The sequence below is a fragment of the Benincasa hispida genome, chromosome 7, assembly GCF_009727055.1.
Source record: "Benincasa hispida cultivar B227 chromosome 7, ASM972705v1, whole genome shotgun sequence".
NCBI classification, from domain to species: Eukaryota; Viridiplantae; Streptophyta; class Magnoliopsida; order Cucurbitales; family Cucurbitaceae; genus Benincasa; species Benincasa hispida.
Genome location: NC_052355.1, coordinates 45,326,172 through 45,398,260, shown reverse-complemented (window position 1 = coordinate 45,398,260; position 72,089 = coordinate 45,326,172). Strand labels below are relative to the sequence as shown.

The 72,089-nt window shown below is 32.3% G+C and overlaps 2 protein-coding genes and 1 long non-coding RNA gene across 5 annotated transcripts; 1 reads left to right on the top strand and 2 right to left on the bottom strand.

The window, feature by feature from the left end:
* Positions 1–18,404: 18,404 nt before the first annotated feature.
* LOC120081843 lies at positions 18,405–22,676 on the top strand. 2 transcript variants are annotated; one of them, XR_005482964.1, is made up of 5 exons: positions 18,405–18,553; positions 18,763–18,863; positions 21,317–21,521; positions 21,661–21,795; positions 22,418–22,676. It is a non-coding gene; the product is annotated as an uncharacterized LOC120081843 (long non-coding RNA). The 2 variants fall into 2 exon arrangements; XR_005482963.1 differs by having other exon boundaries at positions 21,317–21,550.
* LOC120081842 (transcription factor MYB124) lies at positions 18,800–24,828 on the bottom strand. Of its 2 annotated transcripts, none has more exons than XM_039037017.1 (12): positions 24,041–24,828; positions 23,891–23,937; positions 23,730–23,786; positions 23,544–23,616; positions 23,180–23,235; positions 22,919–23,095; positions 22,683–22,828; positions 22,326–22,471; positions 21,839–21,975; positions 21,541–21,758; positions 21,309–21,454; positions 18,800–19,608 (listed from the first exon to the last, which is right to left on the bottom strand). In XM_039037017.1, exons 1-12 carry the CDS (start codon positions 24,116–24,118, stop codon positions 19,498–19,500), a joined length of 1,392 nt encoding a protein of 463 aa, XP_038892945.1. In that variant the 5' UTR covers positions 24,119–24,828; the 3' UTR covers positions 18,800–19,497. The 2 variants fall into 2 exon arrangements, with proteins under 2 accessions (XP_038892945.1, XP_038892946.1); XM_039037018.1 differs by having other exon boundaries at positions 21,309–21,451; positions 24,041–24,823.
* Positions 24,829–66,562: 41,734 nt separating this feature from the next.
* On the bottom strand, positions 66,563–67,462 carry LOC120080933. The gene has a single exon (XM_039035620.1). It carries the CDS (start codon positions 67,410–67,412, stop codon positions 66,807–66,809), a length of 606 nt encoding a protein of 201 aa, XP_038891548.1. The 5' UTR covers positions 67,413–67,462; the 3' UTR covers positions 66,563–66,806.
* Positions 67,463–72,089: the final 4,627 nt, after the last annotated feature.

Here is a 72,089-nt window from a genome sequence, read left to right as displayed (position 1 = left end):
TAGCTTAGGTTTACTTTTATTGCATTTTATCTTATTATTGCAACTTTACTTTACCGCATATTTTACTTTACCGCAATTTTAAATACCTATATAAACCAATCTTTTATTAATTGAAAAACCCCCGGTCACATATATCACGAGCGTAACGCATTAACTATATAATCCCTGTGTTCAATCTCGGATCACTCCGAGAAACTTGCGGTGAAATTATACTTGGTTTCAACGCAAGGAAACTTGTGACAACGCATAGCATACTACCAGCATTTCATTAATAACGCATACATCTAGAAGTAGTATCGCATATCATCGCATATATTACACACATTATGCGCTTACAAGTTTATGGACTTGTATCATGCATCATATATCGTAATGCATGTGCTTAAAAAAAAGAAGCATCAAACTTATGTCATCAAGTTTATGGCGTCATTGCCAGGGATCATAAACTTGCGTTATAATCATCCATGCGTTGTGTGACATAAGATTAAATTTTAAGTCAACAAGTTTATGGCGCCATTGCCGGGGATCATAAACTTGCGTTATAATCATCCATGCATTGTGTGACATAAGATTAAATTTTATGTCATCAGCTACAGACAAGTCCAAAAAGGTTGTTGACCAAGTTGGTCCTTCAACAACAGTTGTTGATGAAACTGGTATTTCATATCCTTTTCAAGAGTTGAAAATACCTTGACGTAGTGGGAGGGTTTTCAAACCTAACCATTACATGGGTTTAACAGAAAATCAAGTCATCATACCTGATGATGGCTTAGAGGATCCATTAACCTTTAAAAAGACAATGAAAGATGTGGATAAAGACCAATGGGTAAAAGTCATGGACCTCGAAATGGAGTTTATGTACTTCAATTCAGTATGGGAACTTATAGATCAACCAGAAGGGGTAAAACCTATTGGTTGCAAATAGATCTACAAGAAAAAATGAGACCAAGCTGGTAAGGTACAGACCTACAAAGCTAGACTCGTGCCGAAAGGGTTTACCTAAAGAAAAGGGGTAGACTATGAAGAAACCTTCTATTCGATTACCATGATTAAGTTTACTAGAATACTCTTATCCATTGCTGCTTTTTATGATTATGAAATAAGGAAAATAAACGTCAAGACTAACTTTCTGAATGGCTATCTTGAAGAAAGTATTATATGTCTCAACCAAAGTGGTTTACAGAACAGGGTCAAAAGCAAAAGGTTTGCAAGCTTAAAAGATCCATTTATGGATTAAAATAAGCATCTCGATCCTGGAATATGAGATTTGACACTGCGATCAAATCTTATGACTTTGAACAGAACGTTGAGGAACTTTATGTATACAAGAAGATTTTCAACAAGTTTATAGTTTTTCTGGTATTATATGTTGATGATATTCTACTCATTGGAAATGAGATAGATTTTCTGGCTGAAATTAAGAGATGGTTGGCATCGCAATTCCAAATGAAGAATTTGGGAGATGTACAATATGTTCTTGGAATCCAAATAGTTCAGAATCGCAAAAATAGAACACTCACATTATCTCAGGCATCCTATATAGACAAGATGTTATCTAGATATAAAATGCAAAATTCCAAGAGAGGTATGTTACCTTTCAAGTTTGAAATTCATTTGTCTAAGGAACAATGCTCTAAGTCACCTCAAGAAGTTGAGGTAATGAAACGAATTCCCTTTGCATTAGCAGTTGGAAGTTTGATGTATGTCATGTTGTTACATGCCCCGACATATGCTATGCAATTGGAATAGTCAGTAGATATCAGTCTAATCCAGGATATAATCGTTGGATTGTTGTTAAGAACATCCTCAATTATCTTCAGAGAACAAAGGATTTATCCTTACTAGATATACTGATTCTGATTTTTAGACCGATGTAGATTCTAGGAAATCAACTTTAGGATCAGTATTCATTTTGAATAGAGGAGCTATAGTATGGAGGAGTATAAAGCAAAGTTGTATTGCTGACTCTACCATGGAAGCGGAGTATGTAGCTGCATGTGAAGCAGCCAAGGAGGTAGTGTGGCTTAGAAAGTTCTTGAACGACTTGGAAGTGGTTCCAAATATGAATCTGCCGATCACCCTCTATTGTGATAACGGTGGACCTGTTGTAAATTCCAAAGAACCAATAATTCATAAGCGCGGTAAGCACATCGAGCGCAAGTACCATCCCATCAGGGAGATAGTATACTGAGGAGACGTGATCGTCACGCAGATAACCTCAGAGGACAATTTAGCTAATCTTTTTACAAAGGCCCTCTCGGCTAAAGTGTTTGAGGATCACCTAGTGTGACTAGTACTACGAGATAGATAAATCTAAGGCAAATGAGAGAATTAATGGGTATCTAGTGCCCTGGTTTATTGTATTTATTCTTTCATACCCAACATTATATATATTTGTATATATGTAAACTCACTGTAGTTTTGGTCTAAATGGGAGTTTTTTGGGTTGTATGTCCTAAAACTCGCAGTTTATAAAATTAAACGCAGTTTGTAAAATTAAACATACTCTATTTGCAATAAAGAAGTTATTGAGGTTTATTCAATAGAACTGTTTGTAAATTGTACTTGTAAAAACAAAATAAACTAAAATCCATGGTTATTACATGAGTACTTGGACTTTATATGGAGACATAAGAATGGATCAAGTTCGAGTAGATAGCCAAAACTGTCTATAGTATATTAATAAGGTTGAGTACCTTAATCTGAAAACACTATCAGATACGGCCCGCTTTGTATTTAGTACAAACTATGTGTTCCTGAATCGTTCATGTGGAGACATGCAAGTAAGGGCATCCTATGTAAAGAGTTTGTATAAGACCGGACCGAATGGTAACACTTACTTTATAAATGTTGTTTACTGTTTGAGACTGGCTATTTTGAAACGATGACCTAGATAACTTGACCTTAATTCTAAGCTAACTATGAACTCCTATTTATTCTGAATTATCCTTAGATTTGCATGGGTGAGGGTTAGCAGGGGTAAGACTGGGTAGATAGCTAGGAATATAGGGTGCAAGATGAAATTCTCTCCTACCCGCATTTAGGAATAGTAGAGAGATTGTTCCCTCAAGTACTGACTCTGGGTCTTGAACAAGAGGCTTCACTCTCTCATTGACCCGAGAGGGACTCAATTTGATGATTAGATCACAAACCAATTGTACATTAGAAGATCAGTGGGACTTAAGAAAGAAGATGTAATCTAGGGGGTAAAACAACTTTTGACCCAGCCGTTATTACGAACAACCTGTGAAGAGTTGACTTATTAATTATAGTTATATCAAGTGGATAGAAATATTTCTACAGTGAGGAGAGTGTAACTACTAGACTTTAGTGGAGTGACATAGTAGAGTTAACAAATGTTGATTAATTTGGTTTAAAGAGTTTAGCCAATTAATCTCGGATCGTTGAAGCTCATGATTTGTAGGTCCATTAGGTCCCCTTACTAGCTCACAAATTGATTAAACCTTAGAATAGCATGATGAGACAATTGAAACGTTCAAAATCGATTTAAGAGAATTATTAATTATATGTGATATAATTAAACGTTTAGTTATCGCATTAAACGATTTTGAAGAAATTGGAGTTGAAAAATATTTAAATATGATTATAATATTAATTACATGACTAAGGATTCATGTTTGAGGAATTGGTGTTTAATTAATTTAATATATTAAATTAATATAATTAATTAAATTATTTAATTAATTATTAAGAATCTATTTTATACAAAATTAGTTAGAGAATTAATTTTGTTTATAAATTAATTATTAATGAATTTTATATAATATTAATTATTGAATTGATATTTCATAATTTTTTTAATTTCATTTTTAATTTTGAAATTTTTATTTCAATTTTTTTTTGGAAAATTGGATTTTGAATTCAATTTAAAAATGGAATTTAGTTTTAGTGGGTTTTTCCCACACAATACACCAAAAAATCCATTCATTTTTAGCATGTCTTGGTGTCATACTAAGATACATTTTCTATTTGCAAGCTTAGGTTGTTTAAAAACAAACTTAATTGACTTAATTGATGGTTTGAAGAATCAGAAAAACTGAAGAAGTAAAGCTCTTCTTCGTGCAAACATAAAAACAAAAAATTCTTCTCCAATCTCCCTTAATTCAGTCTCATTTTGGGTTCCACCACCTAATCTAAGGGTCAAAAGGATAGGAGAGAAGATCAAGTGGTGGTCTACAAAGTGTTGAAGGAGAGATTTTAGCTGGAATTGAAGGATTGAAGAGTTTTTCAAAAGTATAACTTCAGAAACCCTATTTCTTTAATATGAACATGCTTGCTTGATTGCTAAAATTGATGGAATTAGAGTGCTTAAGATCTAAATTGCTTCCACTTGTTGATTGGCAACACCAACAGTTAAAGTATTAACTTTAAAGCAAAGTTCAAAGAATCATCCAAGTTCTTTTCATGGTCATAAATTATAAGGAGTTTGGAAGGATGATTATTTTTCTCAAAGTAAAAGGAATCCAAGACAGTGTCAACATTTGACATAACATGACTATAAGGTTAATTTGCAAGGGAGTCCATTCAAGAGAAATCCAAGAAAAGTATAATCGTTTTCTTCTCATGACTTCAAAACTGCTTTACAGAACTTTTATTCGGACTCGATGACGAATTCTTCAAAAGGAGGAGAGAATGATATGAACCTTCCATGTATCAAATTATTAATTAAATTTTATTTAATAATGTTGATGTAATTTTAGTATTTTTTTTTTTAATTTTATCTTTTTTTATAACATTTAAGTAGGGTAATTTTGTCATTTTACTATGTTGCATAGAATTTTTATTTCGATGATATTTAAAGCCTTGCCATTTGGTTGTTCAGAAGTTAAGTTCTGTAATGAATTAAGGTTTAGCCTTTGAACTTTTTCTTTCAAGATTAGCCAGGAGAGCTTCTTGAATTTACAATTCATGTGTTTAATTGCATGCCAAGAACATTCAAGGTAGATTGATCATTCTATCTTGTGAAGTGTTTGAATCTTGGGCCAAAGAACTTGTTCTTTATCTCAAGATATTTGATCTTAAGGTAATTCAGATCTAATCTAATAGAGTAAACATTCATGCAACGGAAGAAATCAGAATCAATAAGCACGCTAATTACATTTAATTTGAGTTTCAAAGCATGCAAACAAACTGTTAAACAAAGTAGGGTTTCAAGAGCATACTACCTTTGATGAAACTCTTCTAAACCTTGCTCCTCACCTCAAATTCAGCCTTCAAGTTAATGGTAGACCACTACAATGATTTTCTTTACTATCATCTTGCTTGGATTGTGTGGTGGGAATACTTTGATGAAGCTCCTCTAAAACTTGCTCCTCAACTCGAATTCAGCCTCCAAGTTGATAGTAGACCACCACAATGATCTTATCTACTATCCTCTTACTTGAACTGTGTGGTGGAAACATTTAATTGAAGGTTAATTTGAATGGGAAAGATAAGGGTTTGGATAGTATTTTTCAGAAATTCAAAATCTCATAATCTTCTCTCTCAATCTGTTGAAGTTTGAAGGTTTATACAATCAATACATGCAAGCACTAAGCTTTCAATATATTACCACTTCAAACTCCATTTGATAATAATGGGATAGGTGTAAATTAGAGGATGTTGGATTAATCCATTAACTTCCCTTTTTATTTTTCTTTTAAAAATTCAAAATTAAATTCAATTTTCACAAAATTAAAATTAATTAATTTCAAAACTGAATTTTGAAATTCAAAAGTTTGAAAAATGTTTTATTTAAATAATTAATTAAATAAATTTGATTAATTAATTAATTAATAATTTAAAATAAAATAATTAAATTAATTAAACACCTAACTTAAACATGAATCTTATTCATATTAACTTAGTATTTAAATCAATATTTAACTATTTTAAACTCTCCAATTACGTTTAATTTCGATACATTTAATCAAACCCTAAATTGAATTTGAATACTTCAAATTCAAAACCTTAATTTCAAATTTAAACATTTCAGATCCGCTCAATTCACTAATCCAAGATATAATTTTACGAGCTAGTAGAGGGACCTTATGGACCTATAAATCATGAGCTCCAACGATTTGAGATTAATTAGTTAAACTCTTTAGATCGAATTAATCAATATTCGTTAACTACCGAGACACACCACTATAACTCGATAGTTGCACTCTCCTCACAGTAGATATATTTTTGTCCACTTTAACCATAATCAGTAAGTCAATCCTTCACATATTGTTTGTATTTACAGCTAGGTCAAAATTATCGTTTTGCCTCTTTAAATACATCTTGCTTCTTAAGCTCCCACTGATCCTCTATTGAACAATTAGTTTATAGTCCAACTAATAAACCATGACCCTCTTGATCATGAGAGGGCGAGGCCCCGTTGTTCAAGACCAAGAATCAGTACTTAAGAGAGCAACCTATTTGCTAACCCTAAATTGGGTAGAAGTGAATTCCACCTTGTAGGATTATGTCCTCAGCTATTTATCCGGTCTTATCCCCACAATGGAAGGCTTATGAGCAGTGTTATTGGACTACTCTCACCTATGTAGATCAAAGGATAATCCCAAATAAATAGGAGTTCATAGTTAGCTTAGGATTAAGATTGAGTTACCCTAGGTCATCGAATTTGAAATAATCAATTTTAACAGTAAACGGTCGTTATAAAGAAAAGTGACTACTTCGAGGTCCAGTCTTATCCAAATTCATTGCATAGGATGACTCCATTCACATGTCTCCATATGAATGATTTTGGGATCACATCATTTGTATCAGTATACAAATTGGACTACATCCAATAGTGTCATCAGGATGAGGTACCCAATCTCATCCATATACTTATAAACATTTTGGCTATATACTAAAACTTGATCCACTTTTATGTCTCCATATAAAATTAAACTATTCATATTATAGCCATGGATTTGTTTATTAGATTTTTATAATAGAATGCAATATCAATAACAATTTATTGAATGAAATACTCAATAATACTTTTATTGATAAATAGAATATGTTTTCAACATTTACGAATTGCGAGTTTTAGGGCATTCCCAATATAACCCAATCCCTATGGTTGAAAGTGAATCGATTTGGGGGTTATAGTGATTGAGAATTAGGGGTTTTCATCCAAAAGGGTTTCTAATTTCCAATTCGCTAGAGTTTTTGTATTAGTAGCTCTACTAGCTCGAGTTTGGACTGCAAAAATGCATATTGAGAATGAGTTAGGGACTTTGTAAGACAGTCAACAACTTGATCCAACGTAGGTACATAGTGAACTTCCAGATTTCCTTAAAGAACTTGATCTCGAATGAAGTGTACATCGATCTCAATATGCTTTGTACGGATATGGAATACCAAATTGGTTGTGAGAGAGCTAGCACTAAGGTTATCACACCAAATGACTGGTTTAGACTTATCTTTTATTCCCAGTTCATCCAATAGTTGACATAAACCATTTGATCTCAACAAAAACGTGTCCGAGGGCACGATATTCAGATTCGGTACTTGATCGTGCAATAACCGTTTGCTTTTTCGAAGACCATGAAACCAAGTTGTTGCCAAGAAACACACAATAAACGACAATAGATCGGCAATCATCCCAATTGGATGCCCAATCAGCATCCGAAAAGGCTGTGATTTGAAGATCATCAGATGGAGATATGAGAAGGCCCATGTGTTTGGCACCACTGAGATATCTTAGCACCCGTTTGACACCTTGCCAATGAATATCAATAGGTTGTTTCAAGAATTGGCTTAAGTTATTAACGATGTACGCAATGTTTGAATGAGTATTTGTTAAGTATAGCAGTCCACCAACAGTACTTCTGTATAGGAAAGGATCTTGTATTGGAGAACCTCATGCCTAATACCGACGATGTAGAGGTTGGTTTGAGAGAAGTCGGATTGAGCTTTTAAAGAAGATCATCAATATATTTTGACTGAGTCAATAGTGAAGGAACTCTTATACAAGAGTACCTATGAGTGGAAGCGGATCTTACCAATTCATTGTTATAGAATTTCCACATGTACATTCACACACAGATATGCATTAACAACACTAAATTACTGGCATGCTTGAAGGATGAATAAACAAGTGACCAAGAGACCATACCAGTTGAAGACTTTCTTCACTTGAAATCTTGCTCTCTCCGCAAACGAACTCCTCTCGTTAGAAAATCAGGAAATCGTTCAACAACTCTCCCATCGTCTACCACGAACAGTTTCACACGAACACCAGGAAACAAGGATGACACCACCACTCGGAGCCCTTAGTGTTCTCGGAGTGAGAATCCAAAGGGTGGGCTTTGTTCGGATTTGGTAGAGGTAAGGAGGAAAAATTATCGTGTACAAAAGATCAAGCAAGTGGGAGAAGTGAAAGACTATCATATAGTCGGGGTGCTTGATCGTTTAGTCGAGTTACATGATCATGTAAGAAAAGCTAAGTGATCGTCTATATGATCGTTTAGTTAGGCTCGGGCGCTAAACGATCGTCTAGGAAATGGTAAGTGATTGTTTAGAGAATATGCATGCGGGTGTGCGATCGTTTAGTAAACGTGCTATGCTATCGTATAGGCTCTCAAGTACTATGCGATGGAATGCTAATCACACTGTGAGCAATTGTGCATATTTATTGCAAAATAAAAACCATTTTCATTTTATTCTTCAGTTACGAAAACCGAATTGAACTTCCCACTAACGCATGATTTCAGAGAAAATGGTGGGCAATTATCTCATAACCGTCTAATTAATAAAATAATAAATATAATCATATTATATTCATAACTTATAGTTTGATATCATAAATCAATCATAGTGTTTTCTCCTTTACTTGATATAAATCATATTTATATCCAATTTCCTCCAAATTAATGTATCTCATACATTTAGTCAATCATATCATATATAATTAACCAGTTCAATTATATCATATATAATCGAACTCCCTCTGGTCATTTTGAACATTTCAAACTGACCCAAAAACTGATTCTCAACTTGTATCCAAGCTACCAAGGGGACCTTATGAACCTATGGCTAGAAGCTCCAACGGTACGTGAATAACTTATTAAACTCTTTAACCACAAGATCCACCATCCGTTAACTGCCAGGCATTCCTCTAAAAACCGACAGCTGAACTCTTCTTACCACAGATATATTTCTATGTCCATCGGATATAACCAATCATGAGTACGATAACCCTTCACAGATGCTCGTAAATACAACTTGGCCAATTTACCGTTTTGCTCCTGTAGTTACATCTCACTCCTTAAGTACCACTGATTCCTCTAATGAACAATACAACATAGTCCAACTATGTGTGAACACCTCTCGGGCCATGAGAAAGTGTGTGGCGTCACATCATTCAAGCCTCGGGATCAGCCCTTAAGGGAGCTATCTATCTACTTACCCCTGCTTCGGAGAAGGAGTGAATTCCATCTTGTGTAGCTGAGTTTCTTGCTCCCAAATCAGACGAATCCCCAAAGTGGTAGGTTTGAGTCGGCGACCTGGCCACTCACACCCATGAAAATCAAAGAACCGCCCTCAATGGCATGAGTTCCCAACTCACTTAGGATTGAGGTCATGTTACCTACGATCATCCTAGTGAATTGAAGTTTCTGTCATGAATGGCGTTATATAACGAGACGTTAAAACTTCGTGGTCAGGTCTTATACAAACTCTTTGTATAGGACGCCCCCACTCGTATATCCCCTACACAAATGATCAGGATCAGACCATCTGTGACAAGTGACAACACTTGTAACTATTCTACAAAGCGGGCCACATCCGTAGCGTTGCCAAGATAAGGTTTTCTTCTTATATCCATATACTACAGACCATTTTGGTTATCACTTAACACATGATCCACTTATATGTCACCACATACATGATTAAGTTACATAAAGACAACCATGCATTTTAGTTTATTGGTTTGTGGTAAAGCAAATAAAACATCCAATGTGAGCAAAATTAAGAAGTGAAGTAAATATCATATATTATACATTACAAACATTCGTATAAACTGTTTACAAACTACAGAACACAAGACTTTAGGGCATCATCCCCAACAAATAGTAATCCTTTAGATAGGCGTGAGACCTGGATTCTAAGAAAATAGTTCAATATGCCAAGATCCTTTAAGGCAAAGCATTGATCAAGAGTAGTGATAAAATCAGTAAGTTATCGATTATTATTTCCTGTTAGAATCACATCATCAACATACACAAGAAGAAGAATAACTGAGTCATCACAACGCTAGATAAATATACACAAGAAAAAGAATAACTGAGCCATCACGATGCGATAGGAACTAAGTGATCGTGTAAACGATACTTAAGTAAATGCTAAACGACCATAGAGTACGAAAGAAAGAACACAAGAGTTTAAGTGGTTCGGCCAAAGGCCTACATCCACTGTGCAAATCAGGAGGGTCTCTTTTATTACTTCTTCTTCAAACTTATTATAGAATGAATGTCTTGCTCTCTCTCTTTCTTTATTCTCACATTCGTTTTCTTTTTATACCAGGCGCTCATGGTCAACGAAGAAGCTCTGGTGGTTACAATGACATAACAAAAAGAAAACGACAACATTTAACTGTCTGCAACCTTTATTTCTTGTCTTTGGTTCTTTCTGTAACAATCTCCACCTTTGTAAGCATCCAGAGTATCTTTCCCTCTTTGCTTGTTGAGCTGACTTGAGCTAACTTTATTCAAGTAACTCGAACCCGAGAAGGTCCAAGCATTGACCAAGCTTGCTTGGTGGAACTATTTTGGTATACATATCAGCTGCATTGTCTGAGATATGTATCTTTACTACCTCAATTTCCCCTTTCTCAATCTCCTATCTGATAAAATGGTATTTGATATCAATGTGTTTGTTTCTATTGTGAAACTGTTGGTTTTTAGATAAGTAGATTATGCTCTGGTTGTCAAAATATATTCTGACCTTTTTTTATGTAATGCTAAAAGCGTTTAATAAACCTTTCAGCCACAAACCTTCTTTCACAGCCTTAGACAGTGTTATAAACTCAACCTCTATTGTGGAAAGGGCCATAACAAACTGCAAACTAGCCTTCTAACTTATCAAATTGTTTCCCCATAGGAAAATATAGCCTGATAGTGAGTGCCTCCTATCCAAATCCCCTGCATAATCAGCATCAACATAGCCATACATTTCATCATTGGAAGGATCATTCTGTCTATATAAGATCCTTACATCCTTTGATGAACAGAGATACCTCAGTATCCATTTGACTGCTTCCCAATGTCATTTACCAAGTTTTGCCATGTACCTACTGATCATACTTGTAGCATAGGACAGATCTGGTCTGGTTGAAGTCATTAGGTACATCAGAGATCCCACTGCTTGGGAACAAGGAACAACCTTCATATGGTTTATGTGATCTTCATCTGAACTTTTTGGACTGTTTGCAGTGAGAGCTTGAAATGAGGTGCAAGTGGAGTGTCAACTGGTTTAACACCTTTCGTTTTGAACCTCTGCAATATTTTTCCACAATATTTTGATTGACTAACATGTAATTTGTCATGTCTTCTATCTCTTTCAATCTCAATGCCTAGAATTATTCTAGATTCCCCTAGGTCTTTCATATCAAACTCTTTCTTTAGGAGCATCTTAACTTACCCCAACTCTTCTTTGGAACTCCTGGCCGGTAGCATATCATCTACATAAAGGAGTAGATAAACAGGTTCCTTGAAACTTTTAGAGTTTGTATACACACACCAATCATAGGAACTTCTCTTGAATCCCATTTTGGAGATTACTTCATCAAATCTTTCATACCAACACCTTGGTGACTGCTTAAGCCCATAGATAGACTTGTTTAGTAGACACACCAAGTCTTCTTCTCCTTTCTTCACATACCCTTGAGGTTGCTTCATGTAAATAGTTTCATTCAACAGTCCATGTAAAAAGGTTGTCTTCACATCCAATTAGTCTAACTTCAAGTTCTTTTGAACAACTAAGAAGAGAAGTAGCCTACTGGATGTGTGTTTCACCACTGGAGAGAAGACTTCAATGTAATCAATACCTTCCTTTTGTGTGAACCCCTTAGCAACTAGCCTTGCCTTGAACCTAGAGTTTTGTACCCCTGTAATTTCTTCTTTAAATTTATAAATCCACTTACATGAAATAGGTTTGTTCCCTTTAGGCAAAGGTACTAGTCTCTAAGTATCATTTTGGTTGAGGGACTTCATTTCATCATTCATTGCCTCAATCCACTGTCTAGCATCAGGGCTGTTTGTTGATTCCTTAAAACTGGTGGGTTCATTGTTGCTTAATGAAATGACAGTACTTAAAGCAACACTAGCAAAATCATATTCTTGATATCTTACCAATGGCACAATAGTTCTTCTAGTTTTGTCTCTTGCTAATGAGTAATCCTGTAAGTCTCCATGTGTCTCTACTTGTTCACTTGGCATAAGTTCTCTAGTCTCAGCAGTTTCATCACCTTCAACTTCTAGATTTTGAGAAGAAGAAGAAGCTCCTTGATCATTTTGAGGCTCCACCTCAAACCTTGTGCTACTAGTCTTTGACATAGATATTGATGGTTGCTCGGACATCATAAACATTTCATTTTCTTTGAACACAACATCTCTACTATTAACACATCTCTTCTCAGTAGGTTTTAACTTACCTTGGCTTTGATGCACATAGCCTACACATCCAAACACCTTCAAGTATTCCAGCTTGGGAGGTTGTTCTGTACACCTTTCTTCTAAAGTTTTCAACTCTATGGACTGATGTGGGCACCTATTTAGAGTGTAGATTGTGTAGGAAACAGCTTCAACCCAATACTTCTCAGGCAAAAGTGCATTGGACAGCTGACATCTAACCCTTTCAAGCACTGTTCTGTTCAATCTTTCAGCTACTCCATTTTGTTGAGGTGTATACCTCATTGTTCTGTGCCTCACAATGTCATTCTCCCTACAAAACAAGTTTAATTCCTCTCCACAAAACTCTAAGCCATTGTCAGTTCTTAAGTGTTTAATATGTTTAGAGGTTTGCTTTTCAATCAAGGTCTTCCATTCTTTGAATCTACTAAACACTTCTTCTCTGGTTTTTAGAAAGTAAACCCAACTCTTCCTTAAGTAATCATCTACAAAGGAAAGAAAGTACCTCGTTCCACTTAGAGATGAAGAGTGAGCTGGCCCCCATAAGTCTGAATGAATATGATATTGAGGTAGGAAATTTCCAATGAATTAAATCTTTTTAATGATTTCTTATGAGTCCTTGGTACTCGAAGAAGTGTGAAACTCGTGAATCCATGCTCTTTTTCTATTATTTCTTTCTGCGCTATTCTAGTATCTCCTTAGAGGTGTGTTGTCCTTTAGGGAAGCCTTGCTTTGTTGCTTTTCCAAGTACGCAATGTCCACAAAATTTCAAGTTGTCTTCAACACCTTTAGGAAGAATCCCTATTTTGAGAGAACTTACAGCCTCCTCACACTAATATGAGATAGCCTCTTGTGCCATAGCTCATCTTCTGTGAGTTCTTCATCAATTGCCATCAAGGCCGAATGTGCCATTTGCACATCCTTAATGACATATAAGCCATTAAATTTGGTCGCCACCAATACTACTTTTGAGTCTTTAATTATTTCAAAGGCGCCTCTTACACCTCTATACTCAAAGCCAATAGAATCAAACATCCCCAATGATAGGAGATTTCTCTTCAATGTAGGAACATGCCTCACATTCTTAATCAACTTCACTGAACCATCTTATATCTTCAAGGATATATACCCTATTCCAACAGCCCTACAGGTATTGTTATTTCCCATATAGATCAACCCTCCATTCCACTTCTTGTAGGTATAAAACCACCCTTAGATAGTGTCATATGAACTGAACAACCAGAATCTATCACCTAGTCTTGAATCTCCATAGAATTCTGCCCTTCACACTCTTCAGTTGCAACCAAGGCATCTGAATACACAAGGGAATTCTCCCCCACAACAGCCTCAGTCTGTTTTCCTCCCTTGTTCAGCCAAGCCCTGCAAGTTCAACTTCCTCTTCAAGGCATAGCAATCCTTCTTCATGTGTCCCATTTTGTGGCAAAAATGACACTTGATCTTGGACTTGTCATCATCATTCTGTTTCCCCTTCCCATTGTTCTTTGTTTTCCCCTTTGAAACAAGCCTTCTCTTCCTTGTTGATCTTTCTTGCTCATTTGTAACTCTAGTTCTTTGACTCTTATTCCTGAAATGATTGCTTCTGTAGTGATTCTTGTTCTACCGTACTTCATGGCTGTCTTGACATCTTTAAATGATTCTGGTAAAGAGTTAAGTAATATGAAAGCCTAATTTTCTTCCCCAATATTGTCTTCTATTGATCTGAATTCTGAAGACAGTCTCTTGAACTCGTTCAAATTATTAGTGAGGGACTTTACAGCATCCATCTTGTATGTGAAAAATCTTTCCCTCAAGAAAGCTTTGTTAGGCAGGTCTTTGTTGAGATAAATCTCATTCAATTTGTTCCTGAGGGCATAAGCAGTAGGTTGGTCAACAATCTGCCTTAAAACACTATCTGTAACATTCAAGACAATGGTTCCATAACCATTTTCCTCGATTGTCTCTTTCTCTGCATCGGTGAGTGTTTCAGGGTATTTTGCAAGATCTGTGATGGCCAATAGTACCTTTTACTATCCCAGAACTGCCTTGATCTTCGCTCTCTATAGTTCAAATTCTGTCTTTCCATCAAATTTCTCGATTTCATACCTGGTTATAGTCATTCTTGAACTTCAAGATTGACTTATATGATTTCGAAGTATGCAAGAATTCAAATCTTGGATCTGTCTTGAACTGTTCTCTAAGCTCTGATACCACTTGTTGTCCCAGATAACTAAGATCTTCTTGTTTGCAGTCACAAACTACTCAGAATTAATGGTCAAATACACTTCACAACTTGGGGGAGGCTGTATGCTTAAAGCTTCAAAACTCTTATGTCATTTACCTAATGGAAACTCAATCGTATAGACGAAGCTCCAAAAAACTAGACGATAGTTCAATTATGTAAACGATATTGAGAAGCACTAAACAATAGTTGTGTAGAACTAAATGATTGTATAGGTGACAGCTGAAGAGCTAAACGATCGTATAGACGATGAGATGCAGAGGTAAACGATCGTGTACACGATGTGATAGGAATTAAACGATCATGTAAACGATACTTAAGTAAATGTTAAACGGTCGTAGAGTAAAAAAGAAAGAACACAAGAGTTTAAGTGGTTCGGCCAAAGTCCTACATCCACTATGCAAATCGGGAGGGTCTCTTTTATTACTTCTTCTTCAAACTTATTACAGAATGAATGCATTGCTCTCTCTCTTTCGTTATTCTCACATTCGTTTTCTTTTTATACACAGGCACTCATGGTCAACGAAAAAGCTCTGATAGTTACAACAACATAACAAAAAGAACACGACAACATTCAACTGCCTGTAATCTTTATTTCTTGTCTTCGGTTCTTTCTGTAACAAGCATGAATAACGTGATTGAATGCCAAGATCAACACCACAGTTTGTGAACTTTAACGTATTGTCCTCCCTTATTAGATTATAATACTTTTATTAGAGTCCCAACTTGATTTTTAACCACAGTAATAAAATGATTGAAAGTTGTTATAGTAATGCTTTTCAACTTAAGAGGATAAATCCAAGAAAATTGATTAAAGTAATCTAGAAAGTGCACATAATACCTATACCCCTTAGTGGTCGTAATGAGAGCAGAATCCTATAGATTTGAGTGAATTAATTCAAAAGGAGCAGTAGTATGAGATTTAGATACTGAAAAAGGAAGAGCATGAGATTTACCCAACTTACAAGTGTTAGCTCTCAAATAGAGCTATTATTCTTAGCTTAATTTAGGCTCGTTAATGGATTTTATGTATTTATTGTCTTATTTTGTAGGTATCATGCACTGAGAAGGTAGAACCAAGAAATCAGTGTCAAACAGGATTGATTTGAAGCAATTTGGAGGTGATTTGAGCTGTCAGGCTTCAAAACAGTGAAAATTACGAAACCGCCACTATCACAGGGTTGCAACGCTAGCCTGACGCTCTATCCTGATGCTCTAAGGAAAAATGTGCAGTGTTGTAACGCTATCTGCGACGTTGCAACACTCCAAAGATGCACAACGCTAGCGTTGTAACGCTGTTTTCAACGTTGCGACGCTGCGATTTTTCCTATAAATATATCTCTTCAGCCCTATGTCAAAATATGCTGAATTTGGGAGGCCAAATTGATGGAGGCCAAAGTAAAACTCGGTCCTTCGTCCATTCCCTTCAATTTTTGGTATCTTTATGTTAGTTTCGCTTTTTATTTTGGGTTGTAATCAATGGAACGGATGTGTTTAGATTTGTCTATGAATTGAGAGGTAATTTCTATCTAGTTTCTTTGCACAAGAGCCCTGTGTTTAATTTCTTGAAGGTTTCTTGATTAATTTAACTGCAATCTTGTGAATTCTTTGGTTGGATTTGTTTTAATCTTAATGGATTTTTTTGAGTATGTGCTTGTTGCTTACGCAGAACCAATCTTCTCAGTCTGACACAGCCAAGAATGGGCTCAAAGACCATATGTTAGAGATGTTGGAGATTTTGAACCAATTCTACCACCAAAGGTAGCAAGTGTAGGTCGACGTCAAACCGTCCGGATACCTTCAATTGGAGAAGAGCTGTGACAAATACATAGGTGTACACAATGTGGTCAGAGAGGACATAACAAGAAAACGTGCAGACAAACATTGATAACACCTGACACTGGCCCATCTAGACTAAACAATATATAATTTTCGCTTTGTTTTTTTCTATACATCATCAATTATACTATACAATATGTAATTTTAGCACCAATTATACTATACAATATGTAATTTTAGCACAAATTTATCTAAACAATCGCTTAGTTATTTATTTGCGTAGCTATTTATTTGTTTAGTTAAATGTACAACACCAATTGTATTCTACAAATTTAGCACAAATTTATCTAAACAATCGTATAACAAAATCTAAACGATCGCATAACAGATATCTAAACGATCGCATAACAAATATCTAAACGATCGCATAACAGATATCTAAACGATGGCATAAACATATATCTAAACGATCGCGTAATAGTTAGCCAAATGATCGTATAACAAAAACTAAACAATCGCATAATAGATATCTAAACGACCGTATAACAAAAACTAAACGATCACATAATAGTTAGCTAAACAATCGCATAACAGATGTCTAAACGACCGCGTAATAGTTAGCTAAATGATCGCTTAGTATTCTCTATACGATCGCTTAGTAATCTCTATTCGATCGCTTAGTAATATCTAAACGCTCGCTTAATATTCTCTAAACGCTCGTTTAGTATTCTCTCAACGTTCAGGAAATGAACGAAATGGAGGGAGACCCTATCGTTGTAAAATATTCGTAGAGACGCGCGTTCACCAAACGGTCTGAAGACTTTTTAAAAGCTATAAAGGTCCGTGGTAGAAAAGTTTTTAAGAATAAGTCATTGGTAGAAAAGATTTTAGGTTTTGGATCATTTTGTGAAATTTTACTGTGATGATAAAGACTGCAATATTTAGATTGCTCTTTCCTCTATTATTTCAACTGTACATCGTAAACAATTTTTTCAAAGCAAGAAGAAAGCCCTAGAATAAGGAAGGGTGGAAAGACCATATTATAAAATACACATGGCAGAGACTAATTGAATATTTGTAAAACAGAAAGAATATTCTAATCATCAAATTTGTTAAATAACCCAATTAGAGACTGCTTGACGTGTCCATTGGGCCAATTTGGTGCATTTTGTCCAACTCCTTCGCCCGTTAAAAAAACAATAAATTAAAGAGTTCTTTTGTGCAAACGACCTTTTTTCAAGTGTTTTTATGTTTTTAACCCTATCTCACAAACATACGAAATCTAACTTTATGCTTACGTCAGATGAATTTTTCAGTCCGACAATGGTTTGTCCCTAACTCGAAATCATGTTTTAAGTGATATGACTTATCCCTCACTCAAGGCGATGTCGGATCGAAAAATGTGAAAAAGATGACGTCGTGCTAGCCCATGACATCAAGTAAGAGATGGACTGAGAAGTTCATCCCTAATCCGATGTCACTTAAAATGTTGATAGTGTACTCTAATATAAGGATACGGTTAATTTCATATGTTTATAGGGGCGAGTCAAAAAGAAAAGATAAGGGCATCCGGAAAAGAAAGAGAGAGAGAGAGAGAAGGAAGAAGAAGGAGGAGGAGGGGGGGAAAAACTCATAAATTAATGGCGGTGTTAAATTGGAAGGTTGATGATCTTTCCACTTTGCTGGAAACATAATTCAAAATTAGCCTTGTTCCTCGAGAAAGTTGATAGCAATAAGTGGCCCTTTATTTTGTAGTGAGTTCCCTCCTCTAGCCTTCCACTTTTTGACTTTTGTCATAATTATATTTATACTTTGTCCACCACTGACTTAATTTAACACACATCCTTCTTCCCTGCCTTCCCAACTTCTCTTCAATTTTGCAGTATCATGCCAGGGCCCGATACATGAGGTAAGCTTACAAAATTCTCTCCATATCTTCTCTTTGTCTTATCCCAACCACACCACCACCCCCCCCAAATCAAAGTTTTTCAAGTTGAAGCTGTTACAATTTCACAGGGTTTTTCAGCACTTTCTTCTGTTTAACTGAGAAGGATAATCAGAGAGTCAGATTTTCTATGTTCTTTTACTTAACTGGTTGCTGTTCTGTTCAAAATCCAGGGGCATTAGAGAAGAGAAGCCAAGGTAGAGGGATGAATGCACACCAACAACAAAACACATTCCATTCAAATCATATTTATGTTTGTTACATCAAAAATCAGGTAAGGAACAGAAATAAAAAATGCTGATTCTATACCTCTGCACACCGAAAGTAAAAAAAAAAAAAAAAAAGTATATAGGAAACCATCCCAACTGGTTATCCTCTACCTGTTTTCATCAGTTTTTTTTTTTTTTTAAATCTCTTTTTTGTTTTCTGCTTCCCTCGATCGCACTTTTTGTTGGAGGGCAATAAGCAATGCGGCCAAAGCAATGCTTACTTTCTGAATAGAATGTCTACAAATGTATCTAGAAGTTATATACATGTGGGAAATCAAGCTACAAAAACTGGGACACCAAAAAATCACATATTGCAAGAAACTGGAAAGGTGAAAAGAAAAAAATGACACACCAAGCACACTGGTTCGGATGTTACTAGAGAAAACCCCACCTAGGGAAACAAAAGAAAAAAAGAATGTGGAACACGCGGTTATATGTGTCCCGATGTGTCCGAATGCTCCATAACATTCTAGACACTAGTCATGGAATGCAGATATCAACATGCCACTATGAAAAATTTAGGCCGGAATGGCTGCAAACCAATGGAATATAATATAAAGAAAGAAGAAAAAGAGAGAGAGAGACTGAATTTTGAACCTAGACAATACAGACTCTGTATGTGGGATGATTAGAGAGGTTTTATAGACTTTGGAGAAGGGCTCTTTTGCAGGGTGGTGGTTGTGAAGGATTAACACTAGGGTTAAGGGAAGGTGACTCCACTCCCAGTGTTTTAAGAAGAAAACTCCTTTCCTGAAAAAGAAAACAAAACAAACCAAATTAGAGGTACATAAAACGCCGAGCGGCACACACATTACAAATACTAATTCCCAAAATAAAATCATTTTTATTAGTTACAATTCCATTTTATATTTGTTCAAGAAGAAAAAATCTAGCAAAGAAAGCCCAGCTTGGATAACAAAGCGTTTTTAATGAAATGGGGAAAGAAGTTTGGCTATTTCTTTTTTAAATAATTTTCCGCGAGTTTCTAGACTAGCTTCTATGCACGACGACTTATAGGACAACCTACCTAGCCCTACAACATTTACGTGTCAAGGAAACCTGTAGGATAAAATCTTAGGTAGGTAGCCACCATAGATTGAATCCATAACCTTTTAACCCTTTATCAAGGCATGTCCCTAGTTTGATAGTAGTTTGGCTATCAAAATTTATTTGCTGCTAACATGATATTCTTTTTATCCAAGAGACCATACTCTGATATTCAGTGTTTGTTCTCCATAAAACTCAGTTTAACTTCCTCATCACTATACCTGAAGAAGTCTTAGTACTTTTAATTCCAGATGAAAAGAGAAAGCCCGAGATTTATCTAGCTTAGTCCTACATGTCTACATTATAGTTTGATTTGATCCATGTAATCCATGTAACCTAGACTATCTTCATTTGCTACTTTTTCCTAGTTTGCAACCGTTATCAATCTGAACCACTTCAAGAAAAGAACTACATTTCTTTTAGGTAAAAACTAAAGTTTTGGCAGAAAATTTTTGAACTACAGCAAATTATCACGAACTATCATGAGTGTAAATGAATCCTCAAACTTTCAAATTTTGAAATTTTGTCCCTTATGCTCACTTTCTATCCCAATTCCTACCTCTCTCTCTCTCCCTTCCTTCTGAAGCCTTTCTAAGACTAGGATGCTGCAGTAAACTGTAAACTGCAAAACGTCTCGACGTTGTCCACTATCAAAGTTTCTCGCATGTAATACTTTCTCTCCACGAATTGGATACTACGTACCAGCAGAAAACCAATCGATTTATTGGATGGGAAGAAATGGAACAATGAAGGGAAGGGAGAGAGAAAAAGTAGCGAGATGGAGAATGGAGAAAGTGAGGAAAGATGAGAATCAAAGAAGGTAAAAGGATCCAATTATTTCATTTATGAAAAGTTGAGGGTTTAAATTTAAAGATATAGTTCATCAGTTCAATTTTCTCACTTATGAGAAGTTGAGGGTTTAATTTCTACCACTAAAAGTCCCTACCTTGCACATTGTTTCCCCTACTCATGGATTTTATAATCCATAAAATTCAGATCCCTTCTGACAGTTTATCAATTGTGAGCACGAAGATTAACAACCAAGTTCCATAATATATACATAGAGATAGACTTCACTTGAATGCTAATTGCTAAATACTAATCACAACCTGACTATTTATGAATTTGACTTGTAAAGAACTGTGGTATGCTTCTACGATTGCAAATAATATTAAGGTTTTAAATTTTAATCGAAATCCACATCTCATAGAGGAAGGTTTAGGCCTAAGACACTGCAATTTCTAACTAGCAGATTTCTTAAGCCCTCAATAAGATCTCAAGTTTTTTCTGAAGTTATACAAACATTGTTTATTACTGAAGCTGCTTTTTTTTCAATATGGAAACAATCACTTGACTGATTTTATTCTACAAGTGCGGTAAAACAAAATGTAAAGGTCACTTACACTTTCAGAGAATTGTGGGCTGGGAATTCCTGCTGCCAAGGATCTAAAAAGTGGAATTACATGCATGGGGGAGCTGAATTCCGAGCTTGAAAAGGAAGAGCCAATGGATTCAATTTTTCGCTCATTGCAACACTTGAAAGCCTCTGCTGTAGTAAAACATTGCATCTTAGCAGCATATCATCATGAGAAAGATCAATGGCCTCTATAACCAATGTGAGAACTTATTCATTACCTCGCTCCAGGTTTGTCTTTGAAAGTATTTCTTTCGCAGATTCACCGATGTTATTTTGCTCTCCGGTGCAAGTTGATCCGGATTCAAATTTAGGTTCCTGATGACGAGTCCCTATCTCAGGTTGGCTTTGATCTAGTTTTTCCTCCACTGTTTGGGATACTAGTGTTGATCCAGTACTGTATTCTGAACTGCCAGGAGATTCGTGGAGATTGGGTTCTCTGCAGGACGTTTCGTTGATCAGGCCACAAATAATAAGTAATTTAAATTTGAGAAATTATAGCAAGCATAATTTTGTTACCTCCATTGGCTACCATCATTGCTACTCCTTAAATCCTCCACTGAACCCTTAGTGTCTTCCATTTGAAGGTCCATATCCGGAGTTACATTTTTGGGCATGTCATTTTCTTTGCTTCGACTGAGGAAATCTTGGAGAATCTGATTCATATTTAATGGACATCACAGAACAAGAAACTACTAAATAAATGAATCTATCAAACATCATATACGAAAATAATATGCAGAATAGTCAAGAATTAATAGGATGTGAAGTTTCCAATTTTGGAGCATGGAGTTACCAGCAATACATAATTCAGGATATCCATTTTTTTATGATGATCTACTTGCCATGTCTAATAAAAAAATAGAATTTATTTGTTTAGTTGAGTTGAGGGAGACACGGAATAAAAATGTGTCCCACTGTACTCTTACTTGGCTATCTGCCATTATGAACATGGCAGCTAACTATTACAAAGCACGTATAACAGCATTGTTGATAGACAAAGTACCTTCCAAGCATTTTCTAGACTTTGATCTGTATTCTCTGAGTTAACCTTCAATGCGAGTGAACTGAGTAATTCTGCTTGTTGTGTTAAAGCAGTTACCTTCGGATCATCCTTCTTGATAAAGGTTCCTTGACTCTTGTTACCTTGAGCTGCTTGTGGTGGAGAAATGAAGAGGTTAATCCATTATCATGAGCCCAAAAGTAAAACCAAATGAAGCCACAACAAACAGAACCTACAAAGGAGTAACTAGTAGACTTGTTTCCATTGGCTAAATTTTAAGGAAGTTATATTCCTTGTCTCTGTGATGTGTCTCCGGTTTTAACAAAATGATTAGGAAGTTGCTGCTTTTAAGTGACTTACTAGTATTTAGACCCTCGGCATTGTCAACATTATTCTCAATCAGTACTGTAAATGGAGCTCTCAGCTGCTGATCCATTGCGAAGCATGGCCTTTTTGATCCATCCTCAAGCAAGCAACCTTCCGTTGGATGAGATATGTGTGCTCTCCTATATGGTTATTTTCAGGATAATCAATTATTTTCTGTGTGCACTTTCTCCTTCACATTTCTATTTAGACATATTGTATACGAACTTTACCTTATCCTCTTTACTGGCTGAGAAGTTTCGGAAGAAACATCATTACTCCCCTTATGAAATAGAACCCTTTTATTGTTGTGATTGATGAATGAACTTGAGTTCTCTTTTGATAATGCTTCATATTTCGCTCTCTTTTTACACAGGGTGGTAAACCGGTTTTTCACCGCATTGTCCGTCCTACATAAGCCAAATCACATATAAATGTTTAGTAAAATTTGCAGCAAAATTGAACTGCAATAAGTGAACTCGAAAGTTCTATACCTGCCTGACACCACCTTTGCTATTTCTGTCCATCTATTTCCAAATATTTTCTGTGCCTGTAGACCAGGCTAATTTATTAGATATAGGGGCATCCAATGACGTGGGAATGCTCAAAAGTTTGAACACATATTGACCGTTTGGCTACTTTAACTTTTAAGAGACCACAGCATGTGCTAATATTTGCTAATCCGAGGCATTTTAACATTATCGATCAAACATTCAAATTCACTCGTATAACTAAGAGAGTAATAAAATGACATTTACAGTAGAGTTGAAGCTTATAAGAAAGTGATTACAAACAATATTTAAATCTCTATTCTGGATTCTCCACTATTGCAAGTTTGCAAGTGGGGGGAATAATCACCTCGCATAGAAGCAAATCCTCTTCTGGAGACCATCCCCCTTTCTTAAAATCAGAATTCAAGTACGTGTACCATCTGAAATGTAATTCCCATAGGCCATTCACATGAGTGAAACTCGATCAACCCAGAAGAAAACAAGAACTGTTTGAATCAGTTTTGTTACCATGTTTCTCATCATTTTCAATTACCTTCTTCTGCACTGTCTTGTTGTCTTATCCTTGAATTTGGATGCAATGATTGCCCAACTGCGCAATTGATTCCATCAACAATCAATCAAAGTTTCAGTAAACTAAATTAGATTAACAAAAAAGAAGATAAACAACAGAGTCAACGACTGCGAGGTTCATACTTTTCTGTTCCATGTTGGTTAATCTGCTCTCTAAGAATATCATCCTCCTGAAACTCCAATAACCCACATCAGAAATCACACCAGAAGGATCTATAAACAAGGAGACCAATCTACGAAACTATGAAGAAAAAGAGAAACAGAGAGGAAAACCTGTTGAGTCCACGAAACGATGTGTCTTTCCTTCTTCTTGGAATCTTCAGTAGCGAGCTTCTTCTTGGTGTCCTGCATTTGCTTTTATTAATTACAATAAACTGTATCTCTTAGGCGCTCCTCCCCTTTTATTGAAACCCACTTGCATGCTAAAGGCAAGCCTTTCTATAGCATATTAAAAAAGGGGGATAGGAAACTGCAAAGTCCCCAAAAAAGGAACACTTCCCTCTTCCCTTTTCTTTAATCCTTACGGATAGAGGACACTGTTGGGTTCAAAACGGAACAGCAATTTCAAGTCGAAAGCGATGCTGAACCTGAAAGCTCTCTATCAAATAAACCCTATGCAATATCGAAATCGCCTCGGATTCTAACCTTTTTTTTCCCCTTTCTCTCTCTTACCACTTCAATTTCTTCACAATATAGCTAGTATCTGCGTTTAAACAAACAGAGCCTCCATGGATTCCGAGGGCAAAGGAACAGAGAGAACAAAGAATCATTCATGAATCCAATCCAATTCGAATAACAACCAGAGATTGAGGAGTCTGAAACAAAAGAATCAGTGTGATTAGTAGTAATCTTGTTGGTGAAATAGGTAGATCTAGTAATGGAAGAGAAATGGAAGGGTGGAGTGAGGAGGGTGAGAGAGATTTAAAAGATGAAGGATATGAGACGAGACAAAGAAATGTCTCTGTTTGAATCTCTCTCTGGAAGGAACAAGGAACTTGGGATTTAAAATTGAAGAAAATAGAGATAAGGGGGAAAAAAGAAAAAAAATAATAAAAAAAAAATTGAAATTGAAACAACGGACTCATGGATGAGTGCGCGGGTATGAAGGGAAGTTTGAAAAAGAACGCTGAATTCCATGTGGGGGATAGGATGGTGGAGTCGACTATACCCACATTTCACTGACAAACCCCTTTTTTTTCCAATTTCTTTTTAAATTTTTATATTGAAATATACCATTTTAATCTCTATATATTAATTTATGTATTTTTAATTAAAAAATGGTTATGTATTAACATTTTTTATATTTAAAAAGGTCCTTTTTTACTTTTTAAAATGTAAATACATTTTTCACATTTGCTTACATAAAAACTATTATTATTATTTGACCAATTTTGATAAAAATTAACTTTGAAGAACTCGATTTAAATTTTATTGAAAGTACACTTATTAAAATTGATCAACCTTTAAAAAAAAATAAAACAAACAAACTTCAAAATATAGAAACCAAGATGATATAACATATATTTTAGATTAAAATATCATTTTAGTCTCTGTACTTTGAGATTTATTCAATTTTAGTTCATACATTTTTAAATGTCCAAATTTAATCTATGTAATTTAAGTAAATATTAATTTTTATCGAAAGTGATTAAATAATAATAATAATTTTCATAAAAAGAAATATAACATGTGAATATGTTTTCAAAATTTATGGTAAAAATATAAGGACTAAAGTTTTAAAGATAATAATTTAAAAAATCCACATTAAACTAGCAGTATGGATTGAATTTAAGATTTATTAAAAATATAAGAATTAAAATTACACGTTTAAAATATATAAACTAAAATTGAATGAACTTCAAAGTATGTGAATCGAAATGATATTTTAATTTATATTTTATATATATATGTATGTATGTATGTATGTATCATGTATGTATGTATATATACACATGCATGCATGGATGACACATGTGTTTCAAGACTGAATATCTTCATGCTTATTGGTCAGTTTCTTTCCTTTTCAATTAAAATCTGAATAATGTTTCTTTACATTATTAATAATTAAAAAAAAAAAAAAAGTTGATAATTTTGGAAGTAGCATGATTCACCTTCCTTCAAAGGCTCTTTTTTCATTTTTCTTTTCTTCTCTTTTTCGGATTTTACTTTTTAATATTTTATTCTTCTTTAATTTAGTTGTTTAAGTTGATTAGATAAAATTTGAAATTTAAGAATTTTTTTCTCTATCCAGTTTGGCAGTTGTCTACCTTGTAATGGTTAAAAAACAATTGTCTTTATTATTTTTTTAAAAAAATTAAATATAAAAATGCCTTTGATATAAAAGAATTAAGAAATTATATTTCATTTTTAAAAATATATAATTCGATCCCCTGACACTTTTTAGATTTGTTGGGAGAATCTAAATGGAAATTGGATTTACTTTGCATTTTTTTCCTCCATACAAAATTATTACCATTGGATCGAGTCCGTTAAAAATAAGAAGAGTGTGGATATATAATATATCGGCTAAATTATATCAAACATCACTCAATTTTGTATTTCATGTCAAAAATATCATCTAACTTTTAAAAGTTCCAAAAATACCTTTAAACTTCTAAATGAGAAAATTCAAATATATTTTTTAAATGAAATTTAACGATTTTCATCCAAAACTAACGGTAGGGATATTTTTTAACTATTTGAAAGATTAAGAGTATTTTTTAAATTTTTTAGAGTTCAAAGTTATTTTTGACATAGAGTACAAAGTTCATGATACTTTTTATAATTTAGCCTAACATATTTATCAAAATAAGTTTTCTAACCTTCCATAAATATATATATTTTATCCAAACTCCTTGCTCTCTCTCATTTTTCTCACGCTCACTCTATACTCTCCCTCTAATTTTTCGTTCTTTTTTCTCGCTCTCGCTCCTTACTACTCTGACTCATTTTTAAAGATTTAAATTAAAGGGAGAACAGGCAGAAAGGAAGAAGAGAAGCATTGGTATGATAAAAATACATTTTTGATTCCCGAGTATTGATTTTAGTTTCATTTGGTTCCTAAGTTTTAAAATGCTTTTTAGTCTTTAAGCTTTGAGTTTGGTTCCAATTTAATCCTTAAGATTCAAAATATTACTATTTTAATATCTGAGTTTTTTTTAAAAAAAAAATTGATCCCTAGATTTTAAGATTTACATTTTTAACTTTTAACTAAATACTCGCTTTGGTGTTTTGCTTTGATGTCTATTGATTAATTTTAAATAATTATGAAGTGAAAATATAAAATTAATTTTGATAGTGATGAAAAAGAAGTGAAACATAATTAATTATAATTTTTAAATTTTTTTTAAATTAATTAATAAATATTAACATTAGAGTCTGAAAGTGAGTATCTAATGAAAATTTGGGTCAAGTGTAGATATTGAAGAAAAATTTACATAAAAAAATCCATTTTAAAGGCCCAAAATGGCAAATGATCCAAATTTTGAAAAAGATATCAAATGTCACTTTACTGATGTCATGATCTTGTGAATTTACAATATTGTCCTTCTTTTATTGATTTTTTTCTTCTTTCTTCTCTGGCTCATTTCTTTTTTCTTTTTTTTTTTCCTTTTCCTCTTCTTTTCTCCCTCTCTAGACGTCGTCTCTTCTTCTCCAATCTCTTTCCTCTGCGCATTTTCTTCTTTTTACTCTGGCTCATTTCTTTTTTTTCTTTTTTATTTCTCCGCTTCCTTTCTCCCTCTCTAGACGTCGTCTCTTCTTCTCTGATCTCTTTCCTCTACGCATTTTCTTCTTCTTCTCTGGCATGACGAGTTCACACGGGCAGCTCCAACATGACCAACTGAGGTGAACAACAACAAGAGCGAGAGAGCATAGTGATTTTGTGTGAGAAAAGGAGGAGCGATACCAGTGAGAGGGAGATCAACAAAAGCGAGACAAGCGAGAGCGAAACCGACGAGAGTGAGACATGCAAGAGGGGGAAGAAGACGACTTATTGTTCCATGGATGTTCGCAAATGGATCATCAACGAGACCAACAGGAGTGAGACTGACGAGAGAGAGATGGGCAAGAGCGAAACCGGCGAGACTGGGACCGGAGAGAGTGAGACGGGCGAGAGGGAGAAGAAGACGACTCATTATTCCATGGATGTTCGCAAATGAATCATCAGCGAAAGCGAATGCTTTTCTGCATGCGTGCAAGTATATTTTGGTAATTTTACCCAAATTTGACATCAGCAAAGGGTCATTCGACATTTTTACAAAAATTGGATTATTTGACATTGTTTGCCCAATTTTTTGGTCATCTATACAATTTTTCCAATATTGAAACCAAGTGATCAAATAAAAATAAAACTCAAATTTCAATGGTAAAATTATAATATTTTAAAACTCATAAACTAAATTGGAATAAACTCAAAATTTAAGGATTAAAGATGTAATATTTTGAAAATTAGAAACCAGATTGAAATTAAATTCAAAACTCAAAGAATAAAAAAGATTTTTTTTATTCTTCTTTTAGAGGGAAGAGAGAGAACACGGGCGAATGGAGAAGGAAAAAGTAATAATAATAGAATATTTGCCGATGCAAACAAAATGTCATATACCTTAGTTTCAAAAAGTATGTCAAATCTCATTTTTGATCTAATATTTTGGATTAATTATACAGATAATGCTCTCCTTTTTTTTTAATACAATAAAGTTGGATATGGAGATTTGAACCTTCAATCTCAAGAGAAATACAGTAAATATCAATTATCCGCTTATCGCCGACTACTTTAACAAATTACTCATTACAAATAAATGGCAAAAGCTTCCGGTACCAACTTAAATAAAAAGAAAAAAAATCAATTACAAGTTTCATCACTAGGGACTTTCAAGTTTGTGTATATTTGGTCCCTAAACTTTCAAAACTATGTAATATCTCATTGAATTTTCAACTTTGTTTTTATTAGATTTTTTTTTTAATTTTCAATTTTGTATGTAATAGTTCTTGACTTTCAATTTTGTATCTCTTTTTTTTTTAAAAAAAAATAAATGTATCTAATAGATATTTGATATATTTTTTTTTGAAAAAAAAAAAAAGTTGATAATTGACTTATTAAATACAAATTGAATTATATATCTCATGAAATCCTAAAACTTCACTTTGATGTTTAGTAGCCATTTAAGAATTAGATCTTAAAATGATTATTAAAAAATAAAATTTAAAAAGAAAAAGTAAAGAAAAAAAAAGACAGTTTTCCTCTCTCTCTCCCTTTTTTTAATCTCTCTTTCTCATTGGAGAAATATGTGCTGTCAAAATTTAATATTTTACAAACTAGGAAATATAATATGAGGTGTGATAAAAGTAAATATTTCAAATAATCAATAAAGTAGTTGACACATGATTTTTGTGAGAGTGAGAGTGCTCATTTAACAACTCTTTCTTTATCTTCTCTAAATAAAATAAAATAAAAAGTCTTTTTTTTTTTAATTCACTGTACATTTATTTATTTATTTTGAGTACATTCACTGTACATTTATTGTGTGTTAACAATTAATGAAAAATGTGAATCCATATTTCTAAATTTGAATTTTTGAAAATTTGAACACAGAATGCTTGGAGGTAATTTGGTAGGTGTGACATTAATAGATATGTGGCCAAATATATGACTAAAATGTAATTCCAATTATGAGATCCAGTCAAGTTGAATCTACCATAAAAATCTCAAAACAAATTTGGTTTTGTTAGTAAAATCATTTCTTACTTTAATCTTGGTTAAAAGAGAAAAAGAGGTCTAATAATTTGGTATGTCAACTTATTATTAGATGATAAAGATATGCATCATAAAAAGAGATTTAGACATAATGTGATTACTGATTACAAGTAAAGGGTCAAAAGTAAGAAGGCAATGACTTGGACTACACCGTATAAGGACGGGTTTACATGTATATGGGTGAATTAGATGAATATTGGGTAAAAAAAAAAAATATTAGTAAAAAATGGTCTACTTAAAACTAAGGAGGCATTTGAGACATTAATTGGTTATTATAGTTGGCAGGTTATAATAGTGATGGAGTGATAATAGTTAATATTTTAGTCACAAATTATTTTAATTTGAGTTATAATAGTTTATATTTGAAGTATAAACTATTTTTATTTGGGTAGGCAAAGAAGAAAATAAAGGAGGAGTGGTAGATAGTAAATATTGTAGCAGAAATAGTATTTACTATATTTAATTGTAAGTTATAAATAGTTGTACATACCACTATCATATTTGGTGCCCCTAAAGAGTGTGTTTGAGGTAACGATTTTGTACTTCTCACTATTTCAAAACCTCAATTTGCTACTGTATTTACTATTTGTCATAGTTTTTACTATTTTATGTTCATCAAATTTTTTATTCGTTGTTATAATGTTTACTATTTTCTTCTCAAACTAAAATAATTTACACTTCAAACACATATTATTATAACCCAAACTAAAATAATCTACACTCTAAATACAAACTATTATAACCCAATTATAATAATTTAAGACTATAATAACTAACTATTTACCCCAAATGCCCATATGTTATTGTCTCAATTATATGCTAGGCGTGCAGTAATTTTCCATCAAAATAACCAAAATATATATTATATGATTTTTATTTCAAAAATATAAAATAGAAAATCAAAATCTTAAAAATGGTTATCCAACGCAACAATTTTTTTTTTTTTTTTTTTAGTATTCTACCATTCCAAAACATCTATAAACTTATGAGCAAATTTCAAAAGCTAAAAATTTAATTCCACGAGGTACAATGAATAGGCCATTTATCCTCAACATTGTCCAAAAAGTCTTCTTGTTTATATTGAAAAAGTATCCAATTTTACCTTAAACTTGATAGGTTTGCCAATTAAAAATTATATTTTACTTAAACTTGATATGTTCTATCAATTTTGACTTTAAATTTATAATTTCAGTAATTTAAATCTCAAATTTGATATATAATATCAATTGAAAGTTTAACAATTTAAACTCAACTTGGAATAATTGAATCAATCTAAGTTCTATAATGGTTAAATTTGATAAAATCTACCAAATTTAAGGTTTAAAATGAAGAAATTAAAAGTTTAAAATTAAAATTGATACAATAGGGCATCCAAATTTAGGATAAAATTATTTTTACCCTTCTTTTTCTAATCTTCAATTTTCTTTCTCTTTCTAAATATGTGTCTCTCTATTTAAAAAATATATATATATTTATATAACTTTTCTTTCTTTTTCCAACTCTAAAATTTTAGGTCATCGTAACAATCATTTTTCCACCTCCTCTAATATATTTCCCACTTTTCTATCTCTAAAGATATTAGTTCTTTTTCAAACTTTTTTTCTCTCTAAAAATTTAGTATTTGATTCTATCTCTAAAATTTCTCCCTTCTCTTTTCCATTATTTCTTTAACTTTTCTTTGTCTTATTTTTCCCCTTAATTTTTCTTTCATATCAACTTTTTTTCTTTCTTTCTTCCTCTAAACATATCTTTGTGGCTTAACTTTACTCCTCTTAAAATTTCTCTTTCCTTCCCTAACATTTTTTTTATACCTATAATATTTATTTTTTTCGAATTAACTTTTATTCCACTTTTAATATCCTCTCTCTAAACAATTTTTTTATATCTCTAAATTGACTATTTGTCTTAAATCATCAATTGACTCAAAAGCTTGAGTCCATTATATATAGGGAATGTAATCTTTCATTAATAAGATGAGTGAATAAAATCTTTTCCTCTATTTACACTTGTTATGGTATCAGAGAGACTTTTTTTCTCACTCTTCTGCAATTTTTCTTCCAACTTCCTTCAGTTTTTCTCGACTTCCTTCTAGTCGATTCTTTTGTTTTTTTCTTCTTAAATCACTTTTTTTTTCTTTGATTCAGCATGGCTGATGGTTCTTTGACGATTTCTGCTCCAGTTTCTTCAACCACTCATGCTACAATATCGTCAACTACATGTGCCCTAGAACAAATTGATTTTGGTGTTCAATTGAATCCATATGTTCTTCATCACTCAATTACACCAACTATTGCTCTTGTAAATCAACCACTCATTGGCGCCAACAATTACATTTCATGGAGTAAAGTCATGCTTCTTACTTTGTTAGGGAAAAATAAGGTTGGTTTCATCAATGGCTCAATCTCTAAACCACCGGAAAGTCATCTTTCTTCTGCTTGGCAATGCAACAATGATATCATCACTTCATTGATTATCAACTCTATTTCAAAAGAGATTGTTGCAAGTTCAGTTCATACTAGATGTGCAAAGGATATTTGGGATGAACTTAAGGTTCGTTATTACTCAGTCAAGTCCTCATATATATATCACTTGCGAAAGGAACTCCAAGGAACTCTCTCTATTGAGTCTTATTATGTAAAACTCACAGTTTTTTGGCAGGATCTCGTTGAATATCGTCCTCTTGATGATTGTAAATGTAGAGGATCAAAGACTTTGATTGATTATCTCACTAATGAATTCGTGATGATTTTTTTAATGGGCCTTAATGAGTCGTGTGTTGCCATTCGCGCTCATATTCTCCTTATAGATCCTATTCCATCAATCGGCAAAGTTTTCTCTCTTATTATTCAAGAAGAACGTCAACGCTTAGCAAGTCAAGTTCTTTCAACTGAAACAATTGCTCTCTTAGCACCTACTGATACTCGAAAAGGTAATCACGATTGATCAAAGAAGAAAGATGCACGTCCAACTTGTAGTAATTGCGGCATTCGTGGCCATGTCATTGATCGTTGCTACAAATTACATGGATATCTCCATGGATATCACACTGGTAATTTTTCATCTTCATTAAACAATGCCCCTTCGAAAGGTCGGACTTCTACTCCTATTAATTCATTGATCAAGAAAAACATGCCAAAGTAAATTCTGCCATCACAAATCAATCAGATTTCTGTGCTAGTCTTAATACTGATCAAAACACTGCATATATAAGTATGCTTCAGAATTATTTGAACCATGCTACACCTGAAGGGATTGTTTCTACTTCTATAAACCATATGACAGGTATTTGTTCATCTAAATTTAATGCTAACAGTTCATCACTTAAGTCATGGATCATAGACTCAGGTGTTTCTAGTCATATTTACCATGATCAGTTTTGTTTTATCAATTTAAGGCCTATTGGTAGTATTTTTGTTGTCTTGCCAAATCAGACTCAATTTTATGTTGAATATGTTGAGGATATCAAGTTATATATTGATGTGATATTGAGAGACGTGCTCTTTATTCCTCAATTCTCATTCAATCTATTATCGATCAGTGATTTGCTTAAATATTCTTGATATTCTATTTTTTTTTCAAAATACTTGTTTTATTTAGGACAAGTTATAAGCGAGAATGATTGACAAGGTTGAATGTTTGGATGGACTTTATTTTGTTCTCTGTACCTGCTGGTTTATCATCTGAAAGAAATCAACACTATGTGTTTGCTTGTTCAACTTCCTCTATTGTTTGGCATCAACATTTAGGACATCATTCTTCTGTTTGGCTACATATGTTGAACTTGGTCTTGAATTTAAATGATTCATTTTTAAATAAATGTTGTATTTGTCCTCTAGTAAAATAACGAAGTTTGTCTTTACATAACCATGTTTCTGACAATGTGTTTGACTTGATATATTGTGACATTTGGGGGCCATTTTTCAATACTATGACTCATGTTGGTTTTTCATACTTATTGACTATTGTGATGATTGTTCAAGATTTACATAGGTATATTTGTTAAAGCATAAAGGCGATGTCATGCATGTTATTCCTCAATTTTTAAAGATGGTTGAGACATAATTTTCCAAATGTCATCAAAGTGTTTCCTTCTCACAATGCTCCTAAATTACAATTTAAAGATTTGTTTGCTTCTACTAGAACTATTCACTAGTTTTCTTGTGTAGCTACTCCACAACATAATTCAGTTGTCGAACGTAAACATCAACACCTCCTAAATGTGGCTTGTACACTTATGTTTCAGTCTCGTGTTCCTGTTATTTTTTGGGGTGAATGTTTCTTACTGCAATTTACCTGATCAACAGAACTCCTATATCATTATTATCATATAAGTGTCCTTACAATGCTTTATTTGATAAGGAAGTTGATTACTCAGTTTTACCTACTTTTGGGTGCCTTGCATATGCTTCTACATTGTCTATACATCGTACAAAGTTTGATCCTCATGCTAGTCCGTGGGTTTTTATGGGATATCCAACTGGTAAAACTATAACAGTTCATTATATCACGTGATGTCCATTTTTTATAAGATCTATTCCCATTTCATTCTTCACAGCAGGATATATTGTCCTTTTCTCTTGATTTTTTAAATCAGTTTGTTCTTCCTTGTCCTATTTTAGAAGACTTCTCTATGCAAGATAATTCACAAAACGATGTGTCTTTCTCTGCCGATCAGAATATAACCATCCATCCGCTATTTTTTTACCTATTGTTTTGGATCATAATGTTTTTTTTTTTTTGGATAATCCTGAGCATCTAGTTGATGTTCAACCCACAGATCAAGTTTCTAATTGCTTGGTTCATGATAATACCTTTACAGTTGTTGTTCCCAGAAAATCAAATAGGCAGCATCGATCCTCTTCTTATCTCAAGGATTTTCACTACAATTTGATTACTAACATTTCACTATCTTTATCAGCTCCTTTTTTCTTTGGCAAATATATTTCCTATGATCATTATTCTGACTCTCACAAATATTTTATACTTAATGTGTCTACAAGTTATGAACCTTCATATTATCATCAAGCTGTAAAATTTGATCACTGGAATCATGCTATGGTCGAGGAACTTGCAGCTATGGTACGTACAAGGACGTGGACGGTTGTATCGCTTCCTGAAAAATATCATGCTATTGGTTCCAAGTGAGTTTATTGAATTAAATATAAACTGAATGGAACTATTGATCACTATAAGGTTCGTCTTGTGGCAAAAGAATACAACCAACATAAAGAGGTTAACTTCTTTGACACCTTTTCTCCCGTGGCCAAAATTGTTACTGTGAAGGTATTCTTGACTCTTGCTACTTTTTTTAATTGGCAATTAGCTCAGATGGGCATAAATAATGCATTCTTGAATGTCGACTTATTTGAAGAAGTATATATATTTTTACCATTGAGTTATCACACTTTTGTTGTCGTTGGTAAATGGGAGAAATTGGTTTGTAAGCTGAATAAATCCATATGTGGTTTTAAATAGGCTTTACGTCAATGGTTTACTAAATTTTCAAGTGCATTGCTGTCACATAGGTTTATATAGTCGAAATCAGGCTACTTCTTGTTTACTCGAGGTACTGAAAACTCTTTTATTGCACTATTAGTATATGTTGACAATGTATTGTTGACTGGATCATCTACACATGAAACGAATTCTATTAAGTGCATGTTGCATTCTCATTTCATATTGAAAGACTTGGGAACTGCTAAATTTTTCCTTGGCCTCGAATTATCAAGGTCTCAGTAAGGTTTATTTTTGTTTTAAAGGAAATATTGCCTCTAGATATTAGAAGGCACTAATTTCCTTGACTCGAAGCTAGCTATTTCTCCCATGGATCCTAATATAAAGTTGTCCAAAACTGAATGTTGGGTTTGATGCCCTAAAATTCGTAGATAGGTGTTATTAATTAACCGTCATCAATAAAAAGTTATAGATGTTAATTCAATAATGTTGGAGTTAATGTCTTAAATTAAGTGTATCTTATAGTTTGTAAAGACAAATTATATATCTAATAAAATAAGAGGTATTTTATTAATGTTTAGACTGCAATAAATCAATTCAATAAACTAAGATCCAAGGTTATTTTATAAAACTTAAAAATGTATGTGGAGACATACAGGTGGATCATGTTTAAGTGATAACTTAAACAGTCTGTAGTAGATGGATAAGGTTGGATACCTTATCCTGGTGACACTACGAATACAACCTACTTTGTAGATGTTACAATTGTTGTAAAGTGCTATAAATGATATGATCCCGATCGTTCATGTGGAGACATGCGAGTAGAGGCATTCTATATAAAGAGTTTGAATAAGACCGAACTGCGAGATGAATAGTCTCTCTATATAACATCATTGCTAGAAAAGACTTACATTTTACTAGGATGCCCATAGTTGACTGACTTTAATTCTGAGTGAGTTGTGAATTCTTGTCTATGAGGGCAATCCTTTGATTTGTATGGATGAGAGTGGCCTTGTTAGCCGACTTAACAAGCCTACCATTTTAGGGACTTGTCCGAGTAGGGAGCTGGGAACACAACTACACAAGATGGAATTCACTCATTTCCCGACTTTAGTGAAAGTAGATAAATTACTCCCTTAATAGCTTATTCCGAGTCTTGAACATTGAGGCATTAACCTCTCATTAGCCCGAGAGGTGTTAGTTTATAGTCGAACTATAAATTGTTTGTTCATTAGAGGGATTAGTGCTATTTAAGGAATTAGATATAACTACAAGGGTAAAATGGTATTTTGACCCAGCTATCGTTATGAACAATTTGTGAATGGTCGACTCACTTTGATTGGTTATATTCGTGGACACATAAATAAATCTACAATATGAATAGTGCAGATATTGGTCTTTAGTGGAGGGACTAGTAGTTAATGAAAATTGATTAATTTAATTAAAGAGTTTAATTAATTAATCTTACATCATTGGAGCTTTTAATCTGTAGGTTCATAAGGTTCCCTTGTTAGTTCACTAAAGGATATATAAGAGGAATGGTTTGAATTGTTCAAATCAATTGCATATTAATGAGATTAATATAATATGGTTAATTATAGATGTGATCTATAATTAAGAGAAAAAAATATTTGAATAAGGTTCAAATATTAAAGAGATGTATACATATAAATATGTGATAACTATATGTTGATTAATTCTATATTAAATATGATTTAATATAGTCGTTTAATTGATTAATTAATAGTTAATTAATTAATTAATTAATTTTTTAGAAGTAGAGATGTTTATTTATTTATTAATTAATTATATATATTAAATTGGATTTAATATATATGGTTATTTAATTATTGGACTAGTTAATTAAATAAAAGTTATAAAATTAAATTAGAACTAAAGTACGAATAGGAAAGACTAGGAGAATGGGGTCACCTCTCCTCTCTATAAATAGGTCTTTATGACCCATGTTTGTGACAGAATTAAATTGGAATTCTGAATCCTAATCTCCTATTACTTCTCTCAAAATCTCTATTCTTTTCTCTATTACGTCTTCTTCCTCTTCCAAGTCTTGGAGACCACACATCCAATTCTTGGAATCTTAGAGAATAACAAGGTTTCACTTACGGTGGTGTCCCTTAATCATTGAAGAGGCGTTTCGGAGAAGACGTGAAGGAAATTTTGAAGAATTTAGCTTTTCCCTCTTTTATTCTTTTAAATGCATGCTAATCTTGATTGCTTATCCTTTATGTTGTTATTTTTATACCATATTTTGTTTATGTAAAATCGAAAATAAAATTGAAAGGCGATCTCACGCTTCCACTTGGGATTCGATCCCTTCAAATAAATGTTATTGTGTTGTTTTTTATTTTGTCTTAATAACTATAAATCCAATAAATTAACATTCAAGGTTGCTTTATGAGTCTTGAACTATATGTGAAGACATACAGGGATCTATGTTCGAGATACAACCTAAAGGGTCTATAGCATGGGGATAAGGTTGAGTACCTTATCCTAGTAACACTATGGACACAATCCACTTTGTATTTGATACAAACACAATGATTTGACGTGTTGGTGTACGTAACATGCGAGTGGAGGTATCCTATGCAATGAATTTGCATAAGACTGGACCGCGAAATAGTAACCACTAGATGTAACACCGTTAACTAGTTAGGTTTCTATTTCACTAGGATGACCTAAGCAACTTAGTCTTAATCATGAGTATATTATGAGTTCCTGTTCACGAGGGATTGTCCTTTTGTTTTTATGGGTGAGAGTGACCAGTTCATCGGCAATTTTGGGGACAAAACCGAGTGGGGAGATGGAAACATAATAATGAGAGATGGAATTCAATCTTTCCCGTTTTCAGGGTAAGTAGATGAGTGTTCCCTTAAGTGGTGTCTCTGGAACTTGAACAAAAAGCCCTACCCTCTCATTGGCCCGAGAGAGGTTTCTATTTATTGATTGGACCATAAACAGGTTGTTCATTAGGGAAGCACTAGTACTTAAGAAGTCAGAGGTAACCCAAGGATAAAACAATATTTGGCCAAGTTGGAATTACGAACACTCGCGAAGGTCTAACTTACTGTTATTGGTCTATATCCATGGACACAGAAATATATCTATAGTGAGAAGAGTACAACTATAGGTATTTAGTGGAGGATATCCACAACTAACAATTATTGATTAACTCGGTTAATGAGTTTAGCCAATGAATCTCATATTGTTGAAGCTTTTGATCTACAAGTCCACCAGTCCCCTTGTTAGCTCACTAAAGGATATTAAAGAGGAAAATTTTGAATTGTTCAAATCAACTTGAGGAAATTATATATTAATATGTAATTGATTATGGATATGATCTATAATTCAAATTAAGTTGGAAAGAAATATTTGAACGAGATTCAAATAATTCATTCAAGTGAATTAGATTCACAAAAAGTTAATTAATAAATAGAAAGGTGTTACACATAGACATACGATGTTTATGATAATTAAATATATATACGTTAAATTGGATTTAATGTATAAATAGTTATTTAATTAATGTGCTAATTAATTAAATAAGTGTTATTTTATTATTTGTGCATAAGGAAAAATTGGGAAAAGACTTGGAGAAGGGGGTTGATCCTTCTCTATCTAAAGTCTTCCTTATGGCCCTTTCAGGGCAAACATTCATTGTGAAAATTTTTTCCTAAGCCACAAAAAGAAATTCTCTCTACTCTCCCAAAAGTTTTTCCTCCTTACCCTCTTCTAATAGTTGGATATCACCTATCCTTCTATTGGAATCTTTGAGAATAACAAGGTTATTCTCATGGTCGTGTTCAAGATTATTCAAGGAGATGTTCGTGTTCAAGATCGTTGAAGGAATCGTTCGTTGGAATATCGAGAGGATCGTTTTAGGAGCTTGAGAATTTACAAAGGTGAGAATGGTTCTTTCCTTCCTCTCATTAGAATATCGAAAGGATTGTTTTAGGAGCTTGAGAATTTACAAAGGTGAGAATGGTTATTTCCTTTCTCTAAAGCATGCTATTTCGCATGTTTATTCTACACATATTCTATTTTAATACATCGATTTTGTTTATGTAAAAATCGATTTGTGGGATGTAAGGCATTCACACGCTTTTGCTCAAGATTCGAATCTCATCACTGAAGGTACTTCTCGAGGCCCCCCTCAATGGGTTCTAAGAAGGAGGGCGGCGCCCTGAATCTCTTTGTCGCCCAATGATGCTACTTGCTATAGAAAATTAATTGGTAAGCTTTTATATCTTCATATATCTAGGCCAAATATCTTTTTTTCGGTCCAACGCCTTAGCCAATTTTTGTAGCAGCCGACATCTTCACATTTGAATGTAGTCTATCATTTGCTTAGCTCTCTGAAACGGGCACCTGGCCAAGGAATATTGTTGAAACCTTGTACTCTCTTTCAGTTGAAAGTCTTTGTTGATGCTAATTAGGGTGCTTGTCCAAATATAAGACAATCTATTACTGGTTTTTGTGTCTTCGTTGGTGACTCTTTAATATCTTGGAAGTCCAAGAAATAAACTATTGTCTCTCGTTCGTCTGCAGAAGCGGAATATCGTGCTTTGGCCTCTGTTACTTGTGAATTAATTTAGATTAGGTAGCTTTTTCATGATTTGAGAATTGATTGCTCTTCGCCTGCTCTTGTGTATTGTGATGATCAAGTTGCAATTGCTATGGCTTCTAATTCAACGTTGCATAAGAGGACCAAACACATTGAGATTGATTGTCATTTCGTTCATGACAAGATTGATGATGGTTGTCTTTGTTTTATGCCTATTTGCTCACATTCCCAACTTGCTGACATGTTTACAAAGGCTTTATCTTCCTCTGTTTTGATATCTTTTATATCCAAATTAGGAGTTTTCGATATTCACACTCCAACTTGAGGGGGAGTATTAAGTTATTTATATATTTTGTTATTCTAGAATGCAACAATAATTTGTTAGTAGTGAGGTCGTTATACAAATGGGATGTAATCTTTCATTAATAAGATGGAGTGAATAAAATCTTTTCCTCTATTTACACTTGTTAATGTATATTTTTTCCCTAATAAATTTAGCTCTAGGTCTCAAAAACTACATTTTCATCCCTCTGTATAATTGTCTCTCTCTAACAAATCAGTTTATCTCTTCAACCTTTTTTAAGTATATAAAATAAGTGTTTGGTTGTGTTTGATAACCATTTAGTTTTTAGTTTTGTTTTTTTTTAAAAGAAAATTTCTATTTATTTTCACACAAATTCTTAATAATGATTTTAATTTCATCTTTCCTATACACTAACATTTGAATTCACCCAAATTTCAAAAACAAATATAAGTTTTTAACAACTATACTTTTTAGTTTTTAAATTTTGGCTTTACAAATACTCTAAAAAACGAACAACTAAATAGTTAAACCCAGAAAGTGAATGTATTGTTTATAATCTTAATTTTTTAAAAACAAAATAACAAATAATTACCAAACATGACCCGAATGTTTTTGAAAAAGAAAAAAAAAACATTTCCAATAAGCATGTACTATATTGTGTGTTTTTTTTTTTTTAATATAAGATTAAAAATCCAAAACTATAAACAAAATAAATGTATTTTGCTAATTTGAGCCTCATTCCATGATTAAAAAGAAAAAAAAGCGTCAGTAACCACTTTTAAAGTAGTAGTTCTATTATTTAAATTACAATAGTCAGAACAAAAGAAATTTTCTATAATATAGTGTTATCAAGCTCTATTTTAGGTTTAATTGAATTACGAATTCACATATTTTCTTTTGAAGAAAAATTCATTTGAAAATTGAAATTAGAATTATAAAAATTATAAATCTCATAATGGTCGATACATAGATTCAAATCTTAAAAATAAAAAATAAAATGATGGAAGTATTATTGTATTTGTTGGTAATAAACTTAGAATGAAAGTTATTATTTCCAAGTTCCAACAAAAAAAAATGTGCTGTTACTTTCAATCCTAATAGCGATGTGTTTCAATTATGATGAAAACATAATATATTCATAAGATAACTTCCACTTTCACAAGTGATATGAGTTGATCACCAAATATCCATAGACTTTTGTCTTGATCATCCTAGGTGGACAAGATGGAAAACTGCCACGTGGAAATAAAAGAATAATATTTAAGTAATTTTAGCTTGAAATCTTCAAATTGGTGGACCCCTCATGCTCATAACCCTATCCTTTACACAAAACCCTCTTCTTTGACAGCGAAATATCCCGCCTAAAATGAGTGATTGCATTTCCTTTGTTCTTTCTCCTTTTTATTTTCCATTTTCTTTCCTTAAATTATAATAGTTTTCAGTGGCTCTAAAATATAATGACTTTTCAATTTTAGCTTTAAATTTCTTTTAGAAAAATTTTAACAAGCTTTTTAAATTTTGTTTGTTCTTTCAAAAACTACTCTTTATAATAACTTTATTGATCCATTTTAGAAATTCATATACAGTTCAATGGGGAAAAAAAATTATTTATATATTGTCTTTTACGACGATAAATGCATAGTTGAAACATATATATGGATTTTGTAAAATAAATTTAATGGTGTTGGTTCAAAGAACAATTTCTAAACATTAAAAAGCTTGGAACTTTCAACTTGGTTAAATTAAAATTTTGATTTAATTTTTTTTAATTTAATCTAATTTGACATAAATTTCTATTTCATATCTTTTCAATCGGATATTTATTAATGTTGGGTTAAATCTCACCCATCATTTTAAAATAGTTATTCCCTAAAAAACCTTGTTAGTTTTTTTTCTCTGTCCTAAACTTAATACAATCAATTTAACACCATTAAAACAATAGCATATGTCTATAATGATCAATATAGTACATCAAGATAATTTAAGATTAAACCATATAAACTAGATTGAAATAAATGTTCAAAAAGTACATCCACATTTTTTTTATCACTAGCATGTTGGGCCCGAACATTAGAGTAAAAAATTGAGTGTACCATATATATGGAATATATATTAAAATTGACCTTTAATATGTATAGGCTAGTTGAAGGGTACATATTGTACTTGTGCCCAATTATTTTCAATACGGGCACTATAACTCCTAGTCTAACACGTTTAGTGTATTCTTTGGACCTTTTCTCTATTTTAAAAAGGTTGAGGGCTAGGAGATACTCCCATATCTCAATACTTATTTCTACCTATATTAAAGAGAAAAATTTATATGAAAATCATGTATGGTTTAATGGGAAAAACAATAACGAATGATTACCATAAACATAAAATAATATCGTATCAAGGAGTAGGGTAAAATGGACTATTGGGGGAGGGGGGATAGTTGATATATTGATATGACAGAAATATGCCATTGAGTAAGTTACACAAATTAATGCTTTTTAAAGAGGGGAATCTTGAAAATAAGATTTAAATTGGTATATATAAAAAGGAATATTGAAAGCTTAAAAGGAGAAAAAAAAAGGGGGGGGGGGAAGAAAAAGAGTGGCTATATTTTATAGAAAGGGAAAAAGGAAAAAGAAAAGGATTGATGGAGAATTACAAAGGGAAGGTATTATGAATGAGAGTAATTGTGGAGGGGTCGGTGATATTTGTCCCACAAATGCCCATCCAAATGCCAATAAGACCCAGAAAATGACCGACCCTTGTGGGAGTGGAACCCTATGCAAAACCCACACACCCCTTCTAAATAATAATCGCAAACATAGCCATTATCCTCAAGATATTAATAAATATAACTCAATACAATTTTTTTTTTTTATTTATATAGTAGCAATAGTTCTTATTATCCTTAAAATATTGTCTTGGTCTATATATTTTATATATTTTAATCTCTATGTTTTTAGTTATTTAACTTTAAATTGGATACTTTCGATAGATCTTAAATTAATCTATATATTCTATAAAATTAACTGTTATTGAAATTGATTAAATAATAATAATAATTTTCATGACCCTTTGCAATTTATAAATGGAGTGTTAAAGATTAGATTTATTAAAAATTGAAAGACTAAAACTAGATATTTAATATCACAAATAAAATGAGCAAAATTCAAATTAAAGTACTAGAATTTATTTACCAATATATATATATATATATACAAAGCAATAGTTCCATAATTGTCATAATGGAAATCCAACTTCTTTTTAATATCAAACAAACAAAAAAAAAAGGAGAAATTTAGACGTCCCCTTCCCCTTTCCTCCAAACCCCATTAATGCTTAATTTTGTCAGCTTTCGGAATATGTATATATAATTCTTTTGACTTAAAGTGAAAATAACGTTTGCTCATATTCATTGTCTAAGTCAGGCCCTAGTCTAAGGACACTTTAATTTCTTTTTCTTTTTTTTTTTTCCTCTCTTTATTTATTTTCTATATTTGTATTTGCATTTGTTTAAGATAATAATTAAATTTCCAACCGCGTTACCGATATCTTTGACAAAATGCACGCGGTAAGTGGGAGATATATGGCCCCCAAATTAATTGTTATACAGCTTAATATTCTATTTCAAAGGCAGCCTAATTTATGAGCTTTGGCAATTGAATGGGCAAAGTTATATATATTTTATATTATGGAAATTTACATTTTCATCCCTAACTTTCAAAATATTATAGGTAAGTTTTGAGTTTGATTTCAATTTAAATACTCGATTATGATCGTTAATATTAATATTTATTTATTAATTTAAAATAATTATGAAGTAAATTTTTTAATTTAATTTTAATATGGATGAAAAACAATGAAGCTTAATTAATCATAATTTTTAAATATTTTAAAATTGATTTATAGACATTAATCTTAAAAATGAAAAATGGGTATTTAGTAAAAAAATTAAGGTTGAAATTGTAAATCTTGGAACTAGAGATCAAATTGAAACAAAACTCAAATCTCAAATGTCGTAACATTTTGAAATTTATAAACTAAATTGAACCTAACTCAAAACTTAAGGATCTTAACACTCAAGATTCAAATGAAATCTAGTCCTAGAACTTAGAGACAAAAATATATGTTTTTTCCTTCCATGTATTAGTTTATATATTATTTTGATTAACATCCTTTCAATTTTGGTTTATTTTCGTCTCTATACTTTAATCTACGGTTCATTTTTGTTTATTTAATCTCAAAAATCTATTTTAACTTCATTGTTTTTGAAAATTGACCATTTTGATTTTAAATTTTAAATTTAAAAACATGAACCAATTATGGTTAAATTGAAGAAGTAACGTTTTTTTTTTAAAAAAGAAAAAGGAGGTGATAAAGATTTCAATGCATATGGCCAAACTTAATTGAAAAGTAAACCATAAGTTGGACAATATGTACACCGGCCTTTCACATTTTTCAATTGGAAATTAAATTGGTAAAGTAGTGAAAGGTTTGAAGATTTGCAATATTAGTATCCTTGATTCGATTGATCATCACTTGGTACTTTCTTTAATTTTATGAACAAATATTTAATTATATTTTTCTTATATCTCCTTTTTACACATATTCATTGCGCCATTCACCACTATGTTATTATGAATTTTTTTTTTTTAAACAAACATTATATTCCCTCATTAATAATAATTAATAATCTCCATATCAATATATTAATTTTGTCCTAATCTTCTTTCTCCCACACCAAACCAATCATTCTCTACATACATATAATCTCTTACTTATTAAATCTCTCATCCCGCACATGTGCATACAAAATCACTTTTTCTTCTTACTTTCGCTTTAAACACATACTAATTATAACTTGTAAACCTTTCTCCACGTATATATACTTTCTTCACAAACCCCTTTTTCATATATTTTATCTTTGTCTCTCTATGTTTGTACTTTCCTCTCATTTCCTTGAAAAAAGATGTTTCCAACTTAGAATTTTAGGAATCTATAACTTTAAAGTTAAATTCTACATTCAAATAGGCATAAATGGTTGAAAATTTCACATTGAAGAGATAAACATACATCACAATTATTATAAGATACATGGATTATTCTTGATATCATTGTCAATTAATTTTGTGATGAAATCTCATAAAGATGTTTATTTAGCTTAATCTTTTGTTATTTTATTTATGTTTTGGGTGCCATGTGACTTTTTCTCATTCCTTAAATATTGAGGAAGGACAGTGAGGTTTTCTTCATTTGCCTAAAGTATTCTTTTTCTTAATTTACTATGAAAAATTCTTATGTTTATTTGATATGGCTATTGGGAAAAACCACCAACTACCACTACTATAGGTATAAGCAGAAATTAATTAAGAAATTAAATGAAAACGATAAAATAAAAAACACAAGAATTTACGTAGAAAACTCCATAATCGAAGAAAAACTGCAGTCCACCAGAGAGAAATCTACTATGTAAAAAAATCATTACTATCAGTCAATCGCATAGAAGTCTCTCCCAAATCTTAATTACAAAAGCACTCTCTTAAAACTTTTGTACTACTCACACCTTTAATCTCATTCTCAGTTTAGAGAAAACAAAATGGAATTCAACTAGAGTTAGCACACTTATTAGCTTAAAGTGTTCCTAATTTGAGACGATATGAAATCAAAGTCATGGGCTTCTTTTATGGTATTAACCTTTTCGATGTGAGACAATTGCTCTTCTAATATTTTGTTAGATACAGATGTCGAAAAGTTGCTGCGTTATGGAAGAATCCCTGTCCTGAAAGTAATTACAACGCGACTTCGGTGCTAATCGTTGTGTCGGTTGCTCTCAAAGTTAATATAGCTTCCAGACATGTACTTACTAGAAAAATGGATTGAACTCAAACTATAGAAATGGAAGAAAAACATATGAATAGGAATGACAATAATTGTTCTCTCCCTTATCAAAACTAAGAGCTATTTAAAAGGGAAGGAAAGATCAGATTCTAAAAACAAAAAATTATTTTGAAATTAATTTTAAAAACGATTTTAAAATTAATTGAAATTAATTTTTGAAATTAATCACTACCATTAATTCTTGTTTTTTCTTTTAGTATGTGAGTCATTTCCAACATATTTTTTCAAATCTACCAATGACATCAGAGTTCATAAAGCCCACAAAATTAATCTGTAAAGAAATGGATATAATCGAAAAATGGTGAACTACCGTTTGGAGCACTAATTGATTGTGAAACTCATGTTTATTCGAAAAAAAAAATAATAGAAAATTGATTTTGTTTCGTGAATAAATCTTGATATTTGATTCGAAGCCAATCCTCAAATTTAAAATGTTTGGGGTTTTAATTTAACTAGATCCATTTCCAAAAAAAAAAAGGAAAAAAAAGGAACTTTACCAATCTATACCAGCTCAGTTTTGGAATAATTTGTTCCTCCCGCTAGCCATTCCCAACGCATCTATTTGAATAAAGATTTTGGCAACATCTTTTTGTCAGTGGATTTGAAATGCCTTGTATATATTATTATTGATTATAGTTGTCAAAACATGATCCTCAAAACCATTGATATATTTCTTGTCACATACTTGAACCAATTTTTTAAATTCTCCTCATTGAACTATAAATACAGATCACACTATTGAAAGTGCTTTCAACACCATCATATATAAGCTATCAAGTACTTTCTCTCTTTACACTAATGAGAAAAGTACTAGTAAAAATAGTTTACATTGTTCCATATAATTGTTTAACTAATAAAAAACCCCCCCTTTATCAATATAAAAAAATTAAACCAGCAAGTTGAAATAATTAAACAAAGTTAAAATTAAACCCATCTTTGTGCCACTCTCTAATCCTAGTACATTAATTATATGGTTGAAACGAAATGGAAGTTTGGTAAAGATATATAAAGAGAAAAAGCATATAGATATAGAATACAAAAGTGGGGAATTAGGTTGTAGTAGAGGTAGTGATCAAAATAAAACCTAGGGGGTATTATAATTATTATAGATGGTTCCACTAAGAAAATTAATTAAACAAAGACCAAGAAATTAGAAAAATATAATTAGAAATGAAGGGTATTAATTAAGTGGTTGGTAAAGATTGGAGGAGGAGGCCCAAGTTCCCAAAGAGATTGATGAAGTGATAAGATAGATGTGGGGCTTATGATCAGCTATGCTTCTTCTTTTTCATGGAACCTCTCATTATGCCAACCTCATCAGCTGCATAATCAATAAACATTTTAACAAATGTTTCCTCTCTAAAACCCTTTTTTTCCACCTAAAGGGAAGAGGAAGGAGAAAAAAATGGGCCTTAAGGGTTTTCTTTTTCTTTTCTTGGGTCCATTTTTTTTTTAAAGAAGAGGGGTATATTAGGAATGATAAGAAACTAAAATACTCAATGGGAGATTTAAGTATAATCTTAATTTGAAACATATCAAAACAAAACAAGAGTTGAGGAGGAAGGATTTTGGCAATATTATGAACAAGTTGGGTCTAATATATATATTATTGGCCATCATATTGTTTTTTGTCTTAATCTTTGGTTTTATACTCTTAGATGTGATATTCTATAGCTATTGGAATGGTGATTTTGTCTTATAGGACATGGTGGTTTATTATCAAATGTCTAGTTTTTCTTTAAGGTATATGACAAAGAGGGTTAGGGATATTAAATCTTTTTAGATTCTTATAATCATAAGACTCTGTGTACCATGGGAATTCTTTTGAAGATTAGAATGACAAAATTTGGTTTAATTAAAGTTCTAAACTAGGCTTAAGGTTTATCCCCACCCCTATGAGTACCTTTGTTTTAAAAAGAAGAAAGAAAAATCTAAGCATGAGATTAGGTTTGAATTTAACTTGGTCTTTAATGATAATATTATCTTCTTAAATAGATATATATTTACTATTTAAAACTTTGGGAGAAAAATGGAGATGCATTGGATTGAAATCTTTTTGACAAAATTGGTCCCTTTTTACTTTATGCTTTCCTTTTGCAAAGCGTTGATTTTTGAATATATAAACCCAAAACTTTTGGTTTTTATTTCATTTGAAAACATATCGTTAGGAATCAATTCAAAAGTTTTGTAGATAATGGAAAAATTACTTTTACTTATGTAGTTAAAATTTCCTCCATTCTACTATTTTTTTTTTTTAAAGAAAATAATACCTTTTCAGCCCCTAAATTTTGGTTTTAAAATGTTATATATTTTGTCCTTAAGTTTTGAGTTTTGTTTAAATTAGCCACTAAATTTTAAAATGTTACAATTTTAGATTTATGTTTTATTTGAATTTGGTCCATGAATTTCAAGATTTTACATTTTTAACCTCAATTTTTCATTAAATACTCATTTTCAATCATTCACGTTGATTTCTATTAATTAATTAAAAATATTTATGAAGTAAAATTTTAAATTTAATTTAAAAAGTGATGAAAACAATGACACTTAATTAATTATAATTCTTTTAATAATTTTTAATTTATTAATCTAGATTAACTTTAAAAACGGAAAGTGAGTATTTAGTGAAAAATCGAAGTTAAAACTGTAAATCTTGAAACATAAGAACCAAATTGAAGCAAAATTCAAATGTCAATAATAAAATGGTAGCATTTTGAAATTTAGGGATTAAATTAACACCAAACTCAAACTTAAAGATTAAATATTTAATATTTTAAAATCTAGGGACTAAATAGAAACTAAACTTTAAATCTAACCACTAAAAATGTTTTAAATTTTTTTTTTTTTTGTTATTTATTTATTTATTTGGTTTTAAAATCATATCCGCTTTCCAACAAGTCACGCCTCAAAGAAAGAAGAATTGAATCTCTTATGGAATATCTATTTATTTATTTCCTCTTGAATATTTCAAGAGCTTACCCTTATCTGAATCACATTTTTTTTCTAGGTACCTCTCTGGAAAGATCAATCATAAATAGTAATAGCCCATGTTGATAAATTCTTTGTTTTACCTTTACCATAAAATTAATCCTTCAATCAATTTTTGTTAAATCACAGATCATTCAAAGTAACTTAAAATGTTTGGAATAGTGATGATTTAACATGATATCAAAGCAAAAGATCTTGGATTGAAATCCTAATTGTAATGTCATTTCTTCATTTACTCAATATTAATTTTCACTTTGTTGGACATTCTACAAATTCTCATGCCCAAAATGAGTGGGAGACGTTCATATATTTGAAATAACTAAGATTTTCCCAACCCACTGACTTAATTTTTGGTTCTAGTGGTGATTTACAATTTCAATATATATCCATGAAGTCTCTTTAAGCAATCTTTTTATCATTCCAATTGAAAGATAGTTGTGTCTTCACTTATATATATCCATGATCACTTCCTATCTTAATCAATGTGAGACTTTACTTTGCGTTCCTTAACATTAATCACATAGATAAAATCTTCACTACCAGAAAAAATGTGTGATAAATATTGGACTTAGTCATATGAAGTCATTTGTTATGTTTTGATTGGTATATAATATTTTCTTTTATTTATCTTGTTGGATATTATGTCTTTGGCTTGACATATATTTGGCCCCAATCTTCTTTCCTTTTTTATTACAGATCTGTTAGGATGATTCTTTCCTAAAGTGTGTTGTATATAGTTATGTTTCTTCTTTTCGTTTTAGGTCAAGCCGAATGTTGCTGTGTAAATGATTCTACTGATCGTTTGTGTGAAAATGACAATCGTCTTAACTTGTAGCTGATTTCGAAAAAGAAAAGAAGGCAAACTGTTTGTTTGAAGCCTGGTCCGTTCAAGTCAGTTTATTATCATGGGATCAAGAAGCACTAGTTGAGAAAGTATTTAACTAATGGGTGAAAAAAGGGTGAATTCGTTGCTGGTTGCATCAGATTTAGGGGGAACTTGAATCTTTAGACTCATCCGTAGCAGTATCTAAGTTAGAGGGAGCCTAACCTGCTCACTAACATTCAATTATGTGTAAAATTGATTTTATATAATCTTAATTGAATTGTATGATGTAAAACTGAGTTACATTCTAGTGGATCACTTTTTACTAGGCATAAAGCCTCCCAAATGTAGGTGTTGTTGTACCGAACTAAGTTAATAACTCTATATGTCTCTCTTCTCTTTTTCTCACAGCTCTTATCTCTTGTCTTTAACTTTGTTAATAACATTAATATCATCGTGTGAACTACTAGTGTTTCACCTATTTTTCAATTGGTATTAGAGTGCGTTGATTGCTTGTCCATTGAGGTGTCAATGGAGTCAATCAAGGAAAGTGGATCTACAACTCGCCCTTTCGTCTTAGATGGGACAAATTACTCGTATTGAAAGGCCCAGATGACTGGATTTCTCAAATCTATTGACAACAAATCCTAGAAGGCGATTATTAATGGATGGACTCATCCAACAGTTACTGACAAGGATGGAGTTACCAGTCAAAAGCTTGAAAAAGACTGGAAGAGAATGAAGATCAAGCCTCTCTAGGAAACTCGTGAGCTCTAAATACAATTTTCAATGGAGTGGATCAAAATATTTTAAGGCTAATCAATATCTGTGTTGCTGCTAAGGAGACTTGAGACATTTCTAGTTGTGGTTCACAAAGGGACCTTAAAAGTAAGAATGTCAAGATTGCAGCTCTTGACAACTCAATTCAAATCACTTAATATGCGTGACGATGAGATTGTTGCAGAATTCAACGTGCGGCTTTTAGATATTGCTAAAGCGGCTTCTAGATATTGTTAATGAATCGTTTGCTCTTAGAGAACAAATCTCAGAAGAAAAACTTGTTTTCAAAGTATTATGTTATACTTACCTAAAAGATTAAGTGTGAAGGTTACTGTTATTAAGGAGACCCAAAATTGTAGCACCATGAAAGTTGATGAACTATTTGGATCTCTTCGAATGTCTCAAATTACTTTTGATGATAAAGTTGAAATGAAGCTCAAAGGAATTGCTTTGTAATCATCAGTAGATGAGGATTGTTCAGCTAGAAAAAACAAAGATTCTTATAAAAAACCTAGCCAAATCGATATCTCTTCTGGAAAAACAATTTGGCAAAGCTCTCAGACGATGGGACAAACGCTCTAGCTCCCATGGGAATTATGTTCCTCCTCATGTAAAAGACTTCACATAACTCAAGGTAATTCACCACTAACCATATCTCAAAGCCTTCAAAACATTTTGTCAAGAAGGTAGATAGTGACAAAGGAGGCAGTGATGGTCAAGGTGTTAGAGAAAGAAATTTTAGATGTCGCGAATGTGAGGGATTTAGATACTTTCAGTCTAAATGTCCAAGCTTTCTGAGAAGGTAGCATAAAGATTATTCAGCTACTTTTTTAGACGATGAAATAGAATCTAGTAGTGGATCATAAGATGAAGTATGAGCTCTAATGGGTAGTCTCTCGTTTGATTGCACTGAAGAGAGCAAGTTATCCTGTGAAGTTGATTCTATCTCCAAAAACCAATCAAACAAGATCAATTTGCCTTATGAAAAATTATCTATTGCGGAAATTTATCAGTTATGGTTGGAGGATTCAAAAATATTGGTAGTCCAAAAGGAAAGAATTGAGAAACTTATTGAAGATAACTATTTTCTGCTGAGTACCATGAGCTAAAGAAAGAGTTGCAAGATTCCAAGGCAGATCTTGAAAATATGGCAAATTCTGTTCGAATGTTCTACTCTGATACATATGATCTCAATAATATTCTATCCTTAGGTAAGAAAATATATGATTAACATGGCATTGGATTCAATAAGTCTGAGAATCGATTCTACAAAGGAGAATCTTCTCTATTTAATAGATCTGTTCTTAACACAAGAACTTCAATGTCTGAGCCAATGTATAAATCAAGTGAAGGGACATTATACCTCCTAATCATTCTTTTGCAGAAGAAGTGGGTTTGTCACTATTGGGGAAAGGGAGGTCATATTCGACCTTATTGTTATCAATTAAAGAGAAGAATTGGTGAATTTATTGTAGTGGAAACATCCCAGGAACTTGAAAAACAAAATGAAATGGATGGTGAAGAAAAGGCTTCCTCAATCTGACACAAGATGCTAAGTTGCATTTATATCTCTTCGAGCTTCTTCTAAAGAGGATTGGTACTTTGACAGTGATTGCTTAAAGCACATGACCCAGAGAAAATTTATTTATTACAAACATTCAACCCTATGGATCTGGACATGTTACTTTTGGAGATGGAGCAACAAGAAATATTCTTGGAAAAGATAAATTGATGTATCATGGACTTCCAACTTTAGAAAACATCATTCTTGTTGAAGGATTGATAGCAAACTTAATCAGCATAAGTCAACTATGTGATCGGGGTCTTACTGTGAATTTCTCAAAAGAAAAATGCATGGTGACCAACGAAGACAATATAACTGTAATGATAGGTATGGGTTCATCTGATAATTGTTATTTGTGGACTCATAATGTTTGTTCTGATGTGTGTCACATAGCTCAAAACAATGATGCTGCAATCTGGCACAAACAACTGGGTGATGTTAATCTTCGTTCTGTTAAAAGGGTTGTGTCCAAAGAAGCCATTCTTAGTATACCATCTTTGTCTAGAGATGGTGAGTATGTCTGTGGTGACTGTCAAGCTGAAAGATAAATCAGAGTTTCTCACAAGACAATGCATGTTTGCACTACCAACCGGGTGATGGAATTACTTCATATGGATCTGATGGGTCTAATGTAAGTGGAGAGCTTAGGTGGTAAATGTATGCTTTTGTATTTGTTGATGATTTCTTTCGATATACGTGAGTATGATTCATTAGAGAAAATTCGGACACATTTCACGTTTATCAGACCTTATATCTTCAACTTCAACAAGAATAAGAGGTGCATATTGTAATAATTAAGATTGATCATAGTAAGGAGTTCGAGAACTCCCAATTTGATTTTTTTTGTAATATTGAGGGTACTCAATATGAATTTTCCTCTCTTATAACCTCTCAGCAAAATGGCGTAGTTGAAAGGAAGAATCGCACACTCTGGGAAATAGCAAGGAAAATGTTGCATGCAAAATGCACTTTTATGCATATTGGGGCAGAGACATTGAATACAACTTACAACATTCATAACCGAATTGTTATTCGCTCTGGTACTCTAAGTACAAAATATGAAATTTGGAAAGGGTATAAACCTAATGTTAAGTACTTTCACGTGTTTGGAAGTGTTTGCTATATTCTCACTGATTGGGACACTAGGAAGAAATGAGACTCCAAATCATATGAAGGAATCTTTCTTGGATATTCCTCAAATAGTTGTGCTTATTAAGTATTTAATTATAGCACTCATACAGTGATGAAATCTATCAATGTGGTTTGATGATCGTCAAAGTAGAAAAGGTGAAGATCAAGACGTGTTTCCTCATGTTACACTACATGCCATTGACAGTCGTACCACTAAAGACTATGATTAGACTATGATTATGGTTATTTGTTCAAGGTACCAATCTAATCCTAAGGCTAGTCACCTTTCCAATGTTAAGTGAATTCTCAAATACATCTATAGTACTATAGACTATGGTCTTCTTTATTCCTTTGATATGAACGGTGTTCTAGTGGGATATTTGATATAGATTGGGCAGTGAATTCAAAGGATAGAAAAAGTACCTCTTGAGGTTGTTTCTTCTTAGGGAACAATCTAATATAGTGGTTCAGCAAAAAGTAAAACTGTGTGTCTTTGTCAACTGTTGAAGTTGAATATATAATTGCCGATAGTAGTTGTACTCAACTTCTGTGGATGAAACAAATGCTTCAAGAGTATGATGTCTCTCAAGATGTCATGACCTTGTATTGTGACAACTTGAGTGTTATCAACATTTCCAAAAATCCAATTCAACATAGTAAAACTAAACACATTAGCACCAGACACCAATTCATTAGAGAACTAATTGAGTCTAAAGTTATAACTCTTGAACATGTTAGCACAGATAAATAAATTGGTGATATGTTTACAAAACCGTTGGATGTTTTTTAGTTTGAATCCTTGCGAGTTGCTTTTGGGATTTGCAAAATTTATTTGTAGCAATTAGTTGAAGATATGGTAAGTGCGGAGATTTGGGCCTAAATTAATATTTGTTAGCACATAATTAATTTTCACCTTCTGATATTTAATGTGGTTTTCCTTTTAAATTCAATTGTTTCTTTCTCTGCAAGCAATTCAAGTTTTCAAAAGGTTGTGGCATTGGTTTGTTCTCTATTTATACCCTATTTTTCTGAGCATGTTCTCTTCAATTGTCTCTCTGTGTGCAATTATCTAAAAAATCAGAAGTTCCTCATGGTTAATACTCGTAGCAATACTCATACCTCCGGGAAGAAAATGGTGCGTACCAAGTAAAAAGCTAATTAGAAACGTCATGTCAGTCCGAATGTTTCTCCATTTAGGGCAAACATCCCTGATGCTTCTGTTGAAGAAATCACATCCTCCTCTGCCAAGTGATCTCACTTGGACTCGCATCGTTCAGATATCCCTTCCTAGATTTTGAATGCTCTTGGAGTTGAGTTGGTACAACCTTCAGTGCATGTTGGTGATGTAAGTTAATCCAAGCCCCTTGATATTAGAGCCCCATCTATGGACCTCCGGGATGGTACTAGTGTGAAAAGTGTCGTAAGTGATGTTTTGGGGTCAATTCTATCCCCTGATGAGGCAAGGAATCGATCCCTTTTTATCTGTGCATGTTGATTTTGATGTTGTTACTTCAATATCCTCGAATGTTCCCATTTCTGAGGTTGTGCTTAATCAGGAAAGTGATCTCCCTGTCCCTCATTCCTTTGCTATTGAGGATGAGCCGCTTGATGAAGCCTCTACTCCCTCGGGTATTATTGCTAAGGAAGGTATTGTGTTTGTTGCTATTCACTCTTTTGATGGTACGAAGTTATCTGCATCTGGGATCAACCCCACTGTGATCAATTATGTCTATATGATATTGATATTAATATCCTCATCTTCACTGTTCTTGAAGTTAATTATATTAATTTGCCTGTGGATATTGTGAATGTTGATGAGATTTCTGAAAATTGTGATACTATTTCTCCTATTGTTGTTCATGTTGATATTGAAAATGTTGACATTATCTCTGCTATTGAACTTGGTTCTGGTACTATAAATTCCTCTGCTGATATTGAAAAGGATTTTGATGTTATTCCTAATGTTATAGAAATTCTTCTACGCATGGGGGATTCAGTAAACCCCAATTTGAGTAGTCAGGCTGCTACTTTTTCGAGTGCCTTAGCACTAATTTTAGATGTTTATGATGCGTCTCTATCTCCCTCTGCTGGTTCAGATGTTGTTACATCTATGTCTGACACCAGTTCATCTGAAGGTACTATCTTGGATTCATCTGATGATAATATTCCTCTTGCCCGTATGGGTAAGCTGAAGACGAGAGTTTTCGTGAATGTTTTATTTTTATGAGAGTGGCTCTTTTACTCGCATTCGCTCGAAAAGGACTCCTTCGAAAAAGAAAGTTTCTGACTCTGACTCTGGTCCCTCTAAGTAGCTCTTTGATTTAAGCTTAAAAGATGACATAGCTGTTGTCAAAGATAATCCATGCACAAGAGTTGACCGGCTTAAGATGATTCCTTTGAATGTTTCTGTTGTTCCCCTTAATTGTATATCTTTTCATAATGAGGAAAATGTTCAAAAATGGAAATATGCGATTTAGTGGCGTATTACTGATGAGAAAGTTTTGTCCGATCAAATCAGATCTTGCCTAGAAATTATGGAGCTTAATCAATGTGTTGGACTTCTCAAGACTATTGTGGACCTCGAGCCCTTTTACCCTCAGCTGATGAGAGAGTTCACTGTTAATCTTCCCGCTACTTTTAATGATCCCAACTGCCTTGATTATCAGAAAGTCCATATTTAGGAAACATGTTTTTCCATTTCTCCTACGATTATCAATGCCTATCTTAAATGGATCTTCTCCTCGTGGGGAACCCTATCCCTTAACTAAAGACCTTGTTTCTAACCTTACAAGAGGAATTCGCTCAATTTGGCCATATGTCTATGCTCTCAGTGTGAAATATACTATCCTATTTAGGATTGACGTTGCAAATTGTTGTCCATCAATGCATGGATCAAGTCTTTCTCTTGAAAGAATCAAATCCCATGCAGAAGAGTGTGAACCCTGTGCCAATGTTAAATAATTTCAAAGACATAAATTTTAGAGAAAAAACAGAGATAAATAGAACTAATATAAGCATACCTTTGAGAGGATAAAGGATTACTTACCCTTGAAGATTGTCTTCAAGAAATCCCTTTCTGCAATGTCACGAACAATCTCGAACTCCTTATACTGCAAAAGGCCTTCCCATGAACACAAAGGATTATGAATAGTGACATCACTCTGAACACCACCACTTGGACTTCCTTGCTATTCTCAGGCAATGAATACAAAGTGTGATATATGTTTATGGTTTGGGAGGGGAAGAGAATTTTCATAGAGAATTTCTAGAGAGAGTTCTTGTGTTTTATGAATTCTCACTTTCCATTACATAAACCCCAAAAAGTATATTGTGAGATTGAACAAGGAGAGGAAGTTATTAACTCCTTCCCCTTTAATGCCTAATAACTCCATTTGGGAGTTATTATAATTTAATTTAATACATACATATTAAATCCTATTTGATATATATAATTAAATTAATAATATTAATTAATTAGTAATTAATTATCATACATATAATTTTATTTAAATCATATTCAAATGACATCCTCTCACATAACCTAAAGTTTTTAATATGAATTTCATTGATATTAATTTTGACCTTTAGTATTTATATGAATCACACTCATATAATTAATATTTAAATCTTATTCAAATATATTACTCTCATATATTATATAGTATTAATTATAAATCATATTTATAATTAACTATAATGTATCAAGATACACTATATTAATTTGAATATTATTCAAATATTTATTTATCTTATATAATGTTAATTATGAATCATATTCATAATTAACTATGTATTATAATGTATCAATATACATTATACTTTATATTAATCACATTAATATAAATTTTTCCTTAAATAATTTGAACAATTCAAGTCATTTCAAAACCATTTATTCCTTGTTTTATCCTTAATGAGCTAGCAAGGGGACCTAATGAACCTACATATTAGAAGCTCCAATGATACGTGATTAATTAATTAAACTCTTTAATCAATTAATCAATATTCATTAACTGTAGGTCACTCCACTAAAGACCCACATCTGCACTCTTCACATTGTAGATGTATTTCTGTGACCACGAATAAAACCAATCAACAGTAAGTAGACCCTTCACGAATTACCTATAACTACAGTTTTTCCCTTGTAGTTACATCTAACTCCTTAAGTAGCATCGATCTCTTTAACGAACAATTAATTATAGTCCAACTATAAACTAGACCCTTCTTTAGCGTGATAAGGTGAGGTGCCTCATTGTTCAAGACCCGGAATCAGCTCTTAAGGGAGCAATTCATCTACCTATCCAAAAATCAGGAATGAGTGAATTCCATCTTGTGTAGCTATGATCCCAATTCACTACTTGGATAAATCCCCAAAATGGTAGTCATATTGATTCGACGAATCTGGTCACTCTCACCCATATAGATCAAAGGATCGCCCTCATAGATAGAAGTTCATAACTCACTCGGGATTAAGGTCGAGTAATCTATAATCATCCTATTGAAATGTTAATCTCCTCAAGTAACAACGTTATAAAGAGAGGCTAATCATTTCACGGTCCGATCTTATACAAACTCTTTGTATAGGATACTTCACTTGCATTTTCCACTGGAACGACTAGGATCACATCGCGTATGACACTTTAAACTATTGTAAAAATTACAAAGTGGATTTTATTTGTAGTGTTAACAAGATAAGGAACCTAAACTTATCCATATACCACAGACTATTTTGGTAATTACTTAAACATGATCTACCTGTATGGCAACCACATATATGTTTAAGTTACACAAAATAACCTCATATCTTAGTTTATTGGATTGAGTTAATGCATAAATAATAACTCTTATTTTATTAATAACAATTTTTTTATATGAATTTACAAACTACAAGAACCAAGAGATTTAGGAAATCAATTCCACCATCTTCTACTTTCATCAGTTTTCTCTATCAAATTGAGACTCTATCTACCTTTAATTTTAGTGTATTTATGTATAATCAGCTTCTTCAGCACGTTGACTCCTTTTCTGTCAAGTTACCTATTTGTTTACCGTAATTATTCTCTGGTATTTTGCTGTCTCAATGCCCTGCCATTTTTGGTTTGAATGATGCTCCTGGCACTGATCTCAAAGTTCTAAATCTTTGCTATAAGATTTTTCAAGGTTCTCACATTCCTGACATTGTGCATAACATTTGTTCTCTTAAGGCTACCGACATTCCTCTTCTCGAGGACCTGCAGGTCCCCGAGGGTAGTTTATTGATTCCTACTGAACTTAGGACTTGCATTTTTCACAACTTATCCTCTAAATCGCATACTCTGAGCACTATTATTCGTGATTTAACTGGTTTCTGGTCTGAGATTGATGTGTTGGTTCATTTTTTGAGTTTGTTGCATCTACGCTCTGATGATGATTCTTCTTCTCAGCCCTCATCCACTACTTGATTTTCTTATTTGCAAAAGAGGGAGGATGGGTTGATTTTTTGTTGTTGCCTTGGTTTGGGTTGGTTTGTTGTGAGATTTTTTTGATATTTTGTTGGTTTGGTTTAGTTTTGTTTGGGATTTATTTGGTTTGGTTTGGTATTGCTTGGGTTGTTTTGGTGGTTTCTGTTTATTGTGTTATGTTTGTTTTCTTCACTTTTGTGTGGTTTTTTGGTTCGTCAATAAAAGAAAATCTTATGCCAAAGGGGGAGCTTGTTATATTTTTGGTCGACATATAATATTTTCTTTTATTTATCTTGTTGAATATTTTGTCTCTGGCTTTATTGGCGTATATTTGGCCCTGGTCTTAAATATGCTGGGATGATTCTTTCTTTATGTGTGTTGTATATAGATGTGCTTTTGCTATTGGTTTTAAGTCAAGCCGAATGCTACTGTGTAAACAATTCTATCGATCGTTTGTGTGAAAGTGACAATCATCTTAACTTGCAGCTGATTTCGAAAAAGAAAAGAAGGCGAACTGTTCGTTTGAAACCTATTCCGTTCAAGTCATTTCATTATCACGGGATCAAGAAGCACTGATTGAGAGAGTATTCAACTATCGGGTGAAAATGAGGGTGAAGTTATTGCTGATTGCATCAGATTTAAGGGGGGCTTGAATCTGTAGACTCATCTGTAGTAGTATCTAAGTTAGGGGAGCCTAAACTGCTCAATAACATTCAGTTATGTGTAAAACTAATCGTGTGTAATCTTTATGAATTATATGGTGTAAAACTTAGTTACAATCTAGTGGTTCTCTTTTCACCAGGCGTAAAGCCTCCCAGACGTAGGTGTTGTTACACCGAACTGGGTTAACAACTCCTTGTGTCTCTCTTTTCTTTTTCTCACAACTCCGATCTCTTATCTTTAACTTTTTCAGTAATATTATTGCCATCGTGTGAACTACTAGTGATTCACTTATATTTCATCATTGATAAATCATTAGATGTTGGATAAAAGTGGTAGTTATGTCAAATAGTATGATGTACACTAATGTTAGTAGTACAAACAGAGTCCCACATTGGTTAGGGAAAGAAGTGATCATGGCTTTATCAATAAGGATAATTATCTCTATTGGTATGAAACTTTTTGGACAGTTTTAAGAGCAAAACCACGAGGATTTATGCTCAAAATAGACCATATCATATAATTATGGAGACAAGTGGAAGTTCGATTGTCTTTTATGTCTAAGTCTAAGACACATGTCTTCCAAATTCTTACTCTAGAATAATAGACATCTTCATATATGTACAATAATGATACTAGCTATATTGAGCCTAATCTAGTATGGTATTACTTTTATTTTCCACCCAAAAGACATTTGTACGATAACCATCTCTCTCAAAGGAACATTTCTACGTACTTTTCTACACAAAGTACCCTACTTTCCAATTATGCTTGAAAATACCTTTACTTTCCTACTTAGTCTTAGATGCTTATTTAGAAAATTCCAATATGAAACCTATGTTAGCACCCAAAATGCATCTATAATATGGTACTAGTAAAACATGATAACATTTTAGGAAAGAAATCAAGGAAAAGGTAAAACAAAAAACAAAAACAAAAGCTTGTCTAATACAAAGCAAAGTCAAATGAAAAAAAAAAAGAAAAGAAAAGAAAAAAAGTGGAGAGAAATGTCTAGAATCATTATTAAACTAAAATGTGGCTAAATAGGTGTAGATTTAAAAATTAACACGGGTTTACAAGTTCATAGAATTTTGAAAGAGTTAACTGACCTCTAGGGAGAAAGAGACATATAGAGTCAAACAATGTTTTGTTGTAAGAGTGTTTGGTCCTATTAGTGTTTCTTTCGGAAAAGCAAAATGGCCCATCACTACTAACTTTATCATCTCATCTCCTAAACTTTTAAAAAAAAAGTAAAATACAATTAAATTACCATAAATCTTGTTTAATTAAGTTTCACATTAACGTGTCTTGTTTTTAGTGCTTTCTTTATTATTATAATAATATTATAATGGAGGAGAAGTAGAAGAATCCATTCTTTTATATATTCTCTCTTGAGGGTCCCAATTTGGGATTTGGTATGCCGCTCCCTCTAATCATTGTATTTTTTTTCTTTTGGTTGCTAAATTAAGTTCAAAACTTGGTGCTAATAAGGTCTCAAAAGCACGCTGAAAAGAGGGAGAGCATTTTACCCTACAAATAAAGTTTTTTTCTTGTAGAAGAAATAAAATAAAAACATAAAGACAAAAGCAAACCCAAGAGTACAAAATAACTTTCTACTCTTACTTTTGCTTTTTCCTTTTTTAATCCACATTTTCTTATTTATTATCCTTAATCATCTCCCTTTTCTTTCAAAAACCGCCCTTCCGTTATAGCTTCTGCTTGTTTCACATATTAATCTCTCTCCTATATACGCAACATAAAAAACAAATACATGTTTTTCTTTTCTAAAAATATTTTAATGTATTTTGAATTATATCTATTTTAATATATATTTTTTTTGTTGTATTCATAGATGCACTCAAATAATACTCTTCAAGGTGTAATAAATAAACATTTGAATAAAAGCAACAAGGTAAAGTTTTTCCTAGTGGGAAATTAAAATCTCTCTTTTCCAGTCTTTTTTTTTCCCCTTCTCGTGTTTATCACTTTAATTTCTAGTGAAGCGAAGAAAGGTGGGATTTTTGTTGAGGGGTTGGGACAAAATATAACTTAGGGGATCCCATGTTAAAAAAAAAAAAAAAAAAAAAAACAAAGAAAGAAAAAAAGGTCCCACGTGTGGAACAGAAATCAGAGTGTTGTGCAATTATAATTTCATCCCTATTTAGCTTTATATGTATGTTGGGGTTCACTTGCTTGGGGATTCCAACAATGTGGGCACCCCATTTCCCGGATATTGGAGCCACCTTTTTAATATCATTGTTAGATTTTTTTATTTTATTGTTTTCTTCTCTTTTTTACATTTCATTCACTTTCTCTCCCTATCTTTTGTACAAGCACGCTCTTCCTAAAGAGAAAGGCTTTGGGAATCCTATGCCCTTTCCCATTTCTATTACTCTTTACACCTAATTTCAATATAAAAAAAATATTACATAAATTAATCCAATTTTGTGACACCTAATTACATGTTCATTTTAATACCACGGTCGAGAGTTGTTTAAGGCAAGACTTAGAGTCCGTGGATGAGTTCAAACCCAAACCAGAGCATTGAGGAGGGTTTGTCCCGATAAAAATGTCAGTACCTCAGGGTTTGAGCCGACCAGCCGAATCGGTAAAGATATACATTGATGCCTTGCAACCTCAAGACTTGAAACATCCCTAACACCCCTACCATCATAAGTAACTATAGTCGTGTGTTAGAGGATAAGTTTATAAATAATCTTATTCAATGACTCCAAACGGGGAGAGTAAATAAACCTTATTTCTTCTTCGTACTTAACTGAATTAGTAATTTTTGTACTAATTTAAGTATCGAATTGCAGTAGGTTCGGCACCATATTGGTGCAAAGATCTCTTATGCAGGTCAACTTGGAAGATATCGACTAAACCAAAGAACAATGAGCTAGAGGTCAAGACCATCAAACATCTGCACGAAGCGCAACGCAAACGAGACTCGAATGCCATCACCTATTAATCTCACTTTTATATCACTGTTCAACAAGGGGAAAAAAACCATTTCACTGTTTATACAACTCTTGATGTTTGTACATCAGTGTGCAGACAATTTATATTCAAATGCTAACCAATAAATCAAAATCCCACTAACCCAAAATTTATATTACACTCTCTTAAGTCTCAAGTCACAACCTACTACTCTGAATACTGTTTCCAATAATCAATACAAAATCAAATTCCATTGATGTTTTTGCTCTGTAATCATGTCTTTTACTTGGGGGCACACTGCTCCACCACTGCATAAACATTCCCACTTTTACCTTAATAAATACAATATCCACAAAGATCATTGTATAATTTATCTTTTTAATTTAATTAATTAAACTCCTATATGTAGAAGATTTGATTTAATATGTGAACTGAAGGAGAGGGCCATCCCAGCCATGTTTTCTTAGCAGAAACTGTAAGTTGCAACAAAAATGGGTCTATCTCTTTATCATATCTTTACATAAAGATGCATTTATTGAGTTTTTTTTTTCCTTCTCTTCATCAAAACAGAGCACATTCAACTTCTTTCTCTCATTTCTGCCCTTGACTTGACACCACCTCCCATGACTATCATCTTTCTTTCCAATTTTTATTTTATCTAGACTCTGTTATGGTAACTACTTCATTTTTTTTTAAATTAAGTCTATTTTTTCCTTATTTTTTTACTATGATTTGCATCGATTGAATTTTTAGTCAATTTTTTTTTATAAAAAAAGTTCTAAAATGATTTTCAAATTTTGGTTTCGCTTTTAAATCAATGCTAAAAAATATATAAGAAAGAAAAAAATTTGAAGATATAAATAGTGTCTATAAACTTAATTTTAAAAAATAAAAAATGAAATGATTATCCAACGAAACTTAATTATTTATTTTTACTAAAGAAGTCAGATAGACAAATCCTGAAACATGGTCAAAAGTGTTTGAATGAAGAAGCTGGCAAAATCTCAGCTACCTTCACTTCCTCAAAATCCAATTTATTCCTTTTCTTTCTCTCTGCCCAAGTCTGTATTACCACCAAACTTTGTTTCAAAGGAACTATAAAATTAAGCATAAAATTTGCCCAACTTGTCAGACTCCCAACCCTAAACAACTAAAGTAACTCACTTTCTTGATTCTTCTTCCAACTTCTTTTGTTTTTCTAATCCAATTTAACATATTAAAATTTTAACTAATGACTTTTTTACATTTAGCACTTTTAATGGATATGTTAAAACTCATATCTCCATGCATATTTATATGATTGAAAGAGGTTTTTTGATTGGGGCCATGTATATATTTTTTTTAAAGCTTACCCACCTTCATCAAACTGAACGCATTCATTTCTGTCAAATGAAATGATTTGCTTTAATTTTGAAGGCCTTTAGAGGGTCCCAAAAATAGGTCTCTTCACTTAAGTTTTAATGGGATGTAAGTTAAAAAGTTGGTAATGGATGGCTTTCTTTCTTTTTCACTGCAAACTGCAGACTTGCATGAAATTTTAGCCATTAATTATTACCAATTGAGCAACCCTTTTTCAAAAATTTTATTACATTACTACAAATGTCACATTCTCAGTTGTCAATTGTCACTTGCTGTCCTTGCACAAAAGTTGTGGGTTGAAATGGGCCAGGACATTATGATAACTATCAAGGCCCATGTCATTTCAATGATGTCTTATTGGGCCTACCACCCATTTCTGGGCCTACAATTTCCATCTGCAGTTACCTTGCAGTGAGACACCCAATACTTGGGCTCAGAACTGGGCTGTGAGAGTTGACATCATAACATTTGGGGACAACTCAGATGCTCCCATGTTTTTATTTTTCTCCCTTTAACTATGGCTTCTAAGATTTTATTTCATTTCGTTTATGGTTTTGTTTGTATAGTTTAGGGTCCAATTTCGAGGCTTTAAGGCTTAAAAAGTCATTGGAAACCAGCGTTAAATTTGGATCAATTGAACCGAGAGCCGAAAGTTTTCGACTTTATAATATGCATATGTATGTTTCTAAAATGGGTGAACATAAACTTTTTTGTTTTGAATTTGAATGGAAGCCCATATGATGGTTATAGAGCATGATTGAAATATCCATACTTGGTTTGGTTGCATTATTTATGACTAGATTTGATTTGACCTTCAAAATGATAGCTCTGCCGCAGCCCCAACCAGGTAAGTTGCCCTTGTTGGTTTTCTAGTACTAAAAGCTTCACTTCTCCAGCGCCCGGTCATGAACTGTACCCCAAAAAAAATATAATAATAATAATAATAATAATTCAAATTATTTATTTAGTTAAAATAACATTTTCGTATATATATATATATGTTCGGATCAACTTACGTGACTAATTTATCGAACAACCTACCTGACTCTACAACATTTAGGTATAAAAAAAACTCTATGATATTCAATCTTAGGTAAGTGACCATCATGAATTGAATCCATGATCTCTTAGCCCTTTGACCTTTTTATGTTGCCATTACCACTAGGTTAATCCATGATGGTTAACATTTTTGTCCTTACACTGTGAGGTTTGTTAAGTTTTAGCCTTTGTACTCTCAAATATTTAATTTTAATCTTTATACTTTTAATAAATCTTAAATTTAGTCCTTCAAAATTAGCTTTTATCAAAATAGACTAAATAATAACAATAATTTTCATGTATGGAGATAAAATATGTGAATATAATTTTTAGATTTAGAGTGAAAATACTAATAAATAACATAAGAAGTGTTTGAAAAAATAAATAAGAATAGGGATTAAATTTAAGATTTTTTAAAAGTACCAAAACTAAAATTGGACAAACTTCAAAGTATAGGAACCAAAATAGTAGTAATATTTTATCATCAACAATAATAATACATATACTTCACTATAAGCAAAAAAAAAAAAAAAAAAAAAAATAAATAAATAAATTGATGACCTTTACTAATCTCATTAGACAATCACACAACTCATGAAAGATAGTTCAACGTCCCATTATCAAGAAATTCTAAGATTTTATCCCAACTATGTAAGTACTTGCCATAAACGAACTCTATTTCTCAAAAGTTTCTTTACATTTTTTTCCCCTCACACCTTGATGTTACCGGACCAAACCATGAACATAACTCGACTTAATAAAAAATTATCATTTATTTTACGTTTAAATCTTCATTCTCAAATTATTGAACTAAACAAAATAAAAAAATAAATAACATCTTGCTTAGTTATACATGATAATGAATGGAGAAAAAGTTGTTGAAGAAACTAACTTCCAACTATGATAATAAAAATGATCCAAACATTGACATCTTAATTAATTAATAATGATTGATTATATAGTAAGTTTGGGTGATTTGTATGGAAAGAAATAACCTCAACCGTATATATGATTGATTATGTAGTAAATACAAAAGATAAAATGGCATTAATTTTTTGTTAGTAAAAATTGAGTCATCTATATCTCTCTCTTCATAAGCTAGTCAGGAAATTGATAAAATGATGACCCAAGAGTAGTCCACACATATATATAGCTTGAAGATATGCTAAATGATTATTTATAGTTTATTAATGTATGCTTTGTGTCAATTCATATAATAGCAAATTATATAGAGATATTTGAATGGCAGAACTACGACAATGATATTTGAGGCATATGTAATAATAATGGTTAGGTTGGAAACACCAACATTTTCATTGGTATACATGAAACTTTTCTAGCCAAGCTCAAGAGTAAAATCATGTTAACCTAAATCAGATAATGTCATGTTATTTTAATAACATTCAAGAAAACAATAGCGAATAATTGGAGCAGAGAACATACTTTGTTTCAATTTTTCCCATTGATGAAATATTGTCATGATTTTATTATTATTATTATTTTCAGTTCAACATATGGTGGGAAAGAGGGATTAGAACATACCAATTTAGTTCTATTCATCTTCACAATTATTAGTCATTTGGTAATTAGATTAGTAACTTAATAATAATAATATTTACAAATACTATAAAGTAAGATTTTGAAGTTTTGTGAAATGAGTATAACTCAATTAGCATTCTCGTGTATTAGAAACCACGAGATCCGTGGTTTGAATCTCCCTACCCCAGTTGTACTAAAAAAAAATTTGGAAGTTTTGAAATGAACTAGAACTAAAAACCTTATGATACATTTTCTAGAGAAGTCCTTAAACAATTAATAGACTATATAGGTAGGTTTAAACACATATATTATACTACCAACACGACTTACTCGAACATGACTTAATTGGTTATGCATATATCTTCGAGTAGGACGGTTGTTGAATGTGGGATTAAAATTGCATTGAGATGTCAGAAAACTCCATGATTCTCTTCATCTACGTGCAACTACGGAATCACTCTAGTTAATAACATTTGACTTGACGCTGGAAGAATCCATCCAATTTGAAGTTAAACCTTAACAATATGTAACCGACTTCTTTCTTGATATAGTCTCTCAAATTCGCTGCTCTTTGTTACTTTCTAAAGTAATCACATAGTCCTTGCAAAATTCAATACAGAACTGTATATATGCAAAACTAATTCCCACAATTTGATACACATATATAAATGATACATCCTCCATCCGAATCCCAAGAAGAAATTCAAAAACAAAAAAGGAGTAAAAGTTAGAATTACGTACATAGCTCTGGCAAAGAAACAGAGAGTTTACAAGGGAATTGAATCCATGTCTCTAAAATCCTTTAGGGCCACTCTCTTTAGGAACAGCGGGTTTATCTGCCATAGAAAGACAGTATTTAGCGATCTCTCTAAACTTGGGAACGCTCCTAAGATCAACCTTGGTACCATCCTGTAGAGTAATTACAACATCTCCCCATTCTCCGATGAAACGTGGCACTACCTGAACGTCCTTGATCACCTGATACGAGAAATCGCTTCTATCCTCACCCGTCAGCCCCGAAATCACCGTTACCCGCAAGTTGGTGAACCTGTACCTGAGGTAAAAAGCCCTAGAAACCGCGGCCAGAGTCAAGGGCAGCCAAAGCAGAGTAAAACCCAGAAGAAGATTAGCTACTAGGTCTCCGTAGTGAGCGCCTCCGTCGAAGAACACGATTTCTTCGGCGGCGTTTTTTGAAGCTGCGGCGGCGGCGCGAGAAGTGTTGGTGGAAGAAGAGACGAAGATGCGGGTGGTGGGTCTGTTGAATTGTGGCGTGATTTTTGAGGGGAAATTGTATAAGAGTAGTCGGTGGGTTGAGGAGGAGGAGGTAGTGGTGGTGGCGGCGGCGGCGGCGGCGGCGGTGGCGGTGGGTGAGAAGATGGAGGTGGAGGAGCCGGCCATTTGGGGGCGTTATCTGGAACTGTAAGGGGAGAAATGAAAGTAGAGAAGTGGTTAAAGGATGATTTTGAGATCTCTTGGTTTCTATTGGTTGGAGGATGAACAGTAGGACCCTCAAGATGTGGTCAATTAGAGGAGTGCTGTTATTGGGCATTATTTTGCCACGTGGCCTTCTCTATTAGCTATGAAAGTATTTTTTTTTTCTTTTTTTCCTTTTTGTAAATATTTGGGTTATGGATCTCTGGCTAACGGCCCAGTGAATGTATAGGCCCAATTTGGATTGTTATTGGACATCAGAATAAATAGTTGCTTTTCTCATTGCATCCGATGAATTTGTTGTTTGCTTTGAAAAGGTTATGTTTTCAGATTACCAATTTCAATAAATTTGTATTTGACCGATAACTCAAATTTTGTTTTTCATTTTTTTTTTTCTGGATTTTGTGATTTAAACCAGGTGAATTTTGAAAACAACATTTTTTTCCTATTTTCATGTGAAATGTAAAATGCACGATTATATTAAATAAAAATAAAAGCATTTAGAAATATGGTATGCCATGTTATAAATTCAATTTTTTTTTTTTACATTTTATATTTATTATGTAATGTATTATAAATTATATATTATACCAAAAAAATATAAAAAAGTTCATAAATAAATTGATAGTGGTTGATTGTCAACTAATATTTAGTAGGTAACTACAACCTATTTCATGATTTAGAAATATAATATCAAACACATTCTAAACAATGGTTTAAGTTAGAATCTAGTTTCGAAATTTGCTATCAAACACATATATGAAATCATAAAATACAACTTTATCTTCGTTGAATTCCTTGTTTTTTTTTATTTCCTACCAACTGGACCTTAAGATATTTATATAATCATATAAATACTTGGTCCATATGAACTCATTATTTTTGTTAAATAAAACATTTCATTTTTAGGTTTGTCTACTCCATACTTAAATTTTTAATAGGTTTCTAAACTATCGATGTTGTATGAAATAGGATCTTAACTTTAAAGAAATGATTCTTTAAACTTTTAATTATATGTCTAATAAACTCATTGATTTTCAAAATTGTATCTAGTAAATCGCCAACTTATTCAAAAAATTTTAATTTATGAATTTACAAGACATAAAATGAAAAATTTACATTTTCATTAGACATAAATTTAAATTATATCTAATTGAACAATTAACTTTTAAAAATATCAAATATGTTAACTATAGCCTATTAGATACAAAACAAAATGTTCATAAAGGTATTAAATATTTTTAAAATTGAGAGAAATGCATTTATTTACACTTTAAAGGCCGTTTGGATTGCGGATATTGTTTCATGGGTATAAATATTAAATATTTGGGATTTAAATGTCTGAATTTTAAATGTCGATGTACACGGTATTTAATGTCTGAAAGTCAAATATTTGTATTCAATTTAATAATTTGTATATAGAAACTAAAAGTAAATAATTATTTAATTAAATGCAAGAGATCACATTAATTAATTTATTTTTATGTCAATTCATAAAAAAAAAACAAATAAATACTTCTTAATTAAACATAACTAAATTAACTACTAAAAATAATCAAATTAATTAATTAATTAATTAAAATATTAATTGTTGGAGATGTCCTAAAACTCGTAGTTTGTAAACATTAAACATATTCTATTTACAATAAAGATATTATAGAAATTTCTATCAACAAAGATGAATTGTAATTACTAAATCTAATATACTAACCCATGACTATAAAATGAATAATTAAACTTTATGTAGAGACATAAAAGAGGGTCAAGTTTTAGTATATAGTAAAAAAAAAATCCATAAGTATATGGATAAGGTTGGGTACCTTATCTTGGGGGCACTGTGGATACGACCCGCTTTTTATATTGATACAAACGATATGTGGAGACATGCGAGTGGGGTTATCCTACGCAAAAAATGTTTGTATAAGACCAGACCACGAAATAATCACTTTCTTTATAACGACCGTTTACTGTTAAAACTAACTATTTCAATTCAATGACCTAAGGTAACTTGATCTTAATCTTGAGCTAACCATGAACTCTTGTTTATTCGGGATTATTCTTTAATCTACATAAGTGAGAGTGGTTCAACATCACCGCTCAATAAACTTCCCATTTTATGGGTAAGACCGGATAGAGACATAGTTCAATTCACTTCTATCTATTTTAGGGTTAGTAGATAGGCTGCTCCCTTAACTACTGATTCCTGGTCTTGAACAAAGGGGCCATGGCCTCTTATGGAAAAGCCCTCTCATGGCAAAGAGGGATTTGGTTTATTGGTTGGACCATAAACCAATTGTTCAATAGAGATTCAATAGAGACTTAAGGAGCAAGATGTATTTAAGAGGTAAAACGGTAATTTGGCCTAGTGGTAAAAATGAACAACCTGTCGACTTACTGATTATGGTTAAATCAAGTGGACAGAAATATATCTACAGTGAGGAGAATGCAACTACTAAGCTATAGTAGTATGTCTTGGTAGTTAACGAATAGTGATTAATTCGGTTTAAAGAGTTTAGCCAATTAATCTCAAATCATTGAAGCTCATGATTTGTAGGTCCATTAGGCCCCTCTACTAGCTCGTAAGAGGATTAAACCTTATAATAGCATGTTGAGAGAATTTGAAATGTTCAAACTTGGTTTAAGGTTTGGATTATTATATTTGATATAATTGATGTTTAATTTGATAATTAAACATTACGATTGTAGAGAGTTGACAATATTTAAATATGATTTAAATATCTAATGAGGTGTTATATTAATTTAATATTTGATATTAAATTAAAATTAGTTTAATTAACTTTCCAATTTAGTAACTATTGTTTTGTGAATTTATGTAATTAAAAAAATGGATTAATTGAATTTATTAAGTTCATATTTTTAATTGGATCTATAATTTTTTTTAATTCAAATTGTTTTTAAAATTCACATTCATTAAATAAGTTTTATTTTTTCAAATAAATCATTTTAATAAAATGAAAAATTGGAAATTGGTAAAAGTGGGATAATCCCACTTATTCCACTTTGATTAACACCTCAAGTCACTAAGTTAAATGGAATATGAAGTGGCTACTTCGCGTTTAATCTCAACTGCATGATCTTCTTCCATATAATGAAGTATTAGATCAGATTGGGAAGACCATGCAACCTAAAAATTAGAGATAAGAAAAATTAGATTTTTTTCTCTAGCTCAACCATCAAAATCACTTCAAATTTCCTTCAATTTGAAGACCACACTTCAATCTAAGATTTGAGATTAGTAGAAAAGACTTTGGTAGTGGTCTATTATGAAATTGAAGAAGAAATCAGGGAGGATTCAAGCAATTCGGAGGGATCTACAAAGGTTGTATACTAAAACACTATTTCTGGTTTTCTTTTGAATATGCATATTTTTTCTTTAAAATTGACGCAATTAGAGTGCTTAGATCCTTAGTTGCTTCCGCATGTTGATTGTCAACCGCATCATTGATAATTAACAATAATAATTTATATTAAATAGTTAAAATAGCATAAAATATTAATAGTAAATATATTAGTTGAAATTTATTAAATGTAAATAATATATTTATATTTAATAACTAATTAGAATTAATAATAATGAATACTTGATATTAATTAATTAATTAATTAAGCTATATTTTTACTGTTCATCTCTCAGGCATAAAAATCCCACAATTTTGCAGGGTATTAAAAAACTCATGTCAGATGTGAATGAACTAAAAAACTAAAGAACCAATAAGCGGAAGCGGATCGTTCTAAACTCCATTGTAAAAGAACATATACATTTATAGTCTAACAGAAACGATTATGCATAAAGGATAAATTACAGCATGCTTCTTAAGTAAATACAAGGGGATCGACCATAATACTTTTGAAGAACTCTTTCTTCATGTATTTCCCTCGATCAAACTCGAATGCGTCCAAACAGCACGAAAACAATGATCAATTGAAAGATCCTTGATCACCTGCGAGTAAAACTCGGTCCTCGATCCTCGAACAGAACAAGACACCACCACAAGGTTACCTTGGTCTTCTCGGTGTGAGAATCCAGAAGTTGTGGGTTCCGTATGATTTTGGATAGAGGGAAGAAGGAGGTAAACGATCGAGTATGCAATCAAACGATCGTGTAGAAGAAGAAGTCTATCACATAGACTTGATACTCGATCGTGTAGAAACGAGTACTATCGTATAGTAACTCAACGCTTGATCGTTTAATCTCTGTTATACTATCGTGTAGTAAAACCTTTTTACTCGATAGTGAATTCTTGTGAGATGATATGACTGAATGATTTGAATTTTTTTTTTCTTTTTATCTCAAAGTTACCATAAAACCGTGTATAACCACCCACTCAAGTCAGTTATAGAGAAAAAGAAATATTAATTATCATATAGTTAATAAATTATAAATAAATACAATAACTAACTTATCATATTATATTAATAACATATAGTTTTAATATTGCATCATATGCAACATATAAACCATAATTCTTTATCTATTTTATGGTATTTAATATAAATCATATTTATATTAATTCCTCCAATCAAATAATGTATCAAATATATTATATCAATTATATCACATATAATTGAATTAATTTAATTGTATCATATATAATCAAATTCTCTCTTATTAATTTGAACACT

Excerpts from the sequence above, each read along its gene's own strand:
- LOC120080933 (XM_039035620.1), bottom strand. The coding sequence starts at position 67,412 with ATGGCCGGCTCCTCCACCTCCATCTTCTCACCCACCGCCACCGCCGCC.
- LOC120081842 (XM_039037017.1), bottom strand. The coding sequence starts at position 24,118 with ATGCAGGACACCAAGAAGAAGCTCGCTACTGAAGATTCCAAGAAGAAG. Across the intron at positions 23,787-23,890 it reads AACCAACATGGAACAGAAAA|TTGGGCAATCATTGCATCCA; the intron begins GTATGAACCTCG and ends TCAATTGCGCAG. Across the intron at positions 21,759-21,838 it reads AATGATGGTAGCCAATGGAG|AGAACCCAATCTCCACGAAT; the intron begins GTAACAAAATTA and ends AACGTCCTGCAG.